General features: G+C 39.4%; 1 protein-coding gene across 1 annotated transcript; it reads left to right on the top strand.

The window, feature by feature from the left end:
- The first annotated feature begins 44567 nt into the window (after positions 1 to 44567).
- On the top strand, positions 44568 to 46141 carry LOC145003438 (uncharacterized). The gene is made up of 2 exons (XM_078962557.1): positions 44568 to 45258; positions 45628 to 46141. The coding sequence occupies exons 1-2, from the start codon at positions 44906 to 44908 to the stop codon at positions 45962 to 45964; spliced, it is 690 nt and encodes a 229-aa protein (XP_078818683.1). The 5' UTR covers positions 44568 to 44905; the 3' UTR covers positions 45965 to 46141.
- The last annotated feature ends 25948 nt before the right edge of the window (positions 46142 to 72089 follow it).

The following is a 72089-nucleotide window of genomic DNA, read 5'->3' as shown; positions in this document are numbered from 1 at the left end:
GATAATGGGTATCTTATATGGGAAGCTATTGTGTCTGTACCATTTGCTCACTCAGGAACATCTAAGATCATTAAAACTCAGAAAGAGTACAACGATATGTTAAAAGATGTGAAAGACGTTGCTCAGGACGAAAAGGAGAAGTTTCAGTGCAACATCAAAGCATTGAGACTAATCTTATTTGCTCTTCAATCTGACACGTTTAGGTTGGTGAGTTCCTACAGTACTGCCAAAGAAATCTGGGATAGGTTGCGAGAGTTATATTCCACAGATGAAGATTTGGAGCATTCTATTCAGACCTTGCTTTTGTCTGAGTTTGGTGAATTTAAGCAGAATTCTGACGAAACTGTCACTCAGATGTTTGATCGCTTAAATCATCTTCTTAGCAAGATGATCAAACATGATATAGAAAGGAAGTTGATTAAAGAAAAGGTCACTTTTTTGAATGGCCTAAGATCTGAATGGAGAGCTGTCGTATCTACAGTTAAAGCTCATGAGCAGTTCAAGTCTTATTCATTGGCAAAGCTGGTGGGAATTCTGAAATCCCAAGAAAAGATTGTCATGCAAGAAAAGAATGTGGTCTCGAGTTTGGGTGCCTTAGCCCTCCTATCAAAGGGCAAGAATGCAGTGGAAGATGAAGATCTGAACCTGGAAGACTATAATCTTACTTCAGAGGATTATGCAATGATGGTGTCTAATCCCAAGAGGTTCATCAAGAAAAGGTTCCCTACCAATAAGAACTGAAATTGGCAGGGAAGCTATAGTTCTGAAAAGGTTAGGGAGGAGCCGAAGACAGAGGAACTAAAGAAAGAGGCGAAAGTTGAAGGAGATTCAGGTGTTAGCTGCTATTACTGTGGAGGAAAGATCCATTATGCTAAGGATTGTGTTCTGAAGAAGATGGCAGAGAAAGATGAAGAAAAAGACGAAGTGGATGTCTTGAGGAAAAAGCTTGAAGAAATCAAGAGAAAGAAAGCTGCTTCTAACCCTTCTATGAATGCTCTTATTGTACAGGGTTCGGCAGCAGATGACGAGTTCGGTGGCGTGGAGGTGTGGTCCACTGACTCGGAGGATGATGAGGTGAGAAAGCCTTCACATGGAAAGGCATATGTTGCAAGAGGTGACGAAAGCAGTGGGAAGTGTTTGATGGTGACTGATGTATCTCACATGAGGGGATACAATACTGATGGTGGAAAGGAGGACACCAAGGAGCGAGAGGAATTATGCTTCACAGCAAAACCTCTTAGTGTGCATATCAATGAGCTCGATGAACTGCTCAAGAAGGTACAATCTCTTTTTATTTCATTCAAAGTCCCACATAAATATTATGAAAAAGAATTAAATAGCTTAAATTCAAGAATCTCAAATCTGGATAGTTGTTTAACTCAAACACGGGTCACAAATTCTAACCTAACTGACCAAATAAGTAGGGTGTCATCCAAAAGTGAGGAGCGAAGGATGTGGATAGAGCAAAAAGAGTCGGAGCTGATTAAGTCGACGGATGAAAACATTTATTTACAAAGAGACAATTTAAAACTTTGAAAACAGCAAAATGTTTTTTGTTTGATTGCTAAACATATTTATGCTAACATCACTCAACTGCATCTAAATTGTGAAATAGGGCAGAAAATTCATCGCATGATTTTGCCGTTCCTTGAGTTTAAGGAAGATGAAATCGATGCTGAAGAATATAACTGCAAAAGTGTTGTTTTGTCTAATGATGTGAATCCCACTTACATGTATGGTCTGGACAAAATCGAATCTTTTATAAAGTCCAAAGACCATAAGGACATGCTGAAAAACCTTTTGGATGAAAACGATAAGCTGAAACTAAGGACCGAAACCATACAAAAATTTGACTCATTTAATGCCAATTTAAGTTCTGAAAATAAAATTGATGTTGAAAGTGCATCTGAACTTAATGAGGACGATGATATGAGTGAAATTTCTGTAGAGGATGATGTCAACTGTTCTGAGTTTGTTAAAAGCGAACCCGAAAACCACAAAAATCTTATTTCTGAAAATTCTGTGGAGTTTGCTTGTTTGTCCCAAAATAAGTCCCCAATTCTTGAAGAAAAGGTTGTTGTCCACCAAAAGGTGAGAACAACACCAAATCAGGTATATAAGGTCACAGGAGTAACCGAACATCAAACAGCCGAATTCACTGCCATAGTAAACGAAGATAACGCAGATGGTTGTGATGAGTTTTTCTGGTCTGCTCCTATAGATAATGCCGACGAGACTGTTGGTCTATCTGAGCGGACGTCCTGGAAAACCAGAGGCAGATATGTACCAAAACCATTGAACAAGCCTGACGACTTCAATGTGCCAAGCACAAGTGGAACAAAAGACGTACCTGTAGAAGAACTCACTTCCACAAGCGAAACATCATCTGTGAAAAGTGAACCGGATGACAAGAAGCAGAAGCAAAAGGCTAACATCCACAAACAGCCGAGACAAGTGAAGGATCAAAAGCAGCAAAGGAATCTGAGATACAAAAAGAATCTCTTAGAGCGAAAGCAGTTTTGGCGATCTCAAAACGCCCATTTCTCTTATCATGACAAAAATTCAAAGTCAGAGAAAAGTGCTTTCAGGCAGGAAGAGAGCAATAACAACCGAAAGGACAGGTTCGATTCAGAGAGCAATAACAACCGAAAGGACAGGTTCGGTTCAAAGAGCAATAACAACCGAAAGGACAAGTTCGGTTCAGAGAACGAGAGCAACTGATAGCACAGGATCGGGTCTGAAAGCAAAAGCTACCGAAGTTCAAGGTTCGGTCCCTCCAATGACCAAAACCAAAAGGGTCACTTAGAACCTCAAGTCAGGAAACATTCTCAGTCCAAACTATCTCATTCTGATTCCTCTCATTCTAAACCCAACTTAGTTCCAGTTCAAAATCTGAAATCTTCAACAAATTTGAAAGGAAAAACGAAGATTTCCTCTGTCAAGAATGATCGAAAGCAGTCCAAGGCCCAAACGCCAAAACCTGAATCCAAACCGATTGTAACAAATTCTAACAAAATTAAAGTATTCACTATTAAGAAGAAAGATGAATCAACATTAATAAAAAGAACATATCTTGTTGATGTTTCTCTTACTATTCATGTTCCAGTGAAAGGCTCACATGGACCCAAGAAACCTTGGGTTCCTAAATCTGATTGATTTTTGCAAGTTATCAGTGACGAGCAGTTCGACAAAGAATGGTATATTGACAGTGGCTGATCACGTCACATGACAGGAAGGAAGGAAGAGTTAAGGGAATTTCAATCTCTTCCAAATGGTGGAAATGTCAAGTTCGGAAACAATTCTTATGGAACGATAAGGGGTTATGGGATGATAACCAATGGAGTCTTCACAATAAGAAAGGTGCGTACGTTGAAGGGCTACAACATAACCTTATCAGTGTATCTCAACTGGTGGGAGGTACCAGTCTCAAGGTGTGATTTGATGATTAAGGCTCTGAAATCATCGAGAAGAAAACAAAAAGAGTGATTCTCAAATCAGAACGGAAAGGAGAAATGTTTCCACTCAATCTCAAATCAATCAAAGGAAATCCAGCTATATGTCTTCTATCCAAATCTCATTCTGACGAAAGATGGTTGTGGCACCGAAGGCTCTCACATCTCAATTTCAAAGATATCAACAAGCTTGTCATAGGAGGTCATGTCAGGGGTCTCCCATTGCTCAAATATGATAGAGAACATTTGTGTGCTGCGTGCGAAATGGGGAGGCAGAGTCGTCAAAGTCACCCATCCATTATTAACACTAAAGTTGTTGAACCACTTGAGTTATTTCACATTGACTTGTGTGGTCCATCATCAATCAAAAGTATTGGCGGTAGCAAGTATATTCTTGTCGTCGTTGATGAATTTTCACGGTTTACATGGGTGTTCTTTCTGAAGCACAAATCTGAGGCTACTCATAAGCTAAAGATGTTTATTAAGCAGGTTGAAGTGCAGCTGAGAAAATTCGTTTGCAACATCAGGAATGACAATGGACTGGAGTTTAAGAACAAAGAATTTGAAGACTTTTTGGCAGAAAAAGGAATCAATCACAACTTCTCAGCCCCCTACACACCTCAACAGAACAGAATTTTTGAAAGACGAAACCGATCCTTGTGTGAGGCGGCCCGAACGATGCTAAGTTTCTCTTCTTTACCTTTATATTTCTGGGCTGATGTTATTTCTGCAGCATGTTTTACATAGAACAGTTCTTATCTCAACAAGCGTTTCTCTCTTAATCCTTATGAGATCATCAACAACAGGAAGCCGAACGTTAAATTCTTCCATGTATTCGGCTCACGATGCTTCATCTTCAACTCTAAAGAACATCGTAATAAATTCGACGTTAAAGCTGATGAAGGGATTTTTCTGGGATACTCTCTTACTTCAAAAGCATATCGGGTCTTAAATAAGCGTTCGAGGAAGATCAAAGAAACATGTTATGTGACTTTCGATGACAGCTACGTCAAAAAGCTAAACGCTACTAAAGAAGCAATTGGAGAAATTTTCACTCAAACAGGTCAAGTCACAGCCTCGATTGCTAATTTGTTTGAGCAGTTTGTGGAGTTATTCGATGAACCTGAGAAGGCTACTCTCTCGGAAGCCAAGGCAGCAGACAAAAAAATCAACCATCTGAAGCAAATCGTTGAAGATGCCTCCAAACGAATGGGTGAAGCAGAGAAAGTTCCAAACAAACCTCCTCAGCAAGGCGCTTCAGTTGAGGGGGATAATCCATCTTCTTCAAAACAGCCAAGCTCACAAGTTGAGGGGGAACACTCTATTCCTATTGCACCCGAAAGCTCTACTGCACCCGAAGGTACTATAGCACCCGAAAGCTCAACACTGCCAGAGAGCTCAACACTGCCCGAAAGCATAACAACACCCGAAAATCCTGTAGAACCAGAAATACCAGCCACACCGGAAAGATCATCAATCGAGGGGGAGAATTCTGATATGTTTTACGATGACGATAGCCAATCTGAATTAGAAGAAATGGTGAATGCTGAATTGGATCCATCCTATGATCCAAATTACCCTCCTGTTGTTAAGTGGACCAGAGATCATCCTGTATCCCAGATAGTGGGTAATGTTTCTGAATAGGTCCTGACCCGATCTCAACTAAAGGCAAAGCAAACATCTCTATTCTCCAAAGTAGAGTTCTTCATGTATAACTCTTTCGTCTCAAAAGTTGAACCGAAGACAGTGAATACTGGTCTTGATCATTCTGACTGGTTTCAAGCTATGCAAGATGAACTTAACGAATTCGAAAGGAATTAGCTTTGGCGCCTCATTCCAACTCCTAAATACGCCTCAGTTGTTGGTCTTAAATGGGTATTCAGAAATAAAATGCACAAGGACGGCAATGTTATTCGAAACAAGGCTCGTCTCGTGGTAAAAGGATACTGCCAGGAGGAAGGAATTGATTATGAGGAAACTTTGGCTCCTGTAGCTAGGCTGGAATCTGTTCAAATATTTCTGGCCTATGCTGCACACAAGAACTTTGAGGTTTACCAAATGGACGTAAAGTGCGTAATTCTGAATGGAGAACTTGAAGAAACGGTATACATGGAGCAACCTCCAGGCTTTGTTAATGAAAAATACCCCAATCACTGCTATATTCTGGACAAGGCGGTTTATGGTCTGAAACAAGCACCTAGGGCATGGTATGAAACACTGACCAAGTTTTTAAAGATGTCAAAATTCAAACAAGGTTCGGTTAACCCAACCTTCTTTCGTAAGAAGGAAGGTAACCACCTTATGATTGTTCAAATCTATGTCGATGATATCATCTTTGGCTCAACGAATCCTAGCTTAACAGCTGAATTCAGAAAGCTGATGGAGACTAAATTTGAAATGAGCTCAATGGGTCCGATTAACTTTTTCCTTGGTTTAAATATTAGACAGGGACCGGAAGGCATCTTTATCAACCAGGAAGCATACACCAAGACTCTCCTTGCTAAATTCGGCATGATGGGAGATTCAAAGGTTAAAGTTCCAATGGCATTCGGCACCAAGGTCACACCATCCTTAGAAAAACCGGCAGTTGATATGCCACTAACCCGCAAGGCGTTCATTTTTCATGCTTTTTCCAACATTGCTGAGTTTCCTCATCCTCATCCAAAGGTTGACCGGGACTTAGTCGAATTCTATCTGAGGGCCGCTCAACCACAATACCAAACATGGAGCGCTCAGAAAATCATCAATGTTCGGGTTTGTACAGGGAAGGAAACTTTACCAACGTTCGGTTCAAGATACTGCGGGGATTCGCCAAGACCGAACATGCCATCTCACTTGCAGATCTTCCCAACTTAAATCCCTATGACTGGATTATCTTGCACAACATCCTTCTTACAAACAAAGTAGAATATGGTCTGATCATCGACCACTTTAAGAGGATGCTTGTATTCTATATCATGGAAGTTGCCCAGATGGATCAGAAGATAGCGAGTGTATTCAAGAAAAAGCCTACCATATCTCCTGTTGGCTCAGCCAATGATCTCAACGTGATACATATGAGGAAGATTGACCTGAAGAGAAACTCTGTCATGTTTACCCGAAACAAAGGCCAGAAATGTGTTTTCGCTTTGGCTGACAAACATCTCTACACCACTGCATGTCTGGAACATGCCTTAAGGATCATCCATCGTTTGATTGGAATCTCATAAGACTTCCAATACTTTCTGAATGATTCTAAGCATAGTTTTACTTCATTTTTAGTAAAAACTATCTGTTAGAACTCGACATTGAAATTCACTTAATATTTCATAATATTATTTACTTAAAACACGATTTCAAGATGTGTATGTTACAGCCATGTTTTAGTGTCCTACACACTCCCGATGTGTGTGCAATAGTGTTTTATCGCTTGGGTTCAATGTTTATTATTATCAAGGCTATGGAAATTCAAACATACGAATTTTCCAATTGGTGTTTTCTCCTTAAAATAGCGGGTTGTCTAGTAATTACACAATGTAAAACCTAATATACAAGGGTTAAATAAGTTGTCCGGTTTGACTTGTTGACTTTGTTTGACTTTGACTTGACCCGAAATTGACTATTGTCACAATTTCGAGTTTTTGAAGTAGGCCCGAGAGCTTCTGATACTCCACTTTAACCTTGGCAAAAATGAGATACTTGCCAACGTAAGTAGCAATTTTTCTTTCATTTTCGGCCACCAATAATGTTCCTTGATATCCAAGTACATCTTGTCAGAACCCGGATGGATTGAGTACTTCGTTTTGTGAGCCTCATTCATTATCAAATCCCGAAACAAAGATTCATATTCTTTATGCCCAAGATTACGAAGTTTGGGCGCATCACTTTGAAGACTACGTCATCGGATCTAAAGATAATGGGTATCTTATATGGGAAGCTATTGTGTCTGTACCATTTGCTCACTCAGGAACATCTAAGATCATTAAAACTCAGAAAGAGTACAACGATCTGTTAAAAGATGTGAAAGACGTTGCTCAGGACGAAAAGGAGAAGTTTCAGTGCAACATCAAAGCATTGAGACTAATCTTATTTGCTCTTCAATCTGACACGTTTAGGTTGGTGAGTTCCTACAGTACTGCCAAAGAAATCTGGGATAGGTTGCGAGAGTTATATTCCACAGATGAAGATTTGGAGCATTCTATTCAGACCTTGCTTTTGTCTGAGTTTGGTGAATTTAAGCAGAATTCTAACGAAACTGTCACTCAGATGTTTGATCGCTTAAATCATCTTCTTAGCAAGATGATCAAACATGATATAGAAAGGAAGTTGATTAAAGAAAAGGTCACTTTTTTGAATGGCCTAAGATCTGAATGGAGAGCTGTCGTATCTACAGTTAAAGCTCATGAGCAGTTCAAGTCTTATTCATTGGCAAAGCTGGTGGGAATTCTGAAATCCCAAGAAAAGATTGTCATGCAAGAAAAGAATGTGGTCTCGAGTTTGGGTGCCTTAGCCCTCCTATCAAAGGGCAAGAATGCAGTGGAAGATGAAGATCTGAACCTGGAAGACTATAATCTTACTTCAGAGGATTATGCAAAGATGGTGTCTAATCCCAAGAGGTTCATCAAGAAAAGGTTCCCTACCAATAAGAACTGAAATTGGCAGGGAATCTATAGTTCTGAAAAGGTTAGGAGGAGCCGAAGACAGAGGAACTAAAGAAAGAGGCGAAAGTTGAAGGAGATTCAGGTGTTAGCTGCTATTACTGTGGAGGAAAGATCCATTATGCTAAGGATTGTGTTCTGAAGAAGATGGCAGAGAAAGATGAAGAAAAAGACGAAGTGGATGTCTTGAGGAAAAAGCTTGAAGAAATCAAGAGAAAGAAAGCTGCTTCTAACCCTTCTATGAATGCTCTTATTGTACAGGGTTCGGCAGCAGATGACGAGTTCGGTGGCGTGGAGGTGTGGTCCACTGACTCGGAGGATGATGAGGTGAGAAAGCCTTCACATGGAAAGGCATATGTTGCAAGAGGTGACGAAAGCAGTGGGAAGTGTTTGATGGTGACTGATGTATCTCACATGAGGGGATATAATACTGATGGTGGAAAGGAGGACACCAAGGAGCGAGAGGAATTATGCTTCACAGCAAAACCTCTTAGTGTGCATATCAATGAGCTCGATGAACTGCTCAAGAAGGTACAATCTCTTTTTATTTCATTCAAAGTCCCACATAAATATTATGAAAAAGAATTAAATAGCTTAAATTCAAGAATCTCAAATCTGGATAGTTGTTTAACTCAAACACGGGTCACAAATTCTAACCTAACTGACCAAATAAGCAGGGTGTCATCCAAAAGTGAGGAGCGAAGGATGTGGATAGAGCAAAAAGAGTCGGAGCTGATTAAGTCGACGGATGAAAACATTTATTTACAAAGAGACAATTTAAAACTTTGAAAACAGCAAAATGTTTTTTGTTTGATTGCTAAACATATTTATGCTAACATCACTCAACTGCATCTAAATTGTGAAATAGGGCAGAAAATTCATCGCATGATTTTGCCGTTCCTTGAGTTTAAGGAAGATGAAATCGATGCTGAAGAATATAACTGCAAAAGTGTTGTTTCGTCTAATGATGTGAATCCCACTTACATGTATGGTATGGACAAAATCGAATCTTTTATAAAGTCCAAAGACCATAAGGACATGCTGAAAAACCTTTTGGATGAAAACGATAAGCTGAAACTAAGGACCGAAACCATACAAAAATTTGACTCATTTAATGCCAATTTAAGTTCTGAAAATAAAATTGATGTTGAAAGTGCATCTGAACTTAATGAGGACGATGATATGAGTGAAATTTCTGTAGAGGATGATGTCGACTGTTCTGAGTTTGTTAAAAGCGAACCCGAAAACCACAAAAATCTTATTTCTGAAAATTCTGTGGAGTTTGCTCGTTTGTCCCAAAATAAGTCCCCAATTCTTGAAGAAAAGGTTGTTGTCCACCAAAAGGTGAGAACAACACCAAATCAAGTATATAAGGTCACAGGAGTAACCGAACATCAAACAGCCGAATTCACTGCCATAGTAAACGAAGATAACGCAGATGGTTGTGATGAGTTTTTCTGGTCTGCTCCTATAGATAATGCCGACGAGACTGTTGGTCTATCTGAGCGGACGTCCTGGAAAACCAGAGGCAGATATGTACCAGAACCATTGAACAAGCCTGACGACTTCAATGTGCCAAGCACAAGTGGAACAAAAGACGTACCTGTAGAAGAACTCACTTACACAAGCGAAACATCATCTGTGAAAAGTGAACCGGATGACAAGAAGCAGAAGCAAAAGGCTAACATCCACAAACAGCCGAGACAAGTGAAGGATCAAAAGCAGCAAAGGAATCTGAGATACAAAAAGAATCTCTTAGAGCGAAAGCAGTTTTGGCGATCTCAAAACGCCCATTTCTCTTATCATGACAAAAATTCAAAGTCAGAGAAAAGTGCTTTCAGGCAGGAAGAGAGCAATAACAACCGAAAGGGCAGGTTCGATTCAGAGAGCAATAACAACCGAAAGGACAGGTTGGGTTCAAAGAGCAATAACAACCGAAAGGACAAGTTCGGTTCAGAGAACGAGAGCAACTGATAGCACAGGATCGGGTCTGAAAGCAAAAGCTACCGAAGTTCAAGGTTCGGTCCCTCCAATGACCAAAACCAAAAGGGTCACTTAGAACCTCAAGTCAGGAAACATTCTCAGTCCAAACTATCTCATTCTGATTCCTCTCATTCTAAACCCAACTTAGTTCCAGTTCAAAATCTGAAATCTTCAACAAATTTGAAAGGAAAAACGAAGATTTCCTCTGTCAAGAATGATCGAAAGCAGTCCAAGGCCCAAACGCCAAAACCTGAATCCAAACCGATTGTAACAAATTCTAACAAAATTAAAGTATTCACTATTAAGAAGAAAGATGAATCAACATTAATAAAAAGAACATATCTTGTTGATGTTTCTCTTACTATTCATGTTCCAGTGAAAGGCTCACATGGACCCAAGAAACCTTGGGTTCCTAAATCTGATTGATTTTTGCAAGTTATCAGTGACGAGCAGTTCGACAAAGAATGGTATATTGACAGTGGCTGATCACGTCACATGACAGGAAGGAAGGAAGAGTTAAGGGAATTTTAATCTCTTCCAAATGGTGGAAATGTCAAGTTCGGAAACAATTCTTATGGAACGATAAGGGGTTATGGGATGATAACCAATGGAGTCTTCACAATAAGAAAGGTGCGTACGTTGAAGGGCTACAACATAACCTTATCAGTGTATCTCAACTGGTGGGAGGTACCAGTCTCAAGGTGTGATTTGATGATTAAGGCTCTGAAATCATCGAGAAGAAAACAAAAAGAGTGATTCTCAAATCAGAACGGAAAGGAGAAATGTTTCCACTCAATCTCAAATCAATCAAAGGAAATCCAGCTATATGTCTTCTATCCAAATCTCATTCTGACGAAAGATGGTTGTGGCACCGAAGGCTCTCACATCTCAATTTCAAAGATATCAACAAGCTTGTCATAGGAGGTCATGTCAGGGGTCTCCCATTGCTCAAATATGATAGAGAACATTTGTGTGCTGCGTGCGAAATGGGGAGGCAGAGTCGTCAAAGTCACCCATCCATTATTAACACTAAAGTTGTTGAACCACTTGAGTTACTTCACATTGACTTGTGTGGTCCATCATCAATCAAAAGTATTGGCGGTAGCAAGTATATTCTTGTCGTCGTTGATGAATTTTCACGGTTTACATGGGTGTTCTTTCTGAAGCACAAATCTGAGGCTACTCATAAGCTAAAGATGTTTATTAAGCAGGTTGAAGTGCAGCTGAGAAAATTCGTTTGCAACATCAGGAATGACAATGGACTGGAGTTTAAGAACAAAGAATTTGAAGACTTTTTGGCAGAAAAAGGAATCAATCACAACTTCTCAGCCCCCTACACACCTCAACAGAACAGAATTTTCGAAAGACGAAACCGATCCTTGTGTGAGGCGGCCCGAACGATGCTAAGTTTCTCTTCTTTACCTTTATATTTCTGGGCTGATGTTATTTCTGCAGCATGTTTTACATAGAACAGTTCTTATCTCAACAAGCGTTTCTCTCTTAATCCTTATGAGATCATCAACAACAGGAAGCCGAACGTTAAATTCTTCCATGTATTCGGCTCACGATGCTTCATCTTCAACTCTAAAGAACATCGTAATAAATTCGACGTTAAAGCTGATGAAGGGATTTTTCTGGGATACTCTCTTACTTCAAAAGCATATCGGGTCTTAAATAAGCGTTCGAGGAAGATCAAAGAAACATGTTATGTGACTTTCGATGACAGCTACGTCAAAAAGCTAAACGCTACTAAAGAAGCAATTGGAGAAATTTTCACTCAAACAGGTCAAGTCACAGCCTCGATTGCTAATTTGTTTGAGCAGTTTGTGGAGTTATTCGATGAACCTGAGAAGGCTACTCTCTCGGAAGCCAAGGCAGCAGACAAAAAAATCAACCATCTGAAGCAAATCGTTGAAGATGCCTCCAAACGAATGGGTGAAGCAGAGAAAGTTCCAAACAAACCTCCTCAGCAAGGCGCTTCAGTTGAGGGGGATAATCCATCTTCTTCAAAACAGCCAAGCTCACAAGTTGAGGGGGAACACTCTATTCCTATTGCACCCGAAAGCTCTACTGCACCCGAAGGTACTATAGCACCCGAAAGCTCAACACTGCCAGAGAGCTCAACACTGCCCGAAAGCATAACAACACCCGAAAATCCTGTAGAACCAGAAATACCAGCCACACCGGAAAGATCATCAATCGAGGGGGAGAATTCTGATATGTTTTACGATGACGATAGCCAATCTGAATTAGAAGAAATGGTGAATGCTGAATTGGATCCATCCTATGATCCAAATTACCCTCCTGTTGTTAAGTGGACCAGAGATCATCCTGTATCCCAGATAGTGGGTAATGTTTCTGAATAGGTCCTGACCCGATCTCAACTAAAGGCAAAGCAAACATCTCTATTCTCCAAAGTAGAGTTCTTCATGTATAACTCTTTCGTCTCAAAAGTTGAACCGAAGACAGTGAATACTGGTCTTGATCATTCTGACTGGTTTCAAGCTATGCAAGATGAACTTAACGAATTCGAAAGGAATTAGCTTTGGCGCCTCATTCCAACTCCTAAATACGCCTCAGTTGTTGGTCTTAAATGGGTATTCAGAAATAAAATGCACAAGGACGGCAATGTTATTCGAAACAAGGCTCGTCTCGTGGTAAAAGGATACTGCCAGGAGGAAGGAATTGATTATGAGGAAACTTTGGCTCCTGTAGCTAGGCTGGAATCTGTTCAAATATTTCTGGCCTATGCTGCACACAAGAACTTTGAGGTTTACCAAATGGACGTAAAGTGCGTAATTCTGAATGGAGAACTTGAAGAAACGGTATACATGGAGCAACCTCCAGGCTTTGTTAATGAAAAATACCCCAATCACTGCTATATTCTGGACAAGGCGGTTTATGGTCTGAAACAAGCACCTAGGGCATGGTATGAAACACTGACCAAGTTTTTAAAGATGTCAAAATTCAAACAAGGTTCGGTTAACCCAACCTTCTTTCGTAAGAAGGAAGGTAACCACCTTATGATTGTTCAAATCTATGTCGATGATATCATCTTTGGCTCAACGAATCCTAGCTTAACAGCTGAATTCAGAAAGCTGATGGAGACTAAATTTGAAATGAGCTCAATGGGTCCGATTAACTTTTTCCTTGGTTTAAATATTAGACAGGGACCGGAAGGCATCTTTATCAACCAGGAAGCATACACCAAGACTCTCCTTGCTAAATTCGGCATGATGGGAGATTCAAAGGTTAAAGTTCCAATGGCATTCGGCACCAAGGTCACACCATCCTTAGAAAAACCGGCAGTTGATATGCCACTAACCCGCAAGGCGTTCATTTTTCATGCTTTTTCCAACATTGCTGAGTTTCCTCATCCTCATCCAAAGGTTGACCGGGACTTAGTCGAATTCTATCTGAGGGCCGCTCAACCACAATACCAAACATGGAGCGCTCAGAAAATCATCAATGTTCGGGTTTGTACAGGGAAGGAAACTTTACCAACGTTCGGTTCAAGATACTGCGGGGATTCGCCAAGACCGAACATGCCATCTCACTTGCAGATCTTCCCAACTTAAATCCCTATGACTGGATTATCTTGCACAACATCCTTCTTACAAACAAAGTAGAATATGGTCTGATCATCGACCACTTTAAGAGGATGCTTGTATTCTATATCATGGAAGTTGCCCAGATGGATCAGAAGATAGCGAGTGTATTCAAGAAAAAGCCTACCATATCTCCTGTTGGCTCAGCCAATGATCTCAACGTGATACATATGAGGAAGATTGACCTGAAGAGAAACTCTGTCATGTTTACCCGAAACAAAGGCCAGAAATGTGTTTTCGCTTTGGCTGACAAACATCTCTACACCACTGCATGTCTGGAACATGCCTTAAGGATCATCCATCGCTGCAAGCAAAACACATCGGATGACAAGAAATACTTTGACGATATGATTCAATGGTACATTCGCTTCAGACAGACAATTCTCGCGATTATCCCTCGTCTGCTTGATACAACCAAGAAGGTTCCTGCAGCTGGTCCAAGCAAGAAGAAACAATAGTCTCGCTCCAAATTGATGCAAAGGGGGAGATTGTTAGGACTAGTTTTTTGTTGCGTCTTTTGGGCTCGTTAGTTAGTCCAAGTTTTGTCTCCGGTACGGGCATTTCCATTCGTGAGTTTTGTTTAGGGTTTATTATATATAGATGCTTGCATGCATCTTTGAATGCGATGATTAGATAAGCATTTTCAAGCGTGTTTATCGTTTTGATTTTGTAACCCTAGTATCCTCTACAGCGGAAGTTGTTAGTCGAGCTCTGCTAATGATTGAGTAATCTAATCATTCAACTCACTCAGATCCATACTTGTTTTTTGTTTCACTGTTTTTACATTTATTATTTATTTGTCACAAAGATCTAATCGATCAAAGAGTTCTTATAACTCATCAGCTACTACGTTTGCTTTGCCTGGATGGTACTTGATTTTGCACTCGTAGTCGTTTAGCAGTTCGACCCATCTTTGTTGCCTCATGTTCAGTTCTTTTTGAGTTAGGATATGTTGGAGGCTCTTGTGATTTGTGAAAATAGTGCACTTTGTACCATATAGGTAGTGCCTCCAAATTTTCAAAGCGAAGACCACAGCTCCCAACTCAAGGTCGTGGGTGGTGTAGTTTACGTCATGGGTCTTTAGTTGCCTTGAGGCATATGCTATCACATTTCCTTACTGCATGAGCACGCAACCTAACCCTTGGTTAGAAGCATCGCAATATACCACGAAGTCCTCTATTTCTTCTAGCAATGACAAAACTGGAGCACTGTATAGGGCTTGTTTCAAGGTTTGGAAGGCAACTTCTTGTTTTTCGGTACAATAGAATGGCGCACTCTTCTGAGTGAGAGCGGTGAGCGACTTCGCGATTCTGGTCAAATTCAGGATGAATCTTCGGTAATATCCGACGAGGCCTAAGAATTCTCGGATTTCAGTTGGGGTTCTTGGGGTTGTCCAGCCCTCGATAGCTTTGATTGTAACACCCCAAAATACGAGCCAAAAATTTCATTTTTGAAAACATAATTTTAACAAAACATTCGAATTAAAACATTTACTGATCAAAATATTTTAAGTAGATATCGCATGTCTAGAAAACATTTCAATAAACATAATAGTGTCAGAGTACAATTCCCCAGGAAGTTCTCATGATGCGGAATACGAAGCATGTGTGTCATGGGCCGCTGCCGCGCCAGCTCCTTCCCCTTCGAAGAAGAGGTACCTGAAACCAAAACTGAAAACTGTAAGCACGAAGCTTAGTGAGTTCCCCTAACCTACCACATACCATACAATCACATAATATGCATATATCGTTAGGTATATCTGGGTGCCCGACCTACCCTTTCGGTCCTCTCGACCGGATACTGTCTAGCATAACTTGGAGCTTGCCTCCCCTTCGGTCCTCTAGACCGGCTACTGTCTAGCATAACTTGGAGCTTGCCTCCCCTTCGGTACTCTCGACTGGATACTGACTAGCATAGCAGGGTGCTGGTCTCCCCTTCGGTCCTCTCGATCGGTACTAAATAGCATATCTGGGTGCTGGTCTCCCCTTTCTGTCCTCTCGACTAGATACTGGGGACTATTTCACCCCCTACTACTACCACATGACACATATATCTCGTAATCTATCTAGCATGGCTGGGCATGACCGCCCCTTCAGCCCTATCGACTGGTAATCTGGGGAATATCTCCCCTACTGTAACTAGCACATAGCAGCATATCATACTAGCACATAAACATATCACAGGTAGTAGCAACCTTAGATGAATATCACAGAAACAATCATCTATCATACAACTCCTACTGGTGGGCTGGCATTGTCGCCGTAGACCCGCCACTACTGGAAGGTAACTCACCTCGTAGTAGCTGCTGATCTGTGTGGGAATAGTCTGTCTGCTGCTGCTGCTACTCCGGAAATCCTCCGGCTGTAATTCCCACCAAACACTTAGTCAAATACAGCTAACAGCCCTTAGGGTAAATTCCCCATTTACCCTTAACAAGTCATGAGTTAAGCCATAGTCAACTACCAATTGACCAGATTCGTCGAGTTGGCTTGCCGACCCTTTCTCTATACACAAGTCTTAATAGTCCTGCATCCTACTCGCCGAGTTGTATGAACAACTCGCCGAGTTCGCCTTCATCCGAAGAACACTCTAAGTTGTGACTCGCCGAGTTGTATGAACAACTCGTCGAGTTGTTCTTGAGAAAAGAAGATTGCCATGAACTCACCGAGTCATGGCACTAACTCGCCGAGTTACTTCATGAGTGAGTCTAGCTTCCAACTCACTGAGTCATACCCTATGACTCACTACTCCAACTTGCAGACACTAAAAGGGAACACCCCTGGGACTCGCGACCCGACTCGCCGAGTCAGATGAAAGACTCGTCGAGTCAGCCACATGCAAAAACCATACACACGATTTTGCTTGGATCCAGCTCATTCCATTCATATATCTGCGTTCTTAGGGTCTGGTTTACACCTAAAGTTTCCAACTTTACGTGTAGAAATGCATATAATGGGGATTAGTGGCGAAATAATGGCTAAGAAGGTAGATCTAGGACATTCCAGCAATTTACTCCCATAAAGGTTATAGATCTGAGCTTCTAGAGCTAAAACAAGACTAGTTCTAGTGGATACTCAACCTATTACGAATTATACTTCATGCACAAGCTTGGAAAAGGTTCATGAAGAGCTCAAAAGGTACTCTAATGGGGTTTTAAGCATGCAAACAGAATAGAGTAGAGATATACCTCAGAGAACTCTGAAATAGCACCATGATATCTGGTCTCCTTCTCCTCTTCTTGCTCCACTCTCCTTCTTCTCCCAAAAACTTCAAGGAATCACTCTAATCCCTTCAATCTCACAAGAAACGAGTTAGGGTTTGATGTAGGGCGCTCTGAGGGTGAAAGGGGGTGAGCTTTGGTCGCACAAGCTAGCTTAAGTAGGGGGCAAACCCTTGTAATTAGGGTTTCATCAAACAGCGATGACTCGCTGAGTCCATGATATGGACTCGCCGAGTCGCCAACTTAAGCGTGCCCCCGGACCGCGTCCCTACTCGGCGAGTCAAACCTACAACTCGCCGAGTCCAAGGCTAAAATGACAATTACTTAGATATATTTTTACGTACGAGGAACCAGGTGCTACAAATCTCCCCCACTTATTTTAGACTTCGTCCTCGAAGTTTGTTGCTCGATGCTGAAACAGCTCGGGGTAATGCTCCGTCATTTCGTCAACCGGCTCCCAAGTCCACTCGGACCCCTTTCGGTGCTTCCACTGCACCTTCACTAACTCCACCCTCTTGCTCCTCAGATCCTTCGACTTCCGGTCGAGGATTGATACCGGGCGCTCAATGTAATTCAAGTTGTCATCAACCTGTATATCCTCTAATGGTACCACCCCTGAATCGTCCACGAGACACTTCTGCAACTGGGAGACATGGAATGTGTTGTGGATCTGGCTAAGCTCGGCTGGTAGATCCAGCCTATTGCCACCTTGCTCACCCGGGCTACAACCCTGAACGGACCAATGAATCTCGGGCCCAACTTGCCCCGCTTCCTGAATCGAATGAAGCCTTTCCAAGGAGACACCTTCAAGAGAACCATATCCCCGACCAAGAACTCCATATCTGATCGACGCTTGTCGGCGTAACTTTTCTGCGGACTCTACGCAGTCTGCAGCCTACTCCGAGCCTGATGAATCCTCCCAGTAGTCTTGAGCACCACTTTGGTGCTCCCCATAACTCTCTAACCAACCTCTCCCCAACATATCGGGGTCCTTCACCTCCGTCCGTACAACATCTCGAATGGAGGGCGGTCGATACTCGCGTGGTAGCTGTTGTCGTACGAGAACTCAGCCAAGGGAAGATAAGTATCCCACCTACCACCGAAGTCTAGCGCGTACGCCCGCAACATATCCTCCAGATTCTGGATGGTCCGCTCGCTCTAACCATCTGTCTGAGGGTGAAAGGCGGTGCTAAAATGCAAACGAGTACCCAACTCGTCATGAAACCTCTTCCAAAACCTGGAAGTAAAACACACATCCCTGTCCGAGATAACAGATACTGACACCCCGTGCCACGCCACAATCTCCCTAATATAGATGTCGGCCAATTTCTCGGCCGAAATGCTCTCCTGAATAGGAATAAAATGAGCACTCTTGGTCAATCGATCCACGACGACCCAAATCGAATCTACTCCACACGCGGTCCTGGGAAGCTTCGTGATAAAATCCATCGTGATATCTTCCCATTTCCACAACGGGATGTCCAACGGCTGCATCTTTCCATGCGGTCTCTGATATTCGACCTTAACCTTCCTGCAGGTCAAGCACCACTCGACGTACCATGCCACATCCCGCTTCATGCAGGGCCACCAATAGTTTAGGCGAAGATCCCAATACATCTTCGTCGCCCCTGGGTGAATAGAGAATCGGGATTTTTGCGCCTCCTCCATCAAGATCTGGCGCACGCCTCCATGATACGGCACCCACACCCTATGGTGTAGTGTCAATAACCTCCGGCTATCATAATCGAAAGAGGTGACTTGACCCACTATCCGCTCACTCTTCTGATGCTCCTCCTTCATATCCTCCTGTTGGGCCTCTCGAATCTGCTCCAACAGAGGAGTTACCATGGTCATCCTCGTGCAAACATCCCTGATCGGTGCCGCCTTGCGGCTAAGCGCATCGGCCACCACATTGGCCTTCCCCGGGTGGTAAAGGATCTCGCAATCATAATCCTTTACCACGTCCAACCACCGACGCTGCCTCATGTTCAGATTCGGCTGATCCATGAGGTACCTCAAACTCTTGTGGTCCGTGTAAATGCTACAGCGAACCCCATAAAGGTAATGCCGCCATATCTTGAGGGCAAAGACCACCTCCCTAACTCCAAATCGTGTGTCAGGTAGTTCGCCTCGTGAGGCTTCAGCTGCCTCGTGGCATAAGTAATGACATGCCCCCTCTGCATCAACACTGCGCCTAAGCCTGAGATCGACGCATCGCAATATACCACAAAATCCTCCATGCCCTCGGGCAGGGCTAAGATCGGTGCCTCGCACAATCTATGCCTCAGAGTCTCGAACGCTGCCTGCTGCTCAGACCCCCATCGAAAGACCACGGCTTTCCTAGTCAACCGTGTCAGGGTTACGGCTATCTTGGAGAAATCCTGAATGAACCTCCGATAGTAGCCTACTAATCCAAGGAAACTCCGACTCTCGGATGGAGAATTAGGAACCTCCCATCTCATCACAACCTCGACCTTGGCCGGGTCGACTAGAATCTCGTTCTGGTTGAAAAGGTGTCCGAGAAATCGCACCTCGCGCAACCAAAACTCGCACTTGGAGAACTTAGAATACAAGCTCTCCCTCCTTAGAGTCTCCAAAACCTCTCTCCGATGCTCCTCATGCTCCTCCCGTGTCTTGGAAGAAACCAAGATGTCGTCAACGAAAACTATCACAGACCGATCCAGCATCGGTCTGCATACGCGGTTCATGAGGTCCATGAATGCGGCAGGAGCATTGGTGAGCCCAAACGGCATCACCACAAAGTCATAACGGCCATAGCGCATCCGAAACGCGGTCTTCTGTGCATCCTCCTCTCTGACCCTCATCTGATGATAACCCGAACGCAAATCGATCTTGGAGAACCAAGATGTTCCCTGAAGTTGGTCAAAAAGATCATCAATCCTCGAGAGTGGGTATTTGTTTTTCACCGTTACCTTGTTCAGCTCCCGGTAATCTATACACATCTGATGCGACCCATCCTTCTTTTTCACGAACAGAATCAGGGCTCCCCAGGGTGAACTGCTTGGTCGAATGAATTCCTTGTCTAACAGCTCCTACAGCTGCGTAGACAACTCGTGCATCTCAAGAGGAGCCAACCGATACGGTGCCTTCGCTATTGGAGCCGCACCAGGAACGAGGTCAATCCTGAACTCCACCTGTCGCTCCAGAGTTATCCTAGGAAGCTCCTCTGGAAAAACATCTGCAAAATCTCGCACCACCGGAACCTCGCTCACCATCACCTTACCCGCCTCCCGGGTATCCATCACATACGCGACATAACCTGCGCATCCCTGCTGAAGGTATCGTCTAGCACTTGCTGCCGAAAAGACTGAGGGTCCACACTGTGGCCTCTCGCCATGAATCACTAACTCTCCCCCACCTGGGGTCCTAACTCGCACCAGCTGCTGTGCGCAATCTATCACTACCCCATTGGGGCTCAACCAATCCATGCCTATTATCACCTTGTTCCCACGCAACGAAATGGGAACCAAGTCCACCAGATAACGCTCCTCAAATAAACTCAAAACACAATCCCTGAACACTTCTGACGCTCACACCGATCGATCATCGACAATCTCTACCTCTAAAGGGAAATCCAACATGCCCGAGGACTCAACGAACTTCTTGCTAAGCACAAGGGAAACAAACGATCGGGTAGCACCCGAGTCGAACAACACCTGGACTGGGATACCATTCACATGGAACGATCCTAACACATATAGATACATAAACCGAGTACATATCAATATTATAACATTATATAAATAAGTGAGAAGGAAGGAATCATACCCGTCACCACATCAGGTGCAGCGCGTGCCTCCTCGGCGGTCAGCTGAAATGCCCATCTCCTCAGCACGAGAGCCTCTGCCTTGCCCTGCCGGCCATCTGTGAGCCGCAGGGTCGCTGGAGCTGGCGCCTTTACCGGCGTTGGAAATGTTAACTGGGGGCAATTGGCCTTCTTGTGGCCCCTCTGGTTGCAGTGGAAACACAGCAACTCAGACGTCTGAATAACTGCTGTCGGAGCAGTGCAATCCCCGCTATAGTGCCCATACTTGCCGCACTTGTAGCAGCCTGATGATCCCAACCTGCACGCCCCCTCGTGTGTCTTGCTGCATTTCCTGCAGCGGCCCCATCCCTGTTGGCCTTTCGGCCCCACATCTGATCCTTTGGGCTTCTTCCCCGAAGCCCCTCCTGACTATCCCTCATCCGCCTTCCGTTTCCAGATGTGATCCAAATCTATCTCCCTCTCCCTCGCCCTGGAAATCATGGAGTCCAAGGTAAGGCAAGCTGAAAAACTGACATGCTCCTGAATATCTGCTCGTAGCATATCATGGTAGCGGGTCCTCCTCATATCCTCGTCGCCCGCGTACTTGGACCGCTTTGATTGTAACACCCCAAAATACGAGCCAAAAATTTCATTTTTGAAAACATAATTTTAACAAAACATTCAAATTAAAACATTTACTGATCAAAGTATTTTAAATAGATATCGCATGTCTGGAAGACATTTTAATAAACATAATAGTGTCAGAGTACAATTCCCCAGGAAGTTCTCATGATACAGAATACGAAGCATGTGTGTGATGGGCCGCTACCGCGCCAGCTCCTTCCCCTTCGAAGAAGAGGTACCTGAAACCAAAACCGAAAACTGTAAGCCCGAAGCTTAGCGAGTTCCCCCAACCTACCACATACCATACAATCACATAATATGCATATATTGTCAGGCATATCTGGGTGCCTAACCTACCCCTTCGGTCCTCTTGACCGACTACTATCTAGCATAACTAGGAGCTTGCCTACCCTTCGGTCCTCTCGACCGGATACTAACTAGCATATCAGGGTGCTAGTCTCCCCTTCGGTCCTCTCGACTTGATACTGACTAGCATATCTGGGTGCTGGTCTCCCCCTTCGGTCCTCTCGACCGGATACTGGGGACTATTTCACCCCCTACTACTACCACATAACACATATATCTCGTAATCTATCTAGCATGGCTGGGCATGACCGCCCCTTCGGCCCTATCGACCGGTAACCTGGGGACTATCTCCTCCTACTGTTACTAGCACATAGCAGCATATCATACTAGCACATAAACATATCGCAGGTAGCAGCAACCTTAGATGAATATCACAGAGAGAATCATCCATCATACAACTCCTACTAGTGGGCCGGCATTGTGGTCGTAGACCTACCACTACTGGAAGGTAACTCACCTCGTAGTACCTACTGGTGGGCTATAATTCCCACCAAACACTTAGTCAAATATTGCTAACCGCCCTCAGGGTAAATTGCCCATTTACCCTTAACAAGTCATGAGTTAAGCCATAGTCAACTGCCAGTTGACCAGACTCGTCGAGTTGGCTTGCCGGCTCGCCGAGTCCCTTTCTCTATACCCAAGTCTTAATAGTCCGGCATCCTACTCGCAGAGTTGTATGAGCAACTCGCCGAGTTCGCCTTCATTCGAAGAACACTCTAAGCTGTGACTCGCCGAGTTGTATGAACAACTCGTCGAGTTGTTCTTGAGACAAGAAGATTGTCGTGAACTCGCCGAGTCATGGCATTAACTCGCCGAGTTACTTCATGAGTGAGTCTGGCTTGCAACTCACTGAGTCATACCCTATGACTCACTACTCCAAGTTGCAGACACAAAAAGGGAATAACCCTAGGACTCGCGACCCAACTCACCGAGTCAGATGAACGACTCGCCGAGTCGGCCACATGCAAAAACCATACACACGATTTTGCTTGGATCTAACTCATTCCATTCATAGACCTACGTTCTTAGGGCCTGGTTTACACGTAAAGTTTCCAACTTTACGTGTAGAAATGCATATAATGGGGATTAGTGGCGAAATAATGGCTAAGAAGGTAGATCTAGGACATTCCAGCAATTTACTCCCATAAAGGTTATAGATCTGAGCTTCTAGAGCTAAAACAAGACTAGTTCTAGTGGATACTCAACCTATTACGAATTATACTTCATGCACAAGCTTGGAAAAGGTTCATGAAGAGCTCAAAAGGTACTCTAATGGGGTTTTAAGCATGCAAACAGAATAGAGTAGAGATATACCTCAGAGAACTCTGAAATAGCACCATGATATCTGGTCTCCTTCTCCTCTTCTTGCTCCACTCTCCTTCTTCTCCCAAAAACTTCAAGGAATCACTCTAATCCCTTCAATCTCACAAGAAACGAGTTAGGGTTTGATGTAGGGCACTCTGAGGGTGAAAGGGGGTGAGCTTTGGTCGCACAAGCTAGCTTAAGTAGGGGGCAAACCCTTGTAATTAGGGTTTCATCAAACAGCGATGACTCGCTGAGTCCATGATATGGACTCGCCGAGTCGCCAACTTAAGCGTGCCCCCGGACCACATCCCTACTCGGCGAGTCGGACCTACAAATCGTCGAGTCCAAGGCTAAAATGACAATTACTTAGATAAATTTTTACGTACAAGGAACCAGGTGCTAACATTGATCTTTGCAGGGTCCACATGTGTAACAACAGCAAAAACTCAGGTCAAAATTTAAACTTTTATAAATCCGTAATTAAGTATACTGTAACGACCAAAATTTCGAAACAATTAAAACTTTTTCAAAACAATCCATTTTAATAACGTTGTTACAAAAAGGTTTTCAATACATTATTTAACAGAGTATATTCCCAGGTCCATTTCATAAAACACCAACGCGAGGAACGGTACGATCACGCCTTTGCCTTGCCACAGACTCCTGAGAACCTGAAAACATAAAAACCACAACTGTAAGCCCGAAAGCTTAGTGAGATACCCCCAAAATACCAACAACATATACACCCTTCCAGGACACAACCTTCCGGTCCAAAACATATCGCCTTCCGGCCCATAACGTAATGCCTTCCGCCCATAACACATTGCCTTCCGGCCCATAACATATTGCCTTCCGGCCCGCAACGTAAAAGCATATATATACATATATATATATATATATATATATATATATATATATATATATATATATATATATATCATGACAGAACATAGAACAACCATGCATACCAGGTTACACTCCAGACCAGACAACCATACACATAACATGTAATCATATAACAGTTCACAGTTAGCAAATCGATCAACAGATCACATAACATATCATTACTCTAACCAAGATACCAGCCTAGCCGATCACTAGCATAACATCACCCTACGACTAAGCCAACATAATAATTCTGCACATACGCCTTTCTAGGCCATGACCTTCCGGTCCACATCGCATTGCCATCTGGCCCGCAACATGTAATGCCTTCCGGCCCACAACATATAATGCCTTCCGGCCCATAACGTAACGCCTTCCGGCCCATATCCCGCAATATCATACAACAGACAATTACCCGGATTTCCATCCGATAAAAGGGTCGGCCTTGGTGCCTTAAACCCGATAGATATAGTGAGGATAACTCACCTCGAAACTGCCGACTAAACAGATAACCCAAGCTGCTCCGATCACTGATACGATCTCCACCACTAGACAACCACCAATGCACTGAACTCAAAACCATAATCAACAATTACAAAAATACCCCTGGAAACCACTGGTCAACCCTTGGTCAAAGACTGGGTCAAAGTCAACCCCTGACTGACCCTACTCGCCGAGTCAACCCTATGACTCGTCGAGTTCCCAACTCAAAACTTCACTCAATTCGCGACCTAACTCGCCTAGTCACCCCGAGACTCACCGAGTCCAACAACTCTGAGTCCACTCGCACCTAACTCACCGAGTCATCCCTTGACTCGCCGATTCTTCGACTCAACCAGAAAATGTTAGGACTCTTCGACAAGACTCGCCGAGTCCAAGAACAGACTCGCCGAGTCTAAGGCTATCTTCAACCTACTCGCCGAGTTGTTCATCCAACTCGTCGAGTTCCAGCTCATCTTCAAGCAACTCGTCGAGTCCACCCATGTGACTCGCCGAGTACCACCGGTCAGCATCCAAACAGAAGCGTTCCAGACCATGCAATTGATCCAATACATAGATCTAGCCTCCTACAACTCATCCACCACGTAAAGTGGCAATCTCTATGTGAATCCAAATAGATCTATGCATTTTGCACATTAGGGCTAAGGTTTGGGACAAGATAGCCTCATCCAACACTCAACACAGGGACTCTCCTGCATTCCAACTCTCCTCCATTCTAGATCTGAGGTAGCAACCTCAGATCTAACCTCTAGATTCCAATACCACCCACGATAAGCCTCCCTCAAACCCCAAAATGAATAAACAAGATAACAACAGCCTAAGAACGAAATATTACCTCAAAAGAACGCCCCAATCTGCAAGGAACTCGAATCCAAGCAAAGCCCCTTGCTCCACACCTTCAAACTTCCAAACCTTCTTCAACAAATACTTCTCCAAGCCCCAATCCACTCAACAATGGTGCTTCTCCACGATTTTAGGGTTTCAGGGACTCAAAGGGTGATAAAGAGGCTGGGGAGGAAACATAATGCTCTTTATATAGGGCTCAACCCCGAGAATTAGGGTTTTCTCCACTCAGCGCCTACTCGCCGAGTCCATCTCATTGACTCTCCGAGTCGGCTATTTAACACGCGACCAAGTCGCGACTCTACTCGCCGAGTCCATCCATGGACTCGCCGAGTCACTCTTTCCCAAATTACACTTTTAGCCCTTCCACTCAACCCTTGCTATTCCAGGATGTTACATATACTAAGTGGTAGATATTGTAACAAGGTTTTCATACATATAGAGAACACTAAAATCCGAGTTATAACGAAGAACTTATGACCATTCTAAGTTTCCCGACAAAAACCAGCAATACGAAGTTACGTAAAAACGCAAAGTTTCAATAAAACACTTTTTGACCTTAGGTGTCTAAATGAAAGTCATAGATATCATCAAACCGTAACCGTACATAAAAGGAACGTCCAAAACTGACTTCGTATGAGGAAGTTGTGATTTTTCTAAGTTAAAGATATAACAGTAGACAGCTAAAAACTCGAAATAGAGATCGAGAGACTTTTAGCCGACACAATATAAATGAGAATCGAAGGGCTCTACAATACTAGCGCAACGGTAAAAAGTCTGACGAAAATGGACGTCGGATGAAGAAGTTATGTAATTTTAACGGACTTTTCCTATCCCGGCCTGTTAAAAATATAATATTAAAAATAAAGTCAAAACTAGCCGACGGAGTCTAAACGAAAGTTGTAGATCGTAGTCTCACCTTCGCGTGGATATATAGAACGTCGAAAACGAAGTTCGTATGAGAAAGATATGAATTTTTGAAGTTTGTTAATTAATTTAAATATAAATTAAATTAAAGCCCGGTATTATCCGAAGAAGGAGTCACCGGTCTGATCCCTCGTGCGCCCAGCGTACCGACGTACGCCCCGCGTAGCTGGATGCTAGGCTCCGGTTCGGCCACATCGCCCCAATGTTCCGACCGAGGATGCGGTCAGCGATGACGTCCCGTACGCGCCGCGTACGGGAGTACGCCCCGCGTACGTGTGCCCTCCAACCCCTATATAAAGGGTGCGAGGGTGCCGGCCAAAGTTGCTAATTTCCTTCCTTTCGCGCACCGAAGCTCTGCGTTTCAACCCTCGGAATCATCCCAAAGACCCGGTTTTCATACCCAAGGTGGGAAGAAAGTTTTACACTCCCGAGACTCCCGAGATTTCCCGAGAATCTCGAGAGATCCGCTTTCTCGAGTAGAAGTTCTGCTCGGTTCTCATCGCGCTTTCTTCAATCGATCAAGTGAGTTCATACCCCTTAATTAACCCTTTTTAAATATTCTAAACGCTTTTATATGCTTTCTAAGGGGGGGGGGGGGGTGGGGGGGAAATACAAGTAAAACACACGACTACTATTGGGTGTTATATATATAAAGATTATTATACACTTTTATTAAGTAGAATCATATGTGATTTATAAACTTTATAGGGAACTCCCGTATACAAAATATATTACAATAACATCCTATCTTTAAACCTATAAATTGTTGTAATGCATGTATAAACTAAACATTTTTCCTAGATTTAAAGTATATAGTGTGTTCATACCCCTTAATTAACCCTTTTAAATATTCTAAACGCTTTTATATGCTTTCTAAGGGGGGGGGGGGAAATACAAGTAAAACACACGACTACTATCGGGTGTTATATATATAAAGATTATTATACACTTTTATTAAGTAGAATCATATGTGATTTATAAACTTTATAGGGAACTCCCGTATACAAAATATATTACAATAACATCCTATCTTTAAAACTATAAATTGTTGTAATGCATGTATAAACTAAACATTTTTCCTAGATTTAAAGTATATAGTGAGTTCATACCCCTTTCAAACACAGTTTAAATACATTTTAAATGCTTTTATACTCTTTTAGGGGGAATACAAGTAAACATACAGTTATTATCGTGTATTTTATAAAGTTTCACTTCACTTGTTTTATCGAATAAATCACTTGGAATTCATTACTACTATGGAAAACTCTTGTCATACTATGCGTGCATTAGACTTATACAAAGTATATAGTGATTTCAAAGTACCTTTTTGTCGCTAAGTCGTTTTATACATTCTAAAAACTTATGATTTATGCTTTGTTAAACATTGTGAAAAAGGAAAACTTTGCATACAAAACTATCACTTTAATACAGACTTAGTTGAGAATCCGTGAGACGTGTACATCTTCAAATACTACCTTTTGCTAAAAGGTATCGCCACAAGTCCTGTCTATAACCAGAGTCTCCCGTTCAGAGAACGTGTCAAATGTGTATAGATCTATATGGGAAGTCATGATCCCGCGCCCTGATTGTTAGCTACAGTCCGTCCTTTGGGGTGACAGTTTTTCATAATGCTACAACGCCTGAAGAACGTCGCTACAGGCATATTATGTTTAGTATGGTTATAAAACTCACCGGATATATTATATAAAGCTATTAAAACTATTCTTCATCTAACAAATGCGATCTTCGTATAGCTTTATTATATAAAACTATGACACAACTTTTAAGAACGTCGGTTGCTTGCGATTTTCGGTCTTAGAGACTGCCAATTATGTTAGGAAAATAAGGGTTTTTCCTGTATACAAACCAAACAACTAATAGGAAAATAAGGGATTTTCCAGGTGCAATTATTTACAAATTATAACACGAACATTCATATGTATTTCATACTTTTATAAGAAAATAAGGGTTTTTCTTGGAAAACACAACAATTCATATCTCAACCATTAGGGAAAATATGGGTTTTCTGGATCTAATACATTCATTTTCAACAAAACAAATCATAACTCTTTACATTTGAAATACTGCGTTTTCTGGAAAACATACACGAACTTTCGAATGGCGTACATTTTCTGAAAACACTACTCATGAACTCACCAACTTAATTGTTGACACTTTCTCTTTGAAATAACTTGTATTATCAGGGAACCGTTAAGCAGATTTGGAAATCAACTTTTGGGGATTAACGTGCTGACGTTAATTACTTCTTTTGAAAGATGTTTATGTATTTAACTTTTGAACATGTAACGAATACAATTATGTAAACATTTTGGAAACATTAATATATATGGTGGTGTGTACTTTCCTTTCTATGAACTATTATGATACTGAATATGACGTCCTCCGCCCCCGAACGTTTCCGCCATTCTGGTTTGGGGGTGTGACAACATGTATTCCCTCTTCGTTGACTATGTGACCCAAAAATTCCACTCTATGAATGCATAATTCGCATTTTGAGAACTTTGCGTAAAGATTTTCCGTTCTCAATGTTCCCAAAATTTTTCGTAAATGTTGACTGTGTTCTTCCCTACTCTTAGATTAAACAAGTATATCATCGATGAAAACAATCACGAAGTTATCAAGAAATGGCCGGCAGACTCTATTCATCAAATCCATGAAGGCTGCTGGTGCATTGGTGAGACCGAAGGGCATGACTACGAACTCGAAGTGTCCATAACGGGTTCAAAAAGTGGTCTTTGGGATATCCTCCTCTCAGACTCTTAGTTGATGGTATCCGGATCTCAGATCTATTTTATAAAAGTAACTGGCTCCTTGGAGTTAATCGAATAGATCAAATCGCGTTAATCGAATAGATCATCGATTTGAGGGAGTGGGTATCGATTCTTGAAGGTGAGCTTATTCAATCCTCGATAATCTATACACATTCTGAAATATCCATCTTTCTTCTTGAGAAACAGAACTAAAGCTCCCCAAGGTGAAAAGCTTCGCCTAATGAATCCTATGTCGAGAATCTCACTTAGTTGGTTGGATAACTCTTGCATCTCGACAGGGGCTAATCGGTAAGGGGATTTGGCGATTGGAGTGGCTCCAGGTACAATATCAATTCGGAACTCGACCTGGCGCTCGAGGGGTTTTTAGGTAACTCCTCAGGAAATACGTCGGGAAAGTTACATACTTCAGGAATATAATTGATACTTTTCTCCTCTTTTGTTTTATCCACAACATGGGCAAGAAAGGCATGATTCTTCTTTTGCAGGCACTTTTGTGCTTGGATACAAGAAATGAGTCAGAGGTTTGAGCTAGGTTTATCGCCGTAAACAGTGAGAGTTTCATTGTTGGGTAGGTGAAGGCGAACGGCCTTCTTGTGGCACATAATTTCAGCATAGTGGGGGCTTAACCAATCAATGACGACAATCACATCAAAAATCCTAATATGAACGGGCATCAAACTGATTGGGAAAGAGTGATTATTTAACGTTAGTATGCACCCTACGTAAACATCATTGGTTGATTCTGTTTTACCATTGGCCATCTCGACCGTATAAGTTTCATTCAATTTGTGTGGGTTTTGATTTAATAAGTGCTTGAATTTATGGCTTACGAAGCTTCGTTCGGCACCACTATCAAATAAAACACACGCATAAGAGTTGTTGAGGGGAAACATACCAGTCACCACTGTTGGATCTTGGACCACTTCTCCTTGCCCCCTGGTTAAGAACCTTCCTGCGTTCTGATTGTTGTTCTTGGGGCAGTTGCGTTTGAAATGGCCGGTTTCCCCGCATCCATAACATGCGCAACTGGCCCCGATATTGTTGTCATTGGGCTGCTTGTTTTGTTGTGGGGGCATCTTGCAATAACAGATAGTATGCCATTTTCGGTTGCAGTTGGTGCATTGGAAATCCTTGCATGCCCCGTAGTGGTGTTAGTTACACTTGTCACATTTTGGATTGGAACCCGCGTATGGCTTTGCTGGCATTATTGTGGTTGAGGTAGGGCGACTGGGGTTGGTGCAGCTGGAGCGGTAGCGGAATAGATTGCTACTATCTGTGGTTTCTTGGATGACCCTGCATCCTGCCGTCCCTCTCTTTTTTCCCCAATTCTTCTTGTTTCCTCCTCCTTGCTTGCTTTCTCCCTCGGTTGTTTTGGTAGTTTTCTTATCACTATGATCATACAATTTTCTTGGCCACGCGCTTTGCACTATCGTAGGTCTTGGGTTTTAAGGAAATCACGTTGCCCTAAATAGGAGGTGTCAATCCCCAGATGAATCATTCGACTTTCTTTCCCTCAGATGTCATCATACCAGGGCACAACAGTGCAAGTTCGTTAAACCTTGAGATATATGCAACAATGCCTGAGTTCTACACCGTCAGGTTCCACAGTTCTTGTTCAAGTTTTTGTACTTCCCCTCAAGGACAGTACTCGGCGGTTAACATCTCTTTGTGTTCTTCCCAGGACATCGTGTTTGTAACGGGGAGTGTCATGGCCTCAATGTGACCGTTCCACCATGATAATGCCTGGTCGACGAAGGTGCAGGCCGCAAACTTGAATTTACTCCCTTCCGAAAATTTGCATATCTCGAACACCAACTCTACCTTCTCGATCCATCGTTTTAAAGCAATAACTCCTCCTGTCCCATTGAACGTGCGGGGTCTTGCATTGGTAAAGTCCTTTTAGGTACAAACACTTATAGGCCCTTGGTTCATCCCTTGATGTGAGCTTCTCGTCCCTTGGCCATTTCCACTGTTGTTTCCGCTTTGGATGTGAGCTAACGCTGCTGTTACTGTTGCCGATACTATAGCTTGAAAGGCCACAGGGTTCATCTCTGGCAGGGGCTGTGGTGGTGGTGTTGTGTTGTTGTTCTTTTGGATCAGTCTCCTCGTCATCTTTCTGTCATAGATCAGAAGGACAATGAGTATTCCTTGCATTTTGTTTCATGATTTGTTGATTATAGAATAGTACCGGTTATTGGGTGTTTACGAATAAGTGTGTGTATAAATTTAACATGTAATGATAGTGTTAGAGTACACAATAGGTAATACGTATTCGTTTTTCATTGTTAATAAACTTCTGAGTACATGGAAAATTGTCTTCATAAGGCTTACAATACTTGTAATGAAATAGAACCTAGCAGAATCACGACTACATAGATAGTGAGATTACTTAGTCATATCATCGGTAATACATAGGAAAATACACAAAAGGAAGATCGATATTGTGGGAAATAGACAAGTACTAATCACAACGAGTAGGGTCGGGTAATGCTGACGATGAGGTAGACGTGCCATGGAGCTTGGCTAACCTGCGTTCGGTGATCCGTACACTCTCCTCCAAAGCGAGGTGTCGCTCCTGGTATTCTCTGACCTCCGCTCATGCAATGGCAAGATCTTCGACGAGTCATACCATTGGATAGAAGTCTCGTTCGAAGTCTCGCGTGCGAGCATCCATGATCTGCATAGCTGCCCTCATTTGTATTACCCAGTCGGTGGTCTCTTGAGTCTGGTTGCCGATGTCTCTAATACGTCTGACCATGACAGGGAGTGTGCGATCCGCTGGTCCTCCATGCTGGAGGTTGTATTAATCTCGGTTCATCCCGAATGGTGTTTGTTGACCCTACCGTCGACCCCATCTCTCAATAGTATCAGCCCAAGGAGGTGTAGGGACATTGTTGCCCCATCTATACGGCGATACCCTTGCCATGTAGGTAGGGTTGATAACTTCAGACTCAGCTTCTGGTTCATCATCCTTCTACATCTCTTCTTCGTCATCTTCCTCGATCTCTTAATCGATGTCTTCCTCCTCAAACTCTACTAGCTCTTCGGGATCTTCCATGGGTTCCTCAGGGTCTTCTTCTGGGTCTTCCTCAATCCAAGCCCCATTCCCCGGATTAGGAAAATATGGGTCCTCAGGGAGGTGAATGCCTGCCATGAAGTCTGTGCGAGAATATATGAGTATGAGAAAATAGATAGGATGCCAAAATACTACTATAGTATTTTAATAATTTTAGGTTTGGTTCTTAAAACTTTTGGATAACGAGTTGGGAGGCTTTAGGCTTGTTGCAACACTACTACGACTCCCAAATACATGTTGGTCATATCTCAAATAAATATAGTTGATCAGGTTATATTTATCCCAGATATGATTACATAACTGTCTAAGTTTGACTGTAGTATTCAACCTTTAAGTTAACTTGTCTGTTCTTGTTATGATATAATCCTAGAAAGTATGTTTACTTTTAGTCAAAGTGTTTTAGTCCCATTGTATTTATAGTTGTATATCCTGTATGTTTAGATATACTAGTTCACTATAAACAATGCTCTGATACCAATCTGTCACACCCGCAGACCAGAACAGCGGAAAGGTCTGGAGGCTGGTGACTTTATTGTGTAGTATCATAACAATTGCATATAACTGAAACATAGCAATTCCAAACAACATACAAAAATATGACAAGCTTACATTGTTTTACATCATGTTTATGTTTTCAAGTGTACACAAATGAAACATCAGTAAGCAAATTTCCCAAAATATAGCAAAATAAGCTTGAGTCCGCAATCCACAACCTGCTTATTGATTTCCTGAGAATAAGTCATTTGAAAAGCGTCAACAAAAAATATGTTGGTGAGTTCATAAGTATTTGACTATAAAAACTTTGATGATAGTTTAAAAATCCAGAAAATCGAATATTTTATTATCAAATGGTTGTAATTCTTGTTTCAAATCGAGTATAGTTGCATGTGTGTCTTAATTCATTGTTTTTCCAAAATCGTACGCATCGTTCCTCTAGAAAATCCTATATTTTCTGATGTATAAAATAGTAATTTTGGTAATAACATAACACGGGTGTGAAAAGGTCTCATTGAGGTAGTCATAATAGTTGATTTTTAACCGAAGATAAAATCTGTATAATAACGTTTTTTTGATATATTCTAGTGAGTCATTATAACCATACTAATATGACGGAGTGCCTGTTATGACGTTCTTCAGGCGTCGGTTTTGTTCAAGACATATGTCACCCTAGATTGGCCGATCTAGCAGTAGCGAACATCGAAGGTGCGGGGTGTTAACCCCGTATAGATCTGTACACAAATTCCCGCTCTCCCTCCAGGAGACTCTAGTTATAACTCATACAAGAATTAAGGTGTACAATATTGTATATAATATATGTACTGTAAAGATTCCATCTGACAAGATTACCTATAGTTTCACGCAAAGCGTTGAAATTCATTATTTAACAAATAATTAAAACTAGTTCTACTTGTTGACTAGATATTCCGTTTCGTTTTGTTTATTGAAAATGATCTCCTCTAAGTATTTATAAAATCAATTCAATATTAGCGATGTTGGCTAAAATGGATCTCCACTCTATATATTACTGAGTGAGACCCCATTTACCGGGAAAATGTTAAGTTATGATTTGTGTGAAACTTATAACTTCTGTGAAATTATGACAGTAGCTTTATGACATACAAAATTTCATGTCATGAAGGTTCTATTTGCATATATTCTAGGTGAGATCACTTATATTCTATTTTTATAAATAACCCCTTAAAAAATTTGCAAAAAGTCATTTATGGAACACCAAGTTCAAATTTCGAAGTTCTAGACCTAGTGTCAACCTTTCAAGGTCTATTTCAACAACTTTTATCTCTAAATATGAAGAGCATGGGTACAAGGATGCATGTTAAACACCCCCAAAAACTTGGGAGGCTCCTTTTGTAAATTGTATTACTCATATAATGATTAAAATATTATTTATTTTCTGGGTTCTGTGAGACTTCATGTTCACAGAGAGTTATACATAAAAAAATGATAATATTTCAACACACATATTAAACACACGTACACATGCAATCATTCAAGAATTTATAACAAGAGGTGACATGTACTCTCCCCTAAAATCAACAAAAACTAAGGAAAAAGGTGGGGTATGAAGCTCACCTTGGTTTAGATTGTTGGGTGATTTGAAGAAGTGTAAGGAGCTTCCAAGTTCCAGCACTTGGAAGTGTTCTTTGAACTTTAGAAAAATTCTAAGAATAAATTTAGGTGTAAGTATAGTGAAATCATAGAAATGGCTACGAAAAATCACTATTCAAGGAGGATGAACAGTTACCAAAGATTATGGAAATTTTCCTTGAATGAATGAAGCTTGTGTCTTGAAGAAGTTTGAGAGGATTCTTGCGAGTTTACTGATGAGAAAGTGGGAAGTGGGATGAGGGAGGAAAAGAGATTAACGTATCTGAAGGGAAAGGATAAGGAATGACTTGACATTTGCATGGAAATCTGGTGGGTAGGGCTTATTTCCTTAGGGTAATGTGTGTTTAACCGGGATTTGCATGGGAAAATGGAGGATTTGAGCATCACGTCACAAGGTCAAACCCCTTTATCTTCTTAGGATCCTCTTAAAAACCTGGGTTTTTATTTTTTATAAATATATTTAAAATATTAAATTTTGGCATAAAATAGGAGTTTTAGGGGTTTAGGGCATGAAAATTACGAGTTTGGTGTGATTTTCGGCGTCAAAATGCCTTAAAATGGTTAAAAAGTCCGAAAATGATGAAAATATGAAGTGGAATGATGCTCTTGCGAGAGTCTGAAGGGCTAAGGGAAGTTCCGGAGGCTCTCTTCAAGGTTCCGGAGTCAGATGCGAGGTTCTGAAGCTGCCTGCTCCCTTCCGGAGCATCTCTCTCGGATGCGAAGTTGCCAGCAGGTCCAAACCGAGGCTTCCAAAGCAGGTGTAGGCGTTTCTAGAGCAGCCCTATGCGAGATTTTCCGGAGTCATGCGAGAAGGTCCTAAGCTAGGCGTAAATTCCGAACTAGCGAGTCCTCTTGGTTCCTTAGAAGGCAATCCATGCCAAGAGGGTTCCAAACTAAGATGTTCAGGACCAAGAGGGTTCCGGACGAGAGGTTCAGGACCAAGAGGGTTCCGGACTAAGAGGAGTTCGGACCAAGAGGGTTCCAGAGCAAGAGGAGTCCGGACCAAAAGGGTCCTTTTGGGTTCACTCCTCCGGTCTTGGGCTATTTTCTACAAAGGAAGATATTTAGGGAGATTTAGGAGAGATTCCATATTCTTGGAGAGATTTGGGAAAAGACTTCATTTCCTTAGAGACATTTGAGAAAAGACTTCATTTTCTAGGAGAGATTTGGAAGAAAGAGAGATACAGTGGGAGAGATTGGGAGACACTTTGTCGGGAGCATTTATTAGTGTTTTTATTCGTAGTACAAGGTCCTTAGACTTAGATACATTCTATTTTGAGTGTTATACACCCCCGAAGGGCACTCAATAGTGCTTTAATGAGCTGTTGCTTCCCTAAATCAAATTAGGGTTTTAAAATTTGAACTTTTGAGACTTTCAAGTGTTACTTTTCATTAGGAATTATAGTTGAACATTAGGAAACATAAAGAATATCCTAATATATAAGCACTAGTTGAGTTGACTAGATGGTCCGTTGACCTTGACTTGACTTTGACTTTGACCATAAGTTTGCCAGTTGTCACAACGAGTACCTGAAACCAAAACTGTAAACCGTAAACACAAAGCTTAGTGAGTTCCCCCATCATACCACATACCATACAACCACATATAACATACATACTGCCAGACATATTTGGGTGCCCGACCCACCCCTTCGGCCCTCTCAACCAGTGACCTTGCCTAGCATATCTGGGTGCTGGCCTACCCCTTCGGTCCACTCGACCGGTGACTGCCTAGCATATCTGGGTGCTGGCCTACCCCTTCTGTATCTTTCAATCGGTAACCGGGAGCTCGCCTCCCCTTCGGTATCTTTCAACCAGTAACTGGGGACTATTTCACCCCTACCAATACCACATAAAACCTTAACATATAAACATAAATCAGATACTGCCTAGCATATCTGGGTGCTGACCTACCCCTTCGGTCCTGTCGACCGCTAACCGGGGACTATTTCACCCCTACTACTACCACATAATATCATATCACATATATCATAATCTGGCTAGCATGGCTAGGTACTATACTACCCTTTTGATCCTATCGACCGGTAACCGAGGACTATTTCACCCCCTACTACCACTATCACATAACATCATAACATGCTAGCACATAAAACATAATAGGTAGCCGCAAACCTAGATGAATATCACAAAGAGGATCATCTAACATACAACTCCTACTAGTGGGCCGACATTGTGGCCGTAGACCCATCGCTATTGGAAGGTAACTCACCTCACACTGTTGAACTCCCATAGACACAATCCCACGCAGCTGAAGTCCCGCAAACTCAACCCCAACTGTTGGATGATAGATTCTCGAACAATCAACACCAAAATAACACCCAATTAATAATTCGTAAGTACGTACTTGGGGTCATTACTACATTACCCCATGCTTGGCTTTATTCAAGCCCAAGGCCCAATCCATAGGCCTAAAAGTCAACTATAAGTCAAAGCCCATCATATGGCCTAATTTTCCAAATTGGGCCCAGACCCTTACAAGGTCTTACCATAAGGCCAAACCATTTAGTCCAATCAAACATTCAACATTATAATGTCCCAATATCACAGAATCATAAAGGCCCAAACTACGGCCCATCTATGGCCCAATTTTCCAAATTGGGCCCAAATCCTCATATGGGCCTTACCACAAAGCCTATTAATTATTCTAGTCCATTTACTTGATCTTGAATGGCCCATTAATCACCCAATCATCAAGGCCCAATAGAAAGGCCCAACAATAAACCCAAGGGACATTAGGGTTTCACATAAAATGACGATTAGGGTTAAGTGTCGTTGCATCTTAAAATATTATAAAACACTGAAACCCTCTTTTCCTCTATTATCCTCTCTTTCATCTCCTCCCCTCGTTCGATCGATTTATTCCAAGTAGATAACAATGATCGATATTAAATGCAATTGTGGAGCCACTACAGCGGTTCGCACATCTTAGGGTTTCATTGAATTAAGGTTTTCCAAACACTATTTAGGGTTTCCAATCGAAATATTAGCCAATTTATCAATTTGTTGGGCTTTTAGGTAAATTAGTGCTTTATTGGGCCTATTAGGCCCACTAGAATATCATTAAACCCATTAGGGTTTTATTGGGTCAATTAGGGCTTTATGGGGGCTTACAAGGCCCATTAGGGTTTCAAGCACCCTAAACGAATCGAACTCAATGAAGCAAGCACATCGCCACCACCTAACACGGCGACCAGTGGCAGCAGGAGGTGGCAGCTACCACCTCACGGTGGTGGTTAGGGTTCCCATTTCATTATTCCAATTTATGATTACATTTTACAAACTCTAATCCCAAAATAAACACATTAAACAAACTAATCACACACGCACAACCACACTATGGTGGCTAGTGGTGGCGCATGGCAGCAGTAGTGATGGTTTCATGCCAGTAAGAGTGATCGGAAAGAAGAGGATAGAGATGGCGGCTTAGCAAGAATGAACCGAGCAAAAAGGGGGGGGGGGGGGGTTCCACGACGACGGAAACCACGTTGTGGCTTAGCGCATGGCAGCAGCAGTGATGGTTTCATGCCATCCAACCATCGTACTCACTTTCCGAAGTAGAAAGGATGGATTCCGACAACTGGCTTCAGCGGTGGGTAGGAAACTGCGGCGACTGGAAGTGAGAGGTGCGAGTGGCGGCTGGACATAGTGGCGTTAGGATTAGGGTTTCAACAAGGTGACAGGTTTATATACCCTGATCCCCCAAACTTGTTTCCATAATGCCAAGAGCAGCCCCTCCTTTCCCTTTTCTTTAAAAATTCAATCCACATTTTACACTTTTAACCCTGCCTTTAGAAATCTTTACAACTGAATCCAAAACTTACCTTTTAAGTCCTGATCCCATAAATTTCTTTCATAATAGATCCCTAAATTACCAATAAACCCTTAAGTCTTCAAATCTTTTCAATTTAAGTCCATAAATTACCAAACGCACCCTAACCTCCGAAAACCTTTTCATTTTAGTCTCGAACTTACACTTTTAACCCACAACTCTAGATTTTAATACATTCGAGTCCCGATAACAACCCCTCCTATCAACTTACTATCAACTTAGAGGTAAATTAAAATAATATAAAATACATCTCGGGCTTTTACGACCATTATTATTTATTCTATTCGTTTATTTATTTATTAAATAAACATGATGTTACAGAATACCTGAGCTATCATTACCAAATAACATACAACTAAAAATTGGATTCCAATACATAGCTATCAGTCCATAAATGGGGTAACAAGACCATTTTACCGTTGACCTAGTTTGGACCAAGACTTAGGCCGAAACATATAATCCAAAAGGCCCAAAATCCAACTAACCGTTCAAGGCCCATACTTAGCCCAATTTTCCAAATTAAGCCGAAACCCTTATGTGGGCCTTACCTTAAAGACCACCCTTCTCCTAGTCCAAAACATTTGCACTCTGATGGCCCAATAAGAACCCAAGTACTTAAGCCTAAAAAAGGACCACGTAAATTAAGGTTTCACTAAATGGCATGTACGCCCCATGTACATATGCATGCTCCCCGCATACGTGTCCGAAGTCCCAACCAAGCCACTCATCAGTATGCTAAGTGTACCATGTGGTATACCCCCATACTGGCTTCTCAACTAGCACACCAAGCGTACCATGTGTCCCCCCCCCCTCTTGGTACTACCTAATGACTATATGTGCATCATTTCAAGAACGAAGGTAATTAATGAAACATACCAAGATCTAAGTGTTACAAAAACAACATCGACCATAATAAGACTATTCACCAAAAGAAAATAATTATATATCCATCGAAATAAACGAATTGTCGTCGCCTCATCGTGCGGATACGCTACTAGTATAAATGTGTGTGTGTGTACATATATATATATATATATATATATATATATATATATATATATATATATATATATATATATATAATGTAATAACTAAAGATCTTTTTTATTACATGTCATGTTTTCATTGCATTTGACACATGTCTTTTTCTAAGATATTTGATTTGATTTTTCTTCCAATTATCATTTTCTGTTTTTTTTTTGTATTTTATTAAATTTCGTATAATATTCAAATATAATAAATACATATTAATCTCATTAATGTAACTTTCCTTTTAATTTCTAAATTTCTAAATTGAATCCAATTATTATATTTGTTTATTTATTTAAATTTAAACGAGAAATAAAAAAGTTAAAAATAACAAATTAAACATTACATTTCAGTAATTCAATAAATTTTTTCCTTATAAATTCAAACTTTATAAATTTTTAAGTATTCATATTTACCCTTTTTCTAGAATAAACATTTGTAGTATACGAGTCTCACAACTATTCTCTCTCTTGATATATATATATATATATATATATATATATATATATATATATATATATATATATATATATATATATATATATATACAGAGAGAGAGAGAGAGAAAGAAAGAAATAGAGAGCTATGTTCAAATTTGGATTGATATCTATTGTGAGTACGTGTGGATAATGTCATTCTGTGATAATGAAAAATAAAATATGTTGTTTGATAATATGAATACATTCAATCATATATAATTATTGTAATTATTACACATTTTCATTAATTAAATCGTCTAAAAGGTTATTATAGATTTTTTTTAATTGTTCTCATTTTGTCAGAATCTTATCAGGATGTTTATTGAGTCGTATTCTGTAAGAATTAAAATAAATAAAAAACGATGCATAAGAACAAAAACGAATTAGAATTAATGAGAATTCATTTAAATAACAATAGTTCTGTGAGATTGAACGTATTCACATTACTAAACAACATATTCTCTTAGATAATTCTCATAAAATAACATTATTCACACCTCCGCACAATAGTTGTTCATTTACCTTATAACCTATATATATATATATATATATATATATATATATATATATATATATATATATATATATATATATATATATATATATATATATATATATATATATATATATATATATATATATACACCATCTTATAAAGCATACATCTTCAATGTCTTAAATACAAATTTGTATGCCTTATGTACAATAAAATTAAGCATATCTTAAGAAAATGTCTTAAAGACAAGTTATGGAGCTTGATGTACAAATTTATATGCATGGTCTGGTGGTACGTATACTCATAATTTCATCAATAAGAGAAAGTCACATGGATTGGTGACATGGCACATTAAATGGATTGCCAACATGTTTAATCAGGACCATTCATTTGATATTTGATCTGATGGCTGGTAAGTGTCAAGGGATAACACAAAACATAAACATACTCCAAAAGGACCAAAACGCTAATCACTCTTCTCAGCCACTCTCTCTCACACGACCCCTTTCCCTCTTCTCTCTGGAACCCGTTTCATACATCCGGCAAATCGTGCACCGTCACCACCACAACTAACCGTGTCCCCCTTATCATTCTCCTTTTCTTGTTAACGCTACCACTGCTCTCTTATCCATCATTTATAGTTATTCGCTACCATCGGCTTCTCCATTGTACACCGTCTAACCTGTCAAAGCCATTCTCGGAAGTCCACTTTTGATGAATTTATATGTCGATTTTTGTTAGAGTTAGATGGATTCAGTGTGACATTGTTTTTTAATCGAAATCATTGGCCTCCTTTGATTGTTGCAAATATGTAAAAGTTGATTTGACTTTGTATATGCCACTGAAGACAAAAACGTGAACCGGTAATAATCATTCCATTGTTTCTTGTTTGCTTGTGATTTTTCATAGTATTTTTGTTTTGTTTTGATTCTTGTAATTTGTGTCATTCATTTTACTTGTGTGTGTAATACTATGTATAATTGTCTGATTTTTTTTTTGTAGGATGAGAAGGAAGTTAAAAGGATATACAAAAAGTTGTTATGAAAAAGGAAATGTGAGCTTGAAGTGCTTTTTCTGATACGAAGAAGGCAGACAGATGCTAAGGATACTTTTTTCTGATAAAATTGAGTAGTGAAGAGACACCCAATAGTAACCGATGTTTATAATTAAACTATATAATTGAGTGCACATTATAATGTGCATAAGTTTTTGTTTTATTTAGATTTTTTGTTTGATTAAACCTCTGTATGTATGTATAACTTGTATATATGTATAAACCTCTGTGTATGTATGCATAATAAGTGGTGCGTGTTTGTATAAATTTTTGTGTTTATGTATAAAGCTGCATAAATGTGTAAATCGATGTAGGTATATATCAAGTTTTCATTATTTCTTAGATGTACAAAGTACAATTAATTTTTCTTTTTAAGCTAAGGTACCTACATGAACTTGAGCATTTACATTGACGTCGATATTTTATAGGTATGGGTTTTTTATTGGTTTCAATATCTAATTCTTTTGAATATATATTTTTCAAAACTATAAATCTTATACTTTAATTATGCATGATACTAATATGTATGTTTCTAGAAAAGAGACGAGATTATATAACATTTATCTAATAAAAATAAAATATTAATATTACTAAAATAACTACTACTAACAATAATATTGCTTACCTAAAAAATAAATTAACTTATTTTTAAATTGGTTTATTAATCAGAGTATTAACAACTTTTATTTTGGATTATAATAGAAAAATATTGTTTTTCAAGTTTTTGTGTCATTATCTAAAGAACACATATTTTCATAATTGATAATTACAAATTTAATTAACTATATAATAGTAACTTTCAAAATTATATCAAACAAATGGACTGTGCATAAACGTTTTAGAAAAAACACTTATTCAATATATAGTTGATTTTTTTTTTTTAAAATTTAAGTCAATTTATAAATAACTTGATCAAATATAATCTACTAATAATAATGATATATAATTTATCAAAATATTTGAAAAATAAAAGGTAAAAAATAGAAGTGGTATGATTAAAATAAATAAGATACGAAAAGTACAATAAGATGTGGGGTGGGATGAATGCATAGCACACCTAATATTTTTCTTTATTTGATAGCATATCATGTTTTGATATATTAAACATTTTATCTATATAAATAGTATTAAATATATTCTCCTTAATTATAATATAATAATGATAGATATAATACAAATAATTTTCGATAATAGAAAAAGAAGAATAAAGTTTTTACTGTTTTCAAGAAAGTAGACGTCAATTTACTTTACTTTTTTTTTTTTTTTATCAACATATATGTTCATTTTAAAAAATGCATAATATACTATATTTGTGTATATTATGATTAACTATAAACACGTAAGTATATTTTAAAATCTAAAAGAACAACAAAATTTTATATTTTAATTTCAACCAACAACGAAAATTAATATATAACCCAAAATATCCAAAAATAATTATTTGAAACAAAAGAAAACATGCTTTTGATTTCATCCCAATATTAACTTCTTTTGTATTCATAATAGCAACGTACTTTTATTTTTATTTCGAAACAACTTACCGACAGAAAACAAATCGCTAAAATAAACTATTTTTCGTCGCCGCATCCGCCAAAAAGAACTATCTAAATACAGGGTGAGCTTGAATTCATCAATCGACTGGCATACATAATTTCTTATTTTTTTTTGTTCTTTTATAATAAAAGTTTGTTATATATTACTGCCATTCGTCCGCTTATGCAGTACATGTAGTGAGTCAATTTGTGTCTGCTTCTATCGGTCCCCGTCGCGATGTTAGGAGACATTATTTGGGTAATTCCAAGACCACACGGGCCATAGGTAATGACTCTTATGTCTTGCGGATACAAAACAATCTGACAAAAGGTTGAAATGAACTATTTGATACGAAAATGAAACTAATCGCCGCATGAAAACTATCTGCGGAAATGAATTGTTTGGCGCCGCCGCATCGCGCGGGTAACCTACTAGTATATATATATATATATATATATATATATATATATATATATATATATATATATATATACAAGGTTGCAGAACTCGTTACTCGGTACCTGTTCGGCCGACTACCGAGTAGCGAGTACCCGGGAGTTCTCGGGAGTACTAGGGGAGTACTCGGATTCGGTAATTCATGTAGAAATATTTTTAGGGAAATTATATATGTCAAAATCATAAGTTGATTGAAATATATTACAAAATTAGATACATGTGAATACACAAAAGCTGAAAAATCACATAATCGTCTTACTTCGTGAATAATTACTGAAAATTTAAGATATATATATGTAGTAATAATCACATGTATGTGTTAAATAATAAATCATTAAGTATATTATACATATTAATCACCGAATTGACCATGTTTTACGACACTACTCAGTTTAGTAAATAGGCCGATTGGGGAGTACTCGATATTTTGTAACTCGCCTCGGTAAGGGGCTGAGTAGCGAGTACTCGGAGAAGTAATCGGCCAACTCGGCGAGTTTTACAACACTATATATATATATATATATATATATATATATATATATATATATATATATATATATATATATATATATATATATATATATATATATATATATATATATATATATATATATATGGTAGCAATAGAACAAGAAAAAAAGACCATTTTGCCTACCATGTGCGGATCACATGCCTCTATTTAACTGGACTAATGTTAAGAAATTTAACGGAAGGACTAAATGTGTGACAAAAAGATTAGATAGGGACTGTCCGTGTTAAAATTAAAAAAATGTATCCTTAATTCAAAACAATCAGTAAACCACAGGGACTGAAAATGTAATTTTATCTTGTGTTTATATGTAAAAAATGATCAATCCACCGTGGGAGAACGAAAATGAAGCGTGGCAAGGGAAGATGCTTGTTTGACTAGACATAGATCGATGAGAGAGAGTCACCAATTCAACCGATGAGGGGTCTTTTATGCAATATGAATAAACTATTGTTCAGGCATGAAAGACGCAATATCAAATCCATTTTGAATACTACTATATTTCAATACAACTCATCACTCCAAAGACTTTTCCATGGGATTCATTGCTGGCAATCACGTCTCATTGACCAAATCACCACCTGCAACAAAATTTTCCAAATTATTATACGCACCACATGACCAACACGATAAGGAAGAAAGATGGAACGTCTTAATTATGCGTTTGATGAGGTCAAATTAGGTATGATTGTATATAATATTCGTATTCAAAACATTAATATGTTCCTCAACCCACCATAACCAATTCAAGACAAACTGGATTTCCAATCATGGAGGGACTCATTCCGATGGTGTATAAGAGCATCAAAAGAAGCATGACTGTAAAGGGACGCTATCAAAGCTACAACATCAAAGAATTCTACCCAGATGGATACAATTATCACTACCCACAACAAGAAAATAAAGACAAGCCTCAAGTCGCCCCTACAAGAAGCAAGTCGACCCATGGGAATCTTGACGATAACAAGAAACTTATTCGATTCAGAAGCCATAGACTCCTCTCTTGCGTCACTGGTGGTGTCTAAAACACAAAAGTTATATACTTTGGTTATCGTTTGTTAATCTTGTTGTGTTCGTGTGTACATACATACTTTGTTTTGTTGTATATGCAACAAACATTAATTGTATAAATATATGTATAAGCTGTAAAAGAGCGTGATTGTGTGATACTTGCTGATATTTACTATGTTTGAAATGATGAGTTTTTGGAATATATTATGAGATTGGTTCAAGGAGGAACAAGGAGCGACATAAACAATATTACTTACAGTTTTAAATATCACAAAAAGCCAATCCTAGCATCACTCGCCGAAGTAATGTGTGTTGATATATAACAAGGTGACATTAATTAGTGAGATACCCAGATTATGGATCGAATAATCCCATTATGCAGCATCCTGATCATGATGAATCTGGTGGTGGTGAGCATGGGTGGTGGGATTGATTATGCGCCTCCAACACACAAATTAGAGAGCAAGAATTTATGCGACCAGTGTTCAACATGCGATCATAAGACCAAAACATGTCCAGCAAGTGAAGCCTACCCTCACATGACTGCTTTTGATGACACCCTTATTGCTGGAGCACTGCAGTCTGACTATGTTAATGCAAGTGATAGAGGTGTTTACTCGGTACCCAATGTTGTGGGTGGCCAGTCTTTGGAGTACAACGCCTATTTCGGATGGGAATCCACCTCCGGATCTGCTTCGGGTTATCATAGGTTAGTTTGTTGACTCAACCTTCTAATTCTTAGCCTTATTCTCAAGATCATGATTGTTGTAGTGTCCCACATCTGTTTTTCTTTATGTTTGTTCTCAGCTCCACAAATCTTGCATGATATCAGAGCCAATAAAAATTAGGAATAAAAAAACGGAAACCGCAAGTGACCATCTTTTTACGTCTTTTTCGGTTACAATTATCGAAAGAATCAAGTTTTCTTATGTAGTTAATTAGGACTTATTTTGTTAATCAATTGTCACTCTTTGGATTAGTGAGTTTATCAAATTTTAAGTCATTCTTTTGAAGAGAAAATGTAGGACTCCAGATATGTAACACTGACATTAATAAATGATAATTAATCTATGTGTAGGTTCAGTAACTATATGGATAAATGTTCAGGGGGTCAAAACTTCTTGACAGTTGACAAGCATGGTGAAGTGAAGCTCCGGTCTTTGACATCTTTGGAAAGCTTGGCTTTTGCAGATTGGAAATCGATTAATCCACCCAAGCATTTGAACCACAGGCAGTTTAGATTTTGGGTATCTCGGGCTACTGGAAAATGTCTCACAGTGTTTGGAGGTAAGACAAAGAAACGGGATTTGGGTGTAGCCGATTGCAAGTTTGATGGAGGAAATACGGGTCAACTATTTGCCTTTCGCTTCCATTATCACTATTCATTTTGTTGTTGTGGTCGCTACAATAGTTAAGCAAGGCATCTACTATTCCCGGTGAAATAATTAAAAGTGTGAATGGTATAATCCTGATGTAACATTAATTCTTGAAAAAGTCTCCTCTTGAGAACAAGTCAAGAAACATAATTTTATATGAATCGTCTTGAATTCCATCAAGTAGTATGAATAAATTTTGAAAATTCCACTTTGTAACTTATATGAGGTCCAACGTCTTTAGTCTTTAAAATTTTTGTGGCACAAACAGTTGACGGGGCCCAAATCTCTTTTTTGGTATTGGGCATCAGCCTTCCTGAGTTATTCTCAAACCAACGCCATCACAGATGCATGCTCAAAACCTTACCTTACCTATCTCAGGAGGATTGTTCATCCAATTAGGAATTTGGAAAGGGAAAATACCACAAATAGAAAAAAATAGGGGTGAATTTCTAAATTTAGTTATAAAATTTGATTTTTCAAGCTACAGACATAAATTCCGCGGAGGACCCTCCGCGGACCTCTGCGGAATGACGTCATCTCCGCGGACCAGTCAAAAGTATGATTTTTAGCCTTTAAAATAGTGTTCCGCGTAGGCTCTCTGCGGATACAATAAGAGCTCCGTGGAGTGAGTTGTTTGGAATCATAACTACAACCACGGAGACAGTTACGAGGAGCTCCGCGGAATGGGTGGTTGGAACGGCCATTTTGAAGGGTTTTTTGATTGAAAGTTTCTTTTTCATAGTTTTAGCTCCATTTGGTCGATAGATCAGTTCTTTTCGTTTGATTTTCCAAAAAAAAAAAAATGCGAGTCTTGTTATTTTATATACTGGGGTTTTTGGTAGATAACTAATGGGATTAACACCTACGTTAGACCAAAGTTTAACAACTTAGGTCTATTGCTTCCGCCAAATTTTGATCGTCGAATATTATTTGATTTGGTCAAAAGTAAGGCTAATGTGTTCAATAGTAATATATCATTGTCATTTCAACATTCGGTTCATGGGTATGTTATGAATATTTTGGACGAAGCAGATGTTCATCAACTCATAAATGTAATTTTTGAAATGAAGGAGATTGTGCATTTGTATTTAGAGGTGTTTCAGGGATTGATCAAACAGACAGAAGTGGTTTAGAAAGTTGTACCTTACAATGTTGAAAACGTTGTATCTGATAATGTTGAAGAGTGTCCAGAAGAAGAAATTGTGATAGTGAATACGGTGGAAGAAAAAGATTTATATGAGTTTGGAAGACTGACTGACAAAACTTTGTCAGACGGTGAAGAGTCAAATGAAGGATGGTCAGAAGACGAGTTCACAAACTGGAGAAAAGCTTCAGACATATTTTACGGTATGCCTCCCATACCAGATTGTCCTGATCCTATTGTTGAACCTGGACCATTTCATAGTTAGGTCCAAATGATGATATGTTTGTTCGTCAAACATATGATAACAAACATCAACTAATATTTGCTTTGAGTCTTAAAGCAACTAGAGAAAAGTTTCAGTTTAAGTCCAAACATTTTAACAAAAATCGTTATGAGGTATATTGTGAAATTGAGAACTGTTGTTGGCGTTTATATGCAAAACGCCTTGATCCCACTGATGAATTTGATATCAGGACTTTCAACAACGTGCATACTGTTGGATAAGGTGTCTAAGTCCATAACTATTTCTGGTATGTACTTGACCCGACCCGGCATGGTCAATTTGGGTTGCATGGCACCATGCAATTGGATAGACTAAATGAGAGAAATAACACTTGGAGATTATTAATATATTATAAGTTCTAATATATTAATAATATTATTTGATTAGTTTGATCAAGAATTAATTTAGAATTAATTAAGTGATCAAAAGATAACTAATTAAATATATGGGTTGATTATGTAAATCATCCATATCTTGTATAGTGGGCTAAAAGGCTCCATGGACTATCAAGTTGGGTTCCACCCATAGGATGCTCCATGGATGCTCCATGGGAGTTACAAACCCATGGGTCATGGAAATGAAGAGTCATGACACATTAGGGTTTAACCCTAGATGTGTCAACACTATATAAGTAACATGTTCTCCACCCAAAATCGGACACACTTAGAAACAAGAGGGCTTGGCCGATTTTGAAGAAGTGAGTATTCTCTCATAAGTTCTTCCAAGAGCATTTGGTGTTGTGTGAAGCATTTGAGGCATCACACTTGGGGTGCTAGGCTCACAAGGTTTCAAGGAACACAAGCAACAACAAGGTAAGTTATTCTATCTATACTTTAAGTTTAAATTGTTCCCCATGTATGCTAGATAGGAATATAACCTTGGAATTCAACTTTGCATGACAAATTAGACAAACATAGATCCAAGGTTATTAGGGTTGCATGTACACTTAGGAAGTGTTAGAATGCTCAAAACCCATCAATGGTATCAGAGCCTAGGCTTGTTTGTTCTTATTTGTGCTTAAAAGTTGAAAACAGAATCGGAAATTTTGCTGTCTGCGAATGGACTCGTCGAGTCTATAGGGGGGACTCGTCGAGTCCATGAGTATCTTCAACCAACTCGGCGAGTCAGTCTATGCACTTGGCGAGTAGGGTCGAATGAGTGCATAATTTCGATTCAGTTGCTGGAAAATGAATTAGAAACATTACCCTAAACTGTTTTGGTAATTGAAAACTTGTTTTTGGTGGTGTAATGTCTTTGCTAATTCATTTACAACAACTAGTTATCAAAATTACAAAGTTTTATGTAATTTTTGATTGTGTTCATATTCATGTTCTTGTTCTTATGATGTTTTAGATGATCATAGGAATTATTTGTAACCTATTTGGTAGTTTAATTCTTGATCATAATGTGTTTTAATGGAGTCCATAACTTATCCTTAAGTTATGGAAAACCAAGAGTCACACTTGAGTTAAAAACTATTAAGAAAACACAAGAGTTAGAAAAATGAAGAGTCTTCATTTTATTACTCTATTAAACTCATAAGTTACAAGAAATGAAAAGTTTTGAAAGTTACAAAACTTGCCCTCAAGTTATGGAACAAGTAAAGTTAAGTTAAAACTTTAAGTTCCAACCCCTAGAATTTTAAAAGTTAAAATTCAACCCTTATACTTATATTATGATAATTTAATAATTATATATATATGTATAAGAATAAAGTTGTCTTACCGCTAGTACGCCTCATTCACGAAGCCGGTCTATAAGGTGGGTATAAGGTTGTTGCCTATAAAATGGTGACTTAATGGGTGAATATTCTCACCCACCGCTTGCTTGACTGGTGGAGGGTCGTTAGCCGAACGGGTAAGACAAGGACTTATAAATTCTCATTCAAAGTATGATGAATATAATAAAGTAACTAAATGTGAATAAGGTGCTAATCCATGAAATTACACTTTACACTTTACACTTTGTCTAAGTCGTTGGTGGAGCGTGTGTGGTTAACCGGCACACTAACTTGGACTTAACAAGGTAGGTAAAGGGTGACTTAAGGTTTATTATAGTATCGGTGGAGCGTGTGTGGTTTACCGGCACATCGATTGAGTGATAAACTTTAAGGGTACCAAGTGATTTGCATGGTTACTTCACACCTCGTTTTGTGATCCTCGGCATCCCAGTCACAAAACCTGGAGGGCACTCCCGAGATTGAAACATGCCTTTGAAAAGTTCATTGGATCTCAAAGAATCTAGGAATTTCTAAAACCAATAGAAACTAAATATCTAATATTTCGGTTTTCGTGGTGGAAATTGGTGAATCGTCATTCACCTACCTTTCAAATATGGTATAGCTTAGATTACGGCATACCTCTTCTAAGTTATATTATATTGTGATTGGATCCTAGCCTTAATATTACATTTGGGTGTTTTATTAAGGACTCTCTTAAATCTAAACTAAACTTGTTCTTCTCTTTCAGATGTCTTCAAACAATGCTTCTGGCTCAAATCCTAATGGCTCCTTTACTCTTATGAGTTTGTGCGGGAAAGTCACCTTTGATGGATCCAACTTCAATAAATGGATCAGAAACATCAGGATGATTACCCGCTACGAGGACAAAGAATATGTCCTTGACAAGGAGCTTAAGGAAATTGACGAGTCCACTGCAACTCCCCAGGAGATCGCTGACTTTCATACTCATGAAAGAGATGCAACCAAGGTGGCTTGCATCATGTTGGCCACCATGACAGCTGAACTCCAAAAGTCTTATGAAGACTTCTACCCTTATGAAATGCACCAAGATTTGATGGAAAGATACCATCAAAGTGCACGACAAGAGAGGTACGAAGTCATCTGCTCCATGATAACAACCATGATGAAGGACGGAGAGTCCGTCACGAGCCACATGCAGAAAATGCAAAGGTATGTGGATCGTTTGCTGAAGCTCAATGTGAACTTCCCTGAGGAGCTTGCAATAGATATCATTTTGCACTCCTTACCATCGTGCTATGATCAATTCCGCATGACATATCACATAAACAAGGAAGAGGTCACGCTCAGCAAACTTCAGGGACTTCTCAAGACCGCAGAAACAGGTCTTAAGGGGAAGTTGGTTGCTATCACTCCTACTCCAGACTCAACTCCGGTCTTGGCAATCGGGCAGAGTCGAGGGAGGAAGAGAAAGAGATCTTCAAAGGGTACCAAGGTTCGGACCCTTGATGGCTCTTCTTCAAGTGGAACCAAGAAAGGTTTCATTACTCCTTCTTCTGACCCAAAAGAGGCTGAATGCTTCTATTGCCATGAAAAAGCTCATTGGAAGCGGAACTGCCCAAAGTACCAGCAAGATGTAAAGGATGGGAAAGTCAAACCCAACCATGCAGGTATTTACACTATCATTTCTAATAACTCACCCCATTCGAAATCTTGGGTCCTTGATACCGGTTGCGGTATTCATATTTGTTGTGACTTGCAGGGACTAGGAAGAAGTGAGAATGTGGAGCAAGGAAGAATAAACTTAATCATGGGGAATAGGAAAGTTACACCTGTCACCAAGATTGGAGTTTATACTTTATCGCTAAGTAGTGGGTTAAATTTAGATTTGAATAAATGTTGTTATTCGCCAGAAATGGCAAGAAATATTATTTCCTTTCATGCATTGTACAAACAAGGTTTCACCTTTTCGTTTGATAATGAAGTTGGTTCGATTAATGCTTTCTTTAATAATGTACTTTATTCTAAAGCATTACCTTGTGATGGTGTGTATGAAGCTGTATCTATTGTAGATAACTCAGGAAATAATGTTTTGTGTATTGATTCTCCTAATAATAATAACTTGGATAAAGCGTCATTATGGCACTGTCGTCTTGGACATATAAGCAAGAAACGCATAGGCCAACTCCAAAAGGATGGAGTCTTGGAGTCGTTTGACCTAAAGTCAAATGATAGTTGCGAATCATGCTTACTTGGAAAAATGACAAAGTCACCCTTCACAGGCTCGTGTGAAAGGGGTGAAGGTTTGTTGGACCTTATACACACGGATGTGTGTGGACCATTCAAACATGCCACAAGAGATGCTAATCGTTATTACTTGACTTTTACTGATGATTACAGTAGATATGGATATGTCTATTTAATCAAGCATAAGTCAGAGACTTTCGAGAAGTTTAAGGAATTTAAACAGGAAGTCGAGAATCAATTGGGCAGGAACATTAAGATGCTTCGATCCGATCGAGGTGGTGAGTATCTTAGTTCAGAGTTCCTCGACTATCTAAAGGAATGTGGGATTGTCTCACAATTGACACCTCCCAGGACACCACAGTTGAATGGTGTGGCTGAGAGGCGTAATCGAACCTTGTTGGACATGGTTCGTTCCATGATGAGTCGAGCTTCGCTACCAATCTCATTCTGGGGGTATGCCTTAGAGACTGCCGCCCATATCCTTAATCTAGTCCCTACAAAGAAAGTTGCCAAAACTCCTCACGAGATGTGGACTGGTAAAGTACCTAAACTAGACCACATCAAGATTTGGGGATGCGAGGCTTTCGTGAGACGCGAGACTCATGATAAGCTCGAACCCCGAAGCGAGAGGTGTATTTTCATCGGCTACCCACAGCAATCCTTTGGTTACCTCTTCTACAGACCTAGTGACAATGTGGTCTTTGTAGCAAGAAGAGGAGTCTTTCGAGAAAGAGAGTTTATAAGCCAAGGAGACAGTGGGAGGCAAGTTGATCTTGAAGAAATTCAAGAGTCAAGTGGTGAAGGAACTTCAAACTCTAGCCCTCAACTTGAGGAGGAAACTCCTGTTGAGCCAATTGACGAATCTGTACCTCTGAGGCGTTCCACGAGAGTTAGGAGTGCACTTGAGCATTACTATGGATTCCATATTACTGCAGAAGGTGAGACACTTATTAGTGATGAGACACTAGTAAGTCAAGATGACCCTAACAGCTACGAGGAAGCCATGGCGGGCCCCGAGTCTGCTAAATGGAAAGAGGCTATGGATAGCGAGATACAATCCATGTATGACAATCAAGTTTGGAACTTGGTTGAGAATGTACCAGGTCGAAAGACTGTAGGGTGCAAATGGGTCTTCAAGAAGAAGACCGGCATGGATGGTAAAGTACACACTTATAAGGCTAGACTGATTGCAAAGGGCTTCTCTCAAATTCCTGGAGTGGATTATGATGAGACCTTTTCTCCGGTAGCCAAGATTAAGTCTATTCGGGTTCTGTTAGCCATAGCCGCATTTCATGACTATGAAATTTGGCAAATGGATGTCAAAACCGCTTTCCTTAATGGGAAGTTGGCTGAAGATGTTTACATGAGTCAACCAGAGGGTTTTGTCAGCAACAAGTACCCTAATAGAGTGTGTAAGCTTGAGAAATCCATTTATGGATTAAAGCAAGCACCTCGCAGATGGAATCTTTGCTTTGATGAAAAGGTCAAGGAATTTGGCTTTTCTAGAAGTGAAGATGAATCTTGTGTATATGTCAAGGCTAGTGGGAGTATAGTTAGCTTTTTGGTATTGTATGTGGATGACATACTACTCATAGGAAACGACATTCCAACCTTGCAGGAAGTAAAGTCCTGGCTTGGAAAGTGTTTCGCTATGAAGGACCTTGGTGAAGCTGCCTATATTTTGGGAATAAGGATCTTGAGAGATCGGAGTAAAAGACTAATTGGACTTAGTCAAAGTACCTACTTGGAGAAGGTTCTAAAGAGATTCAGAATGCAAGACTCCAAGAAAGGAGAGTTGCCCATCTAGAGTAGCGCCAAGCTGAGTAAGACACAAAGCCCTAGCACTGAGGCTGAGATAGCAGAAATGAGTCGAGTACCTTATGTTTCGGCTGTAGGTTCGATCATGTATGCTATGACGTGTACTCGACCTGATGTAGCCTTTGCCTTGAGCATGGTTAGCAGGTTTCAGGGGAACCCTGGCAAGGCACACTGGACTGCGGTAAAGAATATTCTCAAGTACCTATGAAGGACTAAGGACTGGGTCCTTACCCTCGGTGGGAGTGATGACTTGAGAGTTGTAGGGTATAGTGATGCTAGCTTCCAGACTGATAGGGATAACTTCCGCTCTCAGTCGGGCTGGGTCTTTACCCTAAATGGAGGAGCAATTTCTTGGAAGAGTTCCAAGCAAGAGACAGTGGCAGATTCTACTTGTGAATCAGAGTATATTGCAGCTAGCGAGGCAGCAAAGGAGGCTTTATGGCTGAGGAACTTCATTGGAGACCTTGGAGTTGTACCAGCTATTAAAGAGCCAATGGAAATTTTCTGTGATAGTGAAAGTGCTGTTGCCTTAGCCAAGGAACCAAGGGATCACGGAAGATCCAGACACATCGACAGAAAATACCATTTCATCAGACATCGGATCGAAGAAGGACTCCTCGTGGCAAAGAGGGTATCATCAGATGAGAATCCGGCAGATCCCCTCACGAAGGGACTGACTCGGGTTAAGCATCTCCAGCATGCTCGGAGCATAGGGCTGAAGGATGATATTAGATTTAGTAGTTAGATAACCTTGAAATTTGTAAAGTGTAATTGACATTTGATGATGAATAAAAGTGTTTTATTTATGAGTAAAGTGTTACTATCTCTTGTCGATCATTTACTATATTTCTTTTGCATGTTTTGACTTCTAGAATAATTTTGTTTGGTATAACATATTATTCAAACCTCCACAGTCGGTCATATGTCGGAAGTAGGTATGAATCAAGACTGTCATGTTTGGTTGTAGAGGTCTGGGACAAGGCTACAACAATCATGAGTGCTCATAAGTTCTGAGCATTGGACTCAACCCACGCTCACTGGAATCACTTCATGGAATTCTATCTCGAGTGATCGTGAGACGGTAATATCATATAAATCTTTAAACCTAGAGATATGATTTGTTACTTACAAGTTGGCTATGCATTGATTGTACGAAAAACGCATTGGTAACTCGATGTTATAAAATCGCGCTCTTATGTGTAATTCAATGAGTAGTAGAACAAACATATGAGTCGAAGTTTATCTGTTCCTTCTTGGATTAGAAGCTAATATCTGGGCCCCTCGATGATTTTGTTTTGACCTATGTACCGGGCCCGGTCAAAACTAAATTGATGTGTTCAATGAAGTTCTTTGTCAAACAAATCGGAAATCGGGAAACAAATGTTGGACAATAAGTAAGACATTGTTCCATGTATTTGTCCGACTAATATCTAGAACGGAGGATTATATGATCACTTATCTTAAATGGTGTACCATCATCTTCTCAGTTTTGAGAAACCTTGAAAAGAGCTACGATTGCCGATCGGTTCCTGAAGTCATACTTGCAGTAATAGTTATTAGACTTATCCAAGTGGGAGACTGTTGGATAAGGTGTCTAAGTCCATAACTATTTCTGGTATGTACTTGACCCGACCCGACATGGTCCATTTGGGTTGCATGGCACCATGCAATTGGATAGACTAAATGAGAGAAATAACACTTGGAGATTATTAATATATTATAAGTTCTAATATATTAATAATATTATTTGATTAGTTTGATCAAGAATTAATTTAGAATTAATTAAGTGATCAAAAGATAACTAATTAAATATATGGGTTGATTATGTAAATCATCCATATCTTGTATAGTGGGCTAAAAGGCTCCATGGACTATCAAGTTGGGTTCCACCCATAGGATGTTCCATGGATGCTCCATGGGAGTTACAAACCCATGGGTCATGGAAATGAAGAGTCATGACACATTAGGGTTTAACCCTAGATGTGTCAACACTATATAAGTAACATGTTCTCCACCCAAAATCGGACACACTTAGAAACAAGAGGGCTTGGCCGATTTTGAAGAAGTGAGTATTCTCTCATAAGTTCTTCCAAGAGCATTTGGTGTTGTGTGAAGCATTTGAGGCATCACACTTGGGGTGCTAGGCTCACAAGGTTTCAAGGAACACAAGCAACAACAAGGTAAGTTATTCTATCTATACTTTAAGTTTAAATTGTTCCCCATGTATGCTAGATAGGAATATAACCTTGGAATTCAACTTTGCATGACAAATTAGACAAACATAGATCCAAGGTTATTAGGGTTGCATGTACACTTAGGAAGTGTTAGAATGCTCAAAACCCATCACATACATGTTCATCATTACAGATACACCTTAACCATAAGCATGCTAATAAAAAAGTGATGGTACTATATTGCATGACATTATGGGAAAAACTCGTTCCGAGGTTTGGAGGCTAATGAAATATCAAGGGATTTGAATGCTTTGCTGGAAATTAATGTAGATTACAAACAAGCTTGGCCTGCAAAACAATATACTATGGAACTGTTGTTGGGATCCTCTGAAGAATATTTTTCCAAACTAACTATTTTTTTTTCACAATTTAAAGAGGCATAATCCCGGTACAGTGGCTTATATTCAAACAGATTTTGAAGATTGTTCCGAGTGTTGTTTTTATGCCATTAGGAGCATGGTAAATACAGAAAACTTATTGTTATTTAATATATAATTTTATAAGCAAACTATGGAGTGTTTATGTGCTCCATTTTAATATATTGCAGATATGAGCATTCAAACGTTTTTGTCGTAAAGTAATAATTATGGATGGTGCCCATTTGAAGGGTGATTTTAAGGAAATCATATTACATGCAGTAGCTATGGATGGGAACAACCAGATACTGCCCCTTACGCATGGAATATGCAAAAATAAGGGTGGCCTTACTTGGACATGGTTTCATGAAAAGTTGTATGAATGTGTTGGTGATTGTCAAGAATTGAATTTTGTCACTGATAGGGCCGATGCAATTCGGGTTAGTATTGAAAATGTTTTCCTACATGCTCATCATGGCGTGTGCGCTTTTCATCTACTAGGAAACATAGTACACTGGTTTGGGAAAAATGATAAAACAAAAGTGTTGTTTTGGAGGCTTGTGAAAGCTTACAAAAGAAATGTTTTTGAAGAATTGTGGTATAGATTTAGTTCTACTAGGCCGCAAGTAGTAGCGTATCTAAATTTAATTCCCCGTGCTAAGTGTACTAGAGCATATTCGCTGTCGAAATTGTACGATTACATGACCTCAAACAGTGTAGAGTCCGTGAATGCTTTATCTGTAGATGCAAGGAAGATGCCTATAATACCCCTTCTTGAGTTCTTCCGCCGTCTTTCACAGGAATGGTTAACAAACGTCACATCGGAGGAGGTATGAATTTAATTTGGAATTTAATTAGGTCGAATAATAAGTTAATTATATATATCTTCTTTACAGGGAAACGTTCAACAGTGCTAACCGAGTGGGCTGAAAAAGTTGTTAGTAAAAATGAAGTGCGTACGAAAGGATGGTCCATTTCTGGTGTTCAGATGCAATATATCAACTTCATGATTTCAAACATGGTGGCACAGTTGATCAGAGCCAAGATACTTGTACATGAAAATATTGGGAAGGAACTGGGTTGCCTTGTGGTCATGTCATAATGGTCTTAAAGCACTTGAAAAAAACTAACTTCGGACATGTGGCTATAGATGCTTACAAAATGGAAATATACCGAAGTACGTATGAGGAGCCGGTTTACCCCCTTCCAAAACCGTGTGATTGGGAGATTCCTGCTGAGAAGATGGTTGTTAAACCCCCGATAATGGATACACATCAAGCTGGTAGACCAAGAAACAGAAATCGTATCCCGTCACAAGGTGATGAACCTATAGTAAGAAGGTGTAGTATATGTGATAGTACTACACATAATGCAACGATTTGTCCGGCATTGGTCCCAAAGAAACAAAAAAAGGCTACAAACAGTAGTGCAACATCAGGTAGTAACACAAAAGGGTAAGGGAAAAGGATAGATGAGACTCAGAAGACTCTCGATACACACGGGACACAAGAGACGCGTTGGACGAGTGGGATGCAGAGACAAGACTATTGTTCAACGTTTGATTTGAATGATTGATGTTGTATTTATAATTAATTATGTTTTGTTTTAGAGGACACTAATTTGTGTATTTTAAAATGGTGTGTTTATTTTAAAGATGATGGGTAATATTATGATTATAGTAGTGCATAATTACTAGTACAATAATAACAACCGCACATCATACGCGAAGTATATTTCCAGAAATACGTACCCCATGCAAACCTACAATTTTCAATTTATTTATTATAATTAGTGAATTGCATACTATTGCGGGAATGCCTGTTCCAATCATCTATATTATCAACAAGCTTGTATATTGCTGCAGGAATGCCCGTTTTAACGTCCCGTCCGTGTAGACCCTTCAACATAAAAACAACCTGGATAAGCATCACAACATCTTCATCTTGTAGTGCCAAATAATTCAGGGACATAATAAAGTCTTCTAAAATTTTCAGCTACAGATGTGCATCAGAAATCCCTGGGAACAACCGAGCATAGAGATTTGAATTTGACTGGCCCTTTTCGTCATGGTGTAAATCCACATAAAGACTAACTTTTAAACCACAAATCAAAATATATTCAGTTTCACCAAAACCCAACTGGATCCCCTCTACATCAAACAAAAACCTCCCCATCAAATATTTGTTGACACCTTACTTCGTGCAACATCATCTTATGCACAAGTAAGGGATCACCATGTGGGATATGCATTCTTAAGAATATTCCAAAAGGGGGAAGTTGCGAATAATACTCGTTGTGATTGTGTTAGGCGCAGAAAATAGCCTTTAATGATAGTCCACACCACAACTTTCAAAGCTAAATCCGCTTTTTCATTAAGATCTTCGTGTTACACAACAATAAAAAAATTATTATTTTATTTCAAAAATTACTAATTGAAAAAACTAAAATAATATTATTCCATTATGAAATAAATAGAAACATAATTATAACCAGAAAAATAAAAAATGTGCAAAAACCATCACTCCGCAGAGGCTAGAGCTCATTCCGCAGAGGCCTCTCTGCGGAGTGACATCTAGCTTACATGGAGGTTGCAATGTTGGAAACACATCACTCCGTGGAGAAGCCTATGCGGACTGACGTCCCCCTCCGTGAAATGGATCATTCGTAATTTGAATCATATTCTGTCAAACTAAAAATCCTTAATCTGTATACATTTTCAACTTCAATCAAATGGGTTTTCCTCTAATTTGAATCGTATTCGACATTAACAATGAGATGAGAATGTGAGAAGTACCCGGGAACCGTATCCATCCTCCATTACATCGGGGAATTCGGGATCCATCGGTGAAGGAAACACCTCTGTGACTTGATTTCGCCGGAGTTGAAGTCGTCGCCGGAGTTGAAGTCTTCGATCAAAGTTTGGAGGAGCCGATGTAGACGGTGGACAAGCAACGGGGATCAGTGGAGACCAAAAGAGGACCCCTTCATTTTTCTCAAAAAAATAGGATGGAAATTACCAATTTACCCCTGCTTCGCGGAGAATTCATGGTTCCGCGGAGGTCCGCGGAGGGTCCTCGGCGGAATGCGTGTCTATATCTGGAAAAAACGTTTTTTATGACTAAATTTATAAATTTACACCCATCTTTTGTCTATTAAAGGTATTTTCCGATTTTGAGACTTCTTTTTAGTGGGATTTTGTCGTACAATCTGGAAGTGTAGGTACAACCGTTTAATAACTCAAATATTAGGTCTTTGTGAGTCAATTCATTAATCATTTTAAGCAATTAGACAACTGTACCTATGGTTATATTTAACTCTGGCTCACACTAAGTTATAGTCTGGAAAGGGAAGAAAAACGCACTAATTACCAAATTATTTGGTTAATATGTGGTCTGTACAAGTAAGTCATCGAGAATCCGACCATAACTGGACTTGAATATTCAACCTCTTAGTGGAGAAACATTTTTTTTTTCAAATATCGGACAAGGGCCTTTGGTGGAGAACCAATTATTTCAAAAACAAAAATATGTATTTAATAAAAAGGAAAATTTCATCAATATCATTCTAGAACTTTATAAATTTTAAAATTTTAATATTACCTATATTTTATTTTAAAATTCTATTGCGCGTATATATATATATATATATATATATATATATATATATATATATATATATATATATATATATATATATATATATCCAAATTCACTTTTTAATTAAAATTAATGTAATATAATATTAAAAAACTTATCTAAATTCACAATTATATATGGTGTTACCAAAATACTCTTCCTAAATGAAATATTAAATTTATATTTGAATTATTTATGTTGACATATAACCAAAAAATTGTATATAAAGTTTCTAAGGCATCCAAGTTTAATTGTTTAACATGATATAGCAACGTCTAAATATGCATCCATATATTGATTTTTTTGAGAAGCTGTTAAAATAAATAATGGTTAAATTTACAAACTAACATTTTGTTAATTAAAATAACAACATTTGTAGATATATGTGTAAAAGGGAATTGTAGGTAAACTTGGAGATTATAAAAGAGTGCAATGTGTTCAGTTAGATATATACCTGGGTTAACACGCGTATCCTTCGGGTTGAAGATGACCAAGATACTTACGGTCAAGAGTTGTTGTTCAGGTCATTCATTCAATCACTCTTCTTCTTTGTTTCATACACTTTCTCTCTCGTTTTGAAGATCTCTTGTTATTAGGGTTTTCTCCATAGTGTTAACATGATCTATCATTTGTTCTTGATCTTGTTCTAGGTTAGGATTGAGAGATTCATTGTTGAGAGTAGTGTAGGTTTATGTAGTGAGGTTTGCATTGTAAGTACTTAAAAACCACCTGTATGTTAATCCTCAAATGATATAATAGATAGTGATGTTGTGAAATTGAGTTCTTACTAGTTTTTACATGGTATCACAGCTTTAGTGCTCCGATTCTCATCTCAGTGTGACTGTCGATGCTTTGTTTTTCGTCGAGTCAAGGTGACTGTTCTAAATCCCGATTCTTTCTAGTTGTTTTCTATTGATGTTCATAATCTATCTTTTCGTCTAGTTTTCTTGTTGAAAACTAGATCTACCTACAGATCGTGTAAGATTAGGGTTTTATTTGTCCATTGCAAACAATAGCTTCTTGATCTTGGTTACTGCGAGTTTTTTTTTTGTTCTTGCCTTGCAGATTCAGAAGAAGAACTATTTGTTCTACATCCTACTCGAGTGAAGGCCTTCTCTTCTACTGGATCGGTCGGTCAATCTCATAAGATTTGAAATAACTCACTAAGGGTCGGATTTGATTACTGATAAAGCTTAGTTGAGAACGAATCTGAGAGCTGATCGGTTATACTGGTTGTGTTCTCTTCTAATCTCGTTGTGAGGTTTTCTTGTTCCTTATTTCTTCTTTTATTGTTCTGGAGTTCTTTGTTTTCTTTCTAAATACGAGTTGTTATCTTTTTTTCACTTGGTGATTGCTTGTCTTGGGTCCCGATGTCATACGCCAAAACTGGAACGGCGAAAACGTTCTGGGGCGAAGGACGTCATGTACATTATCACAACACAAAATAATAGTAAATAACCAAACAACATCATCCATTTTCATTAATAATATATTGTAATACAAGTGTTCTATATAGTTTATAAGACACCAAAAATATAAATCAAAATAAACGATGAGTGTTGAATGTGCTCCATCTTCTCAAAAGCTGACATCGGTACCTGTCTACTGATGGCCTGAGAATACAAGTTATTTTGAAAGAGTTTATCAGCTTTAAAGCTGGTGAGCTCATAAGCATTTTAGTGTCATTGTTTGTATCAAAATGTTTGTAACAGTGTTTGAAGTATAAGTTTGTAAATATTTGTAGTAAGAGTTTGTGAATGTTTGTAAATATTTGTTAATGTTTGTATCTCCTAGAAAATCCTATATTTTCTACTAAAAGTAGCCTTCTATCAAGGCCCGACTGTTTTGTAAGTTTTTTTCTTATAAAAGTGAGTAATTTTCCTAAGTGTGACTATCATTAAAAAAATGTAGTTTATACATTACCGTTTATGTGAGAAGGTCACAAGGTGAATGCAATGGGAAAATAATATAGTACTGTAGTGTTGTATTATAGTAACTACTCTTATACTAACTACCTTAAACCGGTTATCAAAGAAAGTATAATGTAATATGATTGTAACCATACTTGATCGACCTAATAAAACACGACGCTCGAAGACATCGAAATGGTATGACATTCATCACCTGAATATCTATAGGTACCACTGTTGCTAGCAGCACGGTGTAGGACAATCAGTCCAGTATAGATTTATACACGAATTCATGCTCTCCTTTCAGAAGACTCTGATTGCAAAACGATCCATAGCAGTGATGCCATGCCTCGAAGTAGTGACTCACATTTATGTTATAGAAATCTTGTATATGTATTGTATGTACAAGTGTAATGTGTGTTCTCTCTGTCTAGTATATAGTATGCTCTCTTTGTTTCTTATCATAATATGTTCTCTTGTATAGTGTATAATATGTATTATTTCTTCTTATAGTATTCTATATCTATTCCTCTTTATAGTATATTTGTTATGTTTCTCATAATAGTATGTATCAACTCATGTATGAACTCTCTTTGTATGTTTCATTGTACTAGAAATAGTGAGTAGTAACTTCCTAAACTATACCTATTATAGCTTACTAGTAGAGTTGTTTGTATAACTGACTGTATTGAACTGAGATAAAAGCCTTTATATCTATACATATATACATAATATATAACTAAAGATCCAATGACACTCGGACAAACAACAGGGTACTCTAAGTCCACAACCTAACAAGGAATAGGAAATAAAGTGAGTTATTAGTCCTAAGTCCTTCAAACCTTACTTATATAACTATATTCGTATTAGACGTGGTTTTGACATTATATAAGTTTGAAAGCTGTAAAGAAAATGGTTTGGAATATAATAGTAACTTTGGTAAAGAGTTTAACATGTAGAAGAGTTTAATGAACAGTTTAAAGTAGTTTGCTTAGTAAAACAGTTAAAAGCATAGTAAATATATTTGTTTGATAGTTATTAATCACATGTGATTGATACAATAACTATAATGTTTCAACTTGTATTCCCCCTCATAAAAGCATTTAAAATCATTTAAAAAGTTGATTAAGGGGTATGAACTCACGTGTACTAAGTAGATTGGATGAACAAGTGGTATAGGATGCTAGGTGTCAAGTGAAGACTTGAGCACACACACGGATCCTAGTTAGCACATAATGACACATATATGAATCTAATTATTGATTAAATAACAAATTAAGCAAGTGTAGACACCCTTGAACATGGAAAACACTTTGATTCAAGTGTTATAAGTACAAAAGGGTTGCATCTAAGGGTTTTAGGGCTTTACCTTGGAGTTTACGACCTAAGTGTAAACTCCCCATGAGTTCACAGCCAAGGGTTTGCGGCCCTAATGAGTTTACGACCGTAAAATCATGGTAACTTGGACCATTTTGATGTTTAAGGTCCTTTACTCAATTTGGAAGTGTTCTAGACCTAGTTCTAAGGCTAAGGAAAGAGTTGTGGCAACTTTGCACCAATCATTAGGGTTTACGACCAAGGGAGATTGCCTTGGCCGTAAACACCCTTTGTTCTTGCTTTCATGGTGTTTTCAAGTCCTTAATTCATCAATCTAACTAACAAGCATTTATAGGAGGTAGGCACTTACAATTTGAAGGCCAATGGAGGGTGTTTTCGGACCAAAACACTTAAGTGTTCTTAGTGTTCTTGATGATCTTGAAGATCTAGTTTCAAAAAATGAAAGTTGTGGATGGATTCAAGAATGAATCAAGAAAAAGTGATGTATAACACTTAGATGGAGTGATATACTTACATGAATGGAAGATTGGAAGAAAAAGTCTCAAGATCCTTGAGAGAGAATTCCGAATTCTTGGGCTTGGAATGTGATGAATGAGGAAAAAATGAAGAAAATCATGTATACAACATGAGTTTATGGCCACCATGTGTTTACAGCCGTAAACCCACATGGTGTGGTCGTAAACCCACATGGTGTATTAAGCTCAGAATGCTCAAACAGACTCCAAAAAGTGTTAAAAGTTAGCAGGATCAAGCTTGACTTTGATTGAAATGTAGGGATTGTACAAGATATAAATTTTGGGTTGTCACATCATCCCCCCGTTAGAGGGAATTTCGTCCCAAAATTAAAGTTTAAGCAATAAATAGTTACAAATAACTAAGTGAAAAGATGAGGATATTTCAATTTCATCTGATCCTCGTGCTCCCAAGTGAATTCTGGTCCTCGCTTGGCGTTCCAGCGAACCTTCACTACCGGGATATGACTTTGCTTCCTTTGCTTGGCCTCTCGATCCATGATCTCTACAGGTTCTTCCACGAAGTTGAGGCTCTCATTGATCTCGATTTCATCGAGTGGGATAGCAAGAGTCTCGTCAGATAGGCACTTTTTCAATTTCGAGATGTGGAAGGTAGAATGTATGTTACTAAGTTTGCGGGGTATATTGAGTTTGTAAGCTATAGGGCCGATTCTAGCGAGAATCTCGAAAGGCCCTATGTATCTTGGATTGAGCTTCTCATGCTTTTTGAAGCGTATCAAGCCCTTCCAGGGTGAAACTTTCAAAACAATGCGGTCTCCCACTTGGAATTCCAAAGGTTTCCTTTATTTGTCTACGTAGCTTTTCTGTCAGTCTCTAGAGGCTTTCAATCGTTCACGAATCTGAACGATTTTCTCTGTTGTTTCCCGAATGATCTCCCGACCTGTGAGAGTGCTGTCAGGAACTCGTCCTTTGGCTAACTAGGTGTCACCCACCTCAGCCCAGCATAGAGGGGATCTGCACTTCCGACCATAAAGGGATTTAAATGGAGCAGCCTTGATGCTCGTGTGATAACTATTGTTGTAGGAAAACTCGACAAGGGGTAAATGAGTATCCCATACCTTCCCAAAGTTGATCAAACATGCTTGCAACATATCTTCCAGGGTTTAGATATTTCTCTCACTTTGTTCGTCGGTTTGTAGATGGTAGGTTGTACTCATGTCTAGCCTGGTTCCAAGGGAACTTTGTAGCGACTGCCAGAACCTTGAAGTGAATCTATTATTTCTATCGGAGATAATGGATATAGGAACACCATGCAGTTGTACGATCTCCCGAATGTATGCTTTTGTAAGCTTCTCCTTCTTCTCTGTCTCTTTTATAGGCCTGAAGTGTGCAGATTTGGTCAATCTATCAACGATGACCCAAATGGTATCAAGTCCACCCGTTGACTTGGGTAACTTGGTTATGAAGTCCATAGTGATCCGCTCCCACTTCCATTCTAGTATCTCTGGTTGCCATAGTAAACCTGAGGGTTTCTGGTATTCGACTTTGACCTTGTCGCAAGTAAGGCATTTACTCACGAAGGTAGCAATCTCTGCTTTCATGTTAGGCTACCAGTATAACTTTTTAGGATCGCGATACATCTTATCTGAACCTGGGTGGACAGAATATCGAGTTTTGTGCACTTCGGTCAAGACCAAGTCTCTGAAACCATAGTGTTTCAATGTCCAGATCTGGTCCATGAGATATAAGGCTCCGCCACCCTTGACCTCTAAGTTCTTATCCATCCCTCTAAAGGAATCACTCTCCACATTTTTGAGTTTCAAGGCTTCAAATTGAGCCTCTTTGATTTGTGTGGACATATGTAAATGGATGGTCATGGTCAATGATTTGACTCTTCGACCAGAATATTCTTTCCGACTCAGGGTGTCTACTACTATGTTGGCTTTACCCAGATGATAACATATTTTGCATTCATAGCCATTGAGTAGCTCGACCCACCGTCGTTGTCTCATGTTGAGCTCCTTCTGGTCGAATATGTGTTGTAAACTCTTGTGGTCTATAAAAATAGTGCTTTCGTACCATACAGATAGTGTCTCCAGATCTTCAGAGCAAACGAAATTGCTCCTAGCTTAACATCATGTGTGGTGTAGTTGACTTCGTGTGTCTTCAACTGTCTTTAGGCATATGCAATGACCTTAACTCGTTGAATCAGAACAAAGCCGAGCCCCTGGTTGGATGCATCACAATATACTACGAAGTCTTCTATTCCTTCATGGAGGGATACTATTGGTGCGTTGCAAAAGGCTTGCTTCAGCGTTTGAAACGCTTTTTCTTGCTTTTCTTCCCAGTCAAAGGCCACACCTTTCTGGGTCAATGTTGTAAGAGGTTTCTGAATTCGCGAGAATTTTTGTATGAATCTGTGATAGTAGCCAGCGAGGCCTAGAAATTGATGAATTTATGTAGGCATCTTCGATGCTGACCAGTTCTCAATGGATTTAATTTTGGAAGGGTCCACGTGGATTCCTTCTTTGCTAACCACGTGTCCTAAGAATTTGACTTTTCGGATCCAAAATTCACATTTAGAGAACTTCGCATAGAGCTTCTCCGATCGTAAGGTTCCAAGGACTTTTCGCAGATGACTACTATATTCCTCCTTACTTCGAGAGTAGATCAGTATGTCATCAATGAGGACGATGACGAACTAATCCAAGTAAGCACGACACACCCTATTCATTAAGTCCATGAATACTGCGGGCGCACTAGTCAATCCAAATGGCATTACCACGAACTTGTAGTTTTCGTAACGAGTTCGGAAGGCTATCTTCAGAACATCCTCCTCAAGCACTCGTAACTGGTGATATCCGGATCTTAGATCAATATTGGAAAAGTAACTCGCCCCTTGCAGTTGGTCAAGCAAATCTTCTATACGAGGTAGAGGGTAACGATTTTTGACCGTAAGCTTGTTGAGTTCAATGTAGTCGATACACATATAGAAGGATCTTTCTTTCTTCTTAACGAACAACATCAGCACTCCCCATGGTGAGAAACTAGGTCTAATGAAGCCCTTGCTGAGCAATTCGTTAAGTTGAACAGATAGTTCCTGCATCTCAGCTGGTGCTAATCGGTAGGGCAATTTGGCTATTGTGGTAGCTCCTGGGACTAAGTCGATTCTGAATTCGACTTGTCGTTGCGGAGGCAATCCTGGTAGTTCTTCTGGAAAGATGTCGGGAAAGTCGCGCACTACCGGCATGTTCTTCAGGTCTTTCATTTCTAGGCTCGTATCAACAACGTGTGCAAGGAATGCACGATATTCCTTACGTAAGTACTTCTCTGCTTGAATACTTGAGATGATACAAAGGCTCGTGTCGGGTTTGTCGCCATAGATAATAATAGTTTCGTTAGATGATAGATTAAGTCTAACAAATTTTTCGTAACACTTGATGTCGACACGATGAAGACTCAACCAATCCATACCGATTATGATGTCAAAACTTTTTATTGTGGCCGTCATTGAGGTCGATTGAGCAGGTATGGCTATATAAAGTTAGAGTACATCCTATGTATATACTGCTTGTGCTCTCAGTTTTCCCGTTAGCCATTTCTACAGTGAATGGTGCTTTAAGTGTGCATGGTTGTTGTTTAAGTGGGCAAGCAAATTTCTAATTTACCATTTTGATGTTTAAGGTCCTTTACTCAATTTAGAAGTGTTCTAGACCTAGTTCTAAGGCTAAGGAAAGAGTTGTGGCAACTTTGCACCAATCATTAGGGTTTACAGCCAAGGAGGTAGGGACTTACAATTTGAAGGCCAATGGAGGGTGTTTTAGGGACAAAACACTTAAGTGTTCTTGGTGTTCTTGATGATCTTGAAGATCTAGTTTCAAAAGATGAAAGTTGTGGATGGATTCAAGCATGAATCTAGAAGAAGTGATGTATAACGTTTAGATGAAGTGATATACTTACATCAATGGAAGATTGGAAGCAAAACTCTCAAGATCCTTGAGAGAGAATTCCGAATTCTTGGGCTTGGAATGTGAAGAATGAGGAAGAAATAAAGAAAATCATGTATAGAGCATGAGTTTACAGCCACCATGTGTTTACGGCCATAAACCCACATGGTGTGGCCGTAAACTCCACATGATAAGGGTTAGGACTTGTATGTTAGGATACTACTTCAATTGACACTTCCTTTCACTTATTCTTTGGATGTATTAAGCTCATAACAGACTCTAAAAAGTGTTAAAAGTTAGCAATCTTAGTAGTTCTTCTGGAAAGATGTCGGGAAAGTCGCGCACCACCGGAATGTTCTTCAGGTCTTTCATTTCTAGGTTCGTATCAACAACGTGTGCAAGGAATGCATGATATTCTTTACGTAAGTACTTTTGTGCTTGAATACTTGAGATGATGTGAAGGCTCATGTCGGGTTTATCGCCATAGATAATAAGAGTTTCGTTAGATGGAAGATTAAGGCTAACAACATTTTGGTAACACATGATATCCGCACGATGAAGACTCAACCAATCCATGCCAATTATGACGTCAAAAATTTTTATTGAGACTGGCATGAGGTCGATTGAGAAGGTATGACTTTTTAGAGATAGAGTACATCCTATGTATATACTGCTAGTGCTCTCAGTTTTCCCGTAAGCCATTTCTACAGTGAATGGTTCTATAAGTGTGTTAGTTGTTGTTTAAGTGGGCGAGCAAATTTCTAATTTACAAAACTTCTCTCCGCTCCACTATAAAATAGTATGCATACATAAGAGTTATCGAGGAGGAGCGTACCAATGACCACTGTAGGGTCGGGAACTGCTTCCTCGTGGCCTATAGCCAAAACTCATCCCGCTCCACCGACATTCCCTACCTTTGGGCAGTTCCTTTTGTAGTGGCCCTCCTCGCCACAACCGTAACAAGCCTGGACCACACCAGTATCGGGGACTTAGGTGATCGGCCTTGCCAGAGCTTTGCAGAAACAGACAATGTGTCCTTTCTTGTTGTAGTTAGTGTTAGATTAGTGTATAAGGCTGTAACTATATTTGGTAACTACTTGACCCGATTGTGCATGGTCCTTTTGGGTTGCCTTCACCATAGCAACTTGACAGGATGATATGTAAAGAGAGAAGATATATTATTGTTAATATATTATGAGAATAATATATTAAAGGAATAATAATATTATTTGATTCATATAAGTCATATATTAATTAAGAATTAATTTGGTGACTGAAAGAGATTAATTGAATAAAGGGGCATAAACTGTCAAATGTGTGATAGTTGTGTTTTGGGCTATGAATCCTTATGGATATAAGGGTGGATGATTTTTAGGGTTTGGATATCTTAAAATCATCCAAGCCTAATATCTAGGATGATCTTTAGATTATTTAGGGCCTAAGTTATTCAATTAGGGTTAAGGGTGAAACCCTAATAGCTCATAGTATAAATAGATCCCTTGGGTCAGGGAAATCGGCATTCATGCAAGGCAAGAAACCCTAGGGCCGATTTCTTACCCTTCTCCCTCTCTCTCAAGATCATCCTCTTGCTAGTTGGTGTTTGTAATCCATTAGAGGAGTGACAATTGTGACTCTAAGCTCCAAGAACAAGAAGTTTCAAGCAAGCAACTTAAGGTATTCTTCTAGATCTGTTTTATATGATATCATTCAATTGTTTACATTAGATCTAGAATTGTAAGTCTTGGATACATTGCGATTTCAGTTAGAGAAACCTAGATCCATGAATTAGGCTTTGCATGTGCACATAGGAAAGTTCTTATGGCTCAAACCCATCAGTGGTATCATAGATTTGATTGATTTCTATTGAATTGATGCATTGGTTGATTGCTTGTTGCTTGAAAAATTCGATTTTTGTGATTCTGTTCAATGAACTCGGCGAGTTCCTTTGTGAACTAGATGATTAGCTCCACCTTGGCAAGTCCATAGTGGAACTCGGCGAGTTCGAGCATCGCTTGGAGGTAGTTTCGGGATTTCTTGCTGTTTTTCTTGAGGATACTTCCCTTAACTGATTTGGGTCATTAAAATCCGATTTTAATCATATATATGAGTATATTCTTGACCAAACAAAGGATAATTACCAATTAGTTGAATAATAATTTCCTTATATGATAATAATTGATTATTTGAATTGAATTGGTGAATTGTCTTGCAAGTAATATTGAATAAGATCAAATTGAGATAATTTAATTAGTTGATTTGTATTATTTGCTATTTGATCCTTAAGTTTTGAAAAAGTTTAAAACTTCTCCTCAAGTTTTGAAATTTGAGTTTTGTGATTAAAAGTTTAATTTTATTAATTTAAATCTCAAACCCTAGAATTTTACAAGTTTAAAATTGAAGACTATACTATTATATTATTACAAGCCTAATATATATATATATATATATATATATATATATATATATATATATGTATCATTTAAAATGTTAGTCTTACCATTCGTAGGTTTCATTCATGAAGTCGGTCTATAAGGTGGGTATAAGGTTGCTGCCTATAAAATTGCGCTTAATGGGTGTACACTCACACCCACCGCTTGCTTGACTAGTGGAGGGTCGTTAGACGAATAGGTAGGATAGGGAAATCCTCTCCTCATTAATAAGGATAATGAATCTATATAAAGTAACTAAACGTGTTTCATAAAATCCCAATCTTAGTTACTTTAGAAAAACTGAATTGATGCAATCCCATGAAATTACACTTTGCACCCTTGTTAAGATGTTAGTGGAGCGTGTGTGGGTAACTGACATACTAATTGGCTCTAAGAAAAGGTGGCAAAGGGTGATTTATTGTTTTTCATTGTTCGATGGAGCGTGTGTGGTTTACCGGCACATCGAATAGGTGATTGTGACAATGAAGGCACCATGTAGATTTGCATGGTTATTCACACCCGCTTTGTGATCCTCGGTATCCCGGTCACAAACTAGAGGGGCATATCGAGATTTAAACATGCCATTTAAAGGTTCAATGAATCTCAAAGAAATCTACGAATTCTCAATACATTTAAAACTTAAGCTTATGTTTTTCATGGTGAAGAATTAGTGAATCGTCATTCACTTACCTCCAAATTATTTGCATGTTGGATTACGACATCCCTTTTCTAATGTGTAAATAATGTTGTTGGGTCCTAGCCCTAATTTTATTTTGGGTGTTAATTAGGGACTTAACTCTAATCAAACTTTGTTTCCTTTCTATTTGCAGATGTCTAACACGAACAACGCTGCTGCTAGCTCATTCACACTAATGAGCCTTTAATTTGTTAAAAAGTGAATTTTGACATATCGAATAAGATACATTTGCATGATCGCGTGTTACGAGGACAAAGAGTATGTTCTCGATGAGAAGCTCGAGAATATCAATCTAGAAACTGCTACTCCCGAAGAGATAGCTGTCTTTGAGACCCATGAACGTGATGCAATGAATGTCCATTGCATCATGATAGCCACGATGAACTCCGAATTCCAAAAGTCCTGTGAGGACATGTATCCTTATGAGATGCATCTAGACTTGATGGAGAGATACAAACAAAGCACGAGGCAAGAGCGATATGAGATCATAATGAATATGATCAATGCTAAAATGGGAAGTGGAGAGTCTTTAACCGTGTACTTGCAAAAGATGCAAAGGTATGTTGATCGTCTTCGCAAGTTGAATGTCAACTTTAGGGAAGATTTGGCTATCGACATCGTTCTTCACTCCTTTCCCTCATGCTACAACCAATTTAGGATGACCTACCACATGAACAAGGAAGAGGTCACCCTAAGCAAACTCCAAGGGCTCCTAAGGACTGTTGAGAGCAACCTCAAGGACAAGTCTGTTGCACCAACTCCCAATCCACCTGTAGCTCTTGTTTTGGCTATTGGGCAGGGAAGGGGCAAGAAAAGGAAGTCTTCTTCAAAGAACCACCGCAAGGGAAAGTCCCAATATGGTACCTCTTCTAGTGGGACAAAGGTTGATCCTATTAAGCCCAACCCAAACCCAAAGGAGGGAGAGTGCCACCATTGCTACAAAATAGGGCATTGGAAGAGAATCTGCCTAGAATATCTGCAAGCCATCAAGGATGGGAAGATCAAGCCATCTTTCGCAAGTATTTACACAATTAAATCTAATGATTCATCGCTTGCTATTTCTTGAGTTCTTGATACAGGGTGTGGTTACCACATTTGTTCTGATTTGCAGGGACTAGGAATAAATAGGGAAGTGGAGCTTGGAAGAATAAATCTAATAATGGGGAACAGAAGATCGTCGCCTATTACCAAGATTGGTGTGTATTCTTTAGTGCTTAGTAATGGATTGAATTTGGATTTAAATAATTGTTGCTACTCGCCAGATATGGCAAGAAACATCATTTCTTTTCATGGTTTATTTAGACAAGGATTTAGATATTCGTTTAATAATGAGAATGGTTCGATTTATGCTTATCTAAATGGTGTTTTATATTTTGAAGAAATGCCTTGTAATGGAATTTATGAAACTGTTATGGTTGTAGATAACCTAGGAAATGATGTGTTGTGTATGGATTCATCCAATAGTATGGATAAAGCATCCTTGTGACATTGTCGTCTTAGACATGTCAACAAGAAGAGCATAGCCCAACTCCGAAAGGATGGAGTGTTGGAGTCATTTGACCTTAGGGAAGATGACACGTGCGAATCTTGTTTACTTGGAAAGATGACCAAGTCACCCTTCACTGGCACTTGTGAGATGGGTGAGGGTTTATTGGATCTCATACACACCGACGTGTGTGGGCCCGTTAGATCGACCACAAAGGATGGGAACCGCTTCTACGTAACTTTCACTGATGATTATAGTAGATATGGGTATATTTACTTAATCAAGCACAAGTCAGAAACATTTGAAAAGTTCAAAGAATTCAAGCATGAAGTGGAGAATCAATTGGGCAGGAAAATCAAGATACTTCGATCCGATCGAGGAGGAGAGTACCTAAGTCTTGAATTCCACGACTATCTCAAGGAATGTAGAATAGTTTCATAATTGACGCCACCTAGGACACCACAGTTG

The sequence above is a fragment of the Lactuca saligna genome, chromosome 6 (genome assembly GCF_052625555.1).
Source record: "Lactuca saligna cultivar CGN05327 chromosome 6, ASM5262555v1, whole genome shotgun sequence".
Lineage (NCBI taxonomy): Eukaryota > Viridiplantae > Streptophyta > Magnoliopsida > Asterales > Asteraceae > Lactuca > Lactuca saligna.
This window is presented reverse-complemented; position numbering and strand designations above follow the sequence as displayed.

Bases quoted from the DNA above. Each gene is read 5' to 3' on its own strand.
- LOC145003438 (XM_078962557.1), top strand. From the start codon at position 44,906: ATGGATCGAATAATCCCATTATGCAGCATCCTGATCATGATGAATCTG. The intron at 45,259-45,627 runs GTTAGTTTGTTG...ATCTATGTGTAG, and splicing joins TCTGCTTCGGGTTATCATAG to GTTCAGTAACTATATGGATA.